General features: G+C 37.0%; 4 protein-coding genes across 10 annotated transcripts; 3 read left to right on the top strand and 1 right to left on the bottom strand.

Moving 5' to 3' along the window:
- The first annotated feature begins 14430 nt into the window (after positions 1-14430).
- Positions 14431-28576, top strand: LOC104609909 (protein NUCLEAR FUSION DEFECTIVE 6, mitochondrial-like). 5 transcript variants are annotated; one of them, XR_737346.3, is made up of 4 exons: positions 14432-14639; positions 14741-14865; positions 15695-15797; positions 28364-28576. XR_737346.3 is itself a non-coding variant. In XM_010276335.3 (3 exons), exons 1-3 carry the CDS (start codon positions 14488-14490, stop codon positions 28381-28383), a joined length of 297 nt encoding a protein of 98 aa, XP_010274637.1. In that variant the 5' UTR covers positions 14431-14487; the 3' UTR covers positions 28384-28576. The 5 variants fall into 5 exon arrangements, 3 of the variants coding, with proteins under 3 accessions (XP_010274637.1, XP_010274636.1, XP_010274635.1); XR_737345.3 differs by lacking the exon at positions 28364-28576 and adding an exon at positions 28018-28359; XM_010276335.3 differs by lacking the exon at positions 15695-15797 and having other exon boundaries at positions 14431-14639.
- A 13027-nt stretch (positions 28577-41603) lies between these two features.
- Positions 41604-44853, top strand: LOC148792135 (acetylajmalan esterase-like). The gene is made up of 5 exons (XM_088886539.1): positions 41604-42810; positions 43419-43631; positions 43754-43902; positions 44042-44315; positions 44433-44853. Exons 1-5 carry the CDS (start codon positions 42540-42542, stop codon positions 44648-44650), a joined length of 1125 nt encoding a protein of 374 aa, XP_088742665.1. The 5' UTR covers positions 41604-42539; the 3' UTR covers positions 44651-44853.
- A 5634-nt stretch (positions 44854-50487) lies between these two features.
- Positions 50488-52928, top strand: LOC148792134 (acetylajmalan esterase-like). The gene is made up of 5 exons (XM_088886461.1): positions 50488-50859; positions 51451-51663; positions 51787-51935; positions 52082-52355; positions 52473-52928. The coding sequence occupies exons 1-5, from the start codon at positions 50589-50591 to the stop codon at positions 52688-52690; spliced, it is 1125 nt and encodes a 374-aa protein (XP_088742587.1). The 5' UTR covers positions 50488-50588; the 3' UTR covers positions 52691-52928.
- Positions 52929-53548: 620 nt separating this feature from the next.
- On the bottom strand, positions 53549-60320 carry LOC148792133 (uncharacterized). Of its 3 annotated transcripts, none has more exons than XM_088902863.1 (9): positions 60062-60320; positions 59710-59957; positions 59262-59365; positions 58988-59116; positions 57824-58000; positions 55593-55733; positions 54279-54464; positions 53988-54059; positions 53549-53867 (listed from the first exon to the last, which is right to left on the bottom strand). In XM_088902863.1, exons 2-9 carry the CDS (start codon positions 59888-59890, stop codon positions 53727-53729), a joined length of 1131 nt encoding a protein of 376 aa, XP_088758989.1. In that variant the 5' UTR covers positions 59891-59957; positions 60062-60320; the 3' UTR covers positions 53549-53726. The 3 variants fall into 3 exon arrangements, with proteins under 3 accessions (XP_088758989.1, XP_088758987.1, XP_088758988.1); XM_088902861.1 differs by having other exon boundaries at positions 59262-59378; positions 59829-59957; positions 60062-60317; XM_088902862.1 differs by lacking the exon at positions 59262-59365 and having other exon boundaries at positions 59829-59957; positions 60062-60317.
- Between the last annotated feature and the right edge of the window lie 11769 nt (positions 60321-72089).

The following is a 72089-nucleotide window of genomic DNA, read 5'->3' as shown; positions in this document are numbered from 1 at the left end:
GACCCTCACAAAGTATAGCATGGTATAAAAAAATGTCACGATATTTTTAATTGTTACTTATTTCTCTTCAATTGGACAGTCACGATAGTATGGACTTACCGATTTTAAGTGAAAAAATATCTTATAATATTCAATAGCCCTTTCAAGCATAAAATAGTTTGAATTCCACCTTGTAGGACACCCATGCATAACTTCATCTTGTATTTCATTGAAAACTATTGGACACGTCCCATGAACTTCACTAATCATGACTCAAAATCTTTGAAAAATTTTACAATGTCATGGATTTTTATCACCAATTCATCTATTATTTTCAATCCATCTTGTATGATTAAATTCAAAATATGTGCAACACAATGCACATGAAGGAATCTACTATCATACAAAAGTGTTTTCTTAAATTTAAGCCAAGATCTATAAACATTACTTAATACTTTCTTAACCGAACCATTATCAATGTAATTAAGAACAATTTATTCTCAAACTCTTACTCTTTTAACACTTTTGAAATCATATCCATAACGGTAACACCAAAGTGAGGGGTGGAAGTTGGTAAAAAGTATTTTCTTCCACAAAATGTACTTTATTGCAAATATAAGACTTGTGATAAAATACCACATATTCAATATAAGACTAATTCTACCACAAATGAAGTGTAACAAATCATACAACTTTTTCTTTTTTTTTCTCACACAATCGTAACATATCAAACTTAATGGTATTTTGTGTAATATGCTTAACATCAAAATTTAAAACAGTATGAACATGTCTACTCTTTTTATACTTTACATATAAGAGATGATAGTTATGCTTAATTATCACTATTACCATAGCTTCCCTATATGCATCTTCATCAAATATGTGAATCCTAATTTGAGGACTACAAGAGACTATTCTTTGTTTACAAGTTTTCAAATGTCATTTCAAAGTTGATGTATCAAAACTAAATTATGCAATGTGTGTTGCTCCATTGAACATGCACTTGCCTAATATGATTTTTATTACATACTAGTAGGGACCCGTGTGATGCACGGGAAAATCTGAAATATTTAATAATTTATTTTTCAGTTAATGTTGATTTATAAAAAATAATTATTGTTAATTTAATTTGAATAAATATTTTTAATAAATTTAGTTTTATTAATAATTTGTAGTAATTTTAATAATTTTAATAATTTGTATTATTTTCAAATGAAATTTTGATTAACTTTAAATAAATAAAAATAATTATAAAAGCTAACATTTTTATTAATTTCACTAATAATTAACAACTATATAGGAATAACAACAGGGTGGATTCAAGGTAGGGCACCTCATCCCTTTCCCTGCCCCATAGTCAAGACACTCTACACCATTCCCGCCCCGTCCCCAATGCCATGCGGGTTCAAGGCAAGGTAACCACTCCTCAATGTCGGGCGAGTTTAGGGGCAAGGCACCCCACTCCTCATCAAGGATGGAGAATCCTCGAATTTTCCTACCCATCCCCAGTATTGGGTAGGTTCAAGTAGAGATGTAAAGTGCGGGTCGTGCTATGCTGGCCCACGAGGCGTCTTGGACTGTGCCTCCCTCCTCTAGGATAATTTGGGGGGTTGGCTTGGTACGGCCCACGGCCCAAGACTACATGGGCCAGTGTTGTGCCATGGGTTGGGCTAGTCCATGGGTCGGGCCTTGGGCTAGGCCATGCCACACACCAAGCCAAGCTCAGGGCAAGACACCTACTCCCTGTCCAAGGTTTTTAAAATTGAACCAAATAGGGAACCGTTGTAGAGCCAAACGGTCTAATTGCTCAGTCCGAACCGATGACCCGCTTTAACAAAAAATAAAAAATAAAAATTTAGAAAAACAAAAAAGGCCAAAAACTGTAGTCTGGGTTGACAATTCGACCGCCCAGGTCAGCGGTTAGCTAACCAAATAAACAGTTTTTGGACAAAAAGCGATTTTGAGGTGAACCGTTGTCTGGTTCAATTTTTCCGGTCTAACCATCTGGTTTGATCCAATTTTGAAAGCATTGTCCCCATCAACCCAATATTCAATTTGATGATAGAAATGACCAAAAGGATATATTGAGTATCAACGACATGGTAAATTTCTAAAAGTACACTAAATTGTCTTTAATATTCAAAAATGTAATTTTATGAAAATTTTGGAAAATTTATTGTACTTGTGTAATTTATTCAAATTTATTTAATTTTTTATTAAATAATTTATTTTCTTTTTAAATGGTTTTCTTATATAATTATACTAATTTATCTTATAATTTCTAATATAAACTAACCAATAATTTCTTTTTTTCCAATATTATACTAATTTATCTCAATAGTTTGTGTAGTTTTGTTCAAATTATAGTTTTCCATTTCCCATAGTCATTTATCTTTAATAAATTTCAATAATTTGCAATGAAAATTACACAAATTTTCAATGGTTTTTCCAAAATTTATCAAATGTAATAAATTTTCATAAAATTTCCAAAATATTCTAATAATTTTCAATAATGATTTAATGCATTTTGAAGAAAATTTCAAATACTTTATATTCTTTAATTTCAAAAATGTTATTTTGCGAAAATGTAGTTTTATGAAATTTTTTGAAAATTTTATTACTTTTGTGTAACTATGGGGATTTATTGATTTTTTTTTAATTTTTATTAAAAATATATATTTATTTGGTAGTTTACTAACAAAATTACACTAATTTATCTTTTATTTTTCAATATAAATTAATTAATAATTTCATTTTCTAACATTATAATATTATGTTCCCCCATTTGTATTTGATTATTAATTATAATAATAACAATAACTAAAATTTTATACTTTTTTAATTGTTAAATATAATTCTCAATTTTATAGAAATTAGTTAAAGTGTTTTCAATTTCTATAAAATGTTGTTAATGAGTTAATTAATAACAATATTTATTAATTTTTGGTAATTTACTAACCATATTTATTAACTTTTGGTAATAACATTATTTAATACTCATTGAATATTGGTGGGATTAAATATTAACCATATTTAACTATTTATTAATTAATATGAATATTTTAAATGAGGGAGAGTGGATATAGATGGGGGATGCATTTTAGAAATTGATTAGGGAATGGGGCAACATGATACTTTCCTATTTTTTTAAATAAGATACCTTAGGAGAGAGATTATATGAATATTTTTAGGTAGTTGGTTGACATGGCTTAATGGCAGTGGTGGGAAGGAGAGAGGAGAGAAAGTCAAAGAGAATGCAGGGTGGGGATAATGGAGCAAGGAGAGGCATGGTGACGGGACCCGTGTGATGCAGGGGCTTTGTTAAGCCAAAGTTAAACAATAGAAATGCATAAGAGTATATAATTGTTTTATATTTTAACGTTTTAATAAACAATTTGACCAAACTCAATTAGAATTGGTCGGTTTTCTAGTATTTCATATCAACTTTGGTTTAATAAATATATATTAATATTTTATATTTTATATTTAATTTCTTAATATTGGAAAGTAGGAAAATTCCCATATTTCTTAGTCTAAAATATTTTATATCATAAATTTAATTTTTATAATTTATCTTTTAATAATATCATTGTAATTTATGAAATTTAAAGTTAATTTTTTAAGTTTAAATCTTTTGAACAAACAAACAAACCAAAAATAAACCCAAATCAATACAACCCGAGTTGGTGGGTTTTCAGTAATGATCAATCGGTTTCGAGTGTCAAACTACGGACTTGACCAGATCGATTTAGTTGGCGAAACAACCTGCAACTAAACTGAACCAATCATTGAACACTCCTAATTTCAATTAAATTTATAGTCTAATCTCTAATAAACAACAATAGTTTAATCTCCAATAATTATTGATAATTTATAGCAAATGTACATAATCATTGAAAATAAGTTTATAATGAAAATATAATAGATATATAATAAAAATACAATAATTACAAAAATATAATAAATACTAAAAGTATACTAAATTAGTCAATAAATAGTGTAATATCAAATAATAGTTTAATCTCTAATAAGTATTAATCTATAAATTATTAAAAATATATAATTACTAAAAATAAATTTATAACAAAAACACAATAAATACGATAAATTAAATTTCAAAAGATAAATAATAGTTGTTTAATCTCCAATAGTTATTGATAATTTTCTATTAAATGAAAAAATAGAAATATATTTATAAATAATTATTGAAAGCATATTTATAAAAAAATAATAAATAATTAATGAAAATAAAATAAATATTAATTATAGTATATATAAATATATAATGAATATACACTATTATTGTAAAATTATTACTAATAAATATAAGTTTTTGATAGTTATTTTCTATAATTATTAATTGATATAAGTGAAATTAGTTATTTACAATATTATTTAGTTATTGTAATAATATTGTTATTTAAATTCCTAAAATATTAATGATTTATTAAATTTAATAATCCGTAAAATTATAATTGTATTATTATAACATAATTCGTTATTAATTTTGTAAAATATTAAATTATTATTAATATGAATATTATGAATTCTATTATAATTATTTTTCTACTTTTAATTTTTTTTTTAATTTATTACATAATTTCGTTATTTTAACAATTTAAAATTTCGTCATGTTAAATATTTTGTTATTTAAATATTTAAATAATATGTAAATTATTTAAAAATTTTCATTATTTGAATTTTATTTATTTTAATGTTATTACGTAATATTAAATATAGTTTAAGAGAGAATCTCTCTACTAAATTAGAGATAATTTAAGAGATAAATAGGAGTTAGAGATAATTTAGGAGATAAATAGGAATTAGAGGCAATTTAGGAACAAGTAGGGAAAAGTGGTGCCACTTGGCTAAACATTAGAAAAGCTTTATGGTTGTTAGAAATAGTTTGGTATATGTGATTTTCTTATTGGTTTAATGGGTAATTATGTGAAATTAAAAAAATAAAAAGTTCAAAAAAACAAAAAATTAGGAAGGGGGGACCAGATATATATATATATATATTAGATCATCATATGTTTAAATACCCCATTTTTGTGTCATTCAGTCTTTTTTATCTCTATGTAATATTTCAATTTTCTAGCATGCTTTAGCTAATCTTACAACCAACTCAATGGCATTTTTGGAATTTTATAAAATTTGGACAACCAAGTCAAACCAATTCAACACCATAGGTATGTATACTCTAAAATTCCAAGTCTAACAAAACTAAAATCACCCAAACCCAACACCATTTACCCCTTCATCCTAAGATTCTAAGCCGAAACCAATTTTGATCGTTCAATTAGAATCTTCTTAATCTTAAACTTTATCTCATATCAAATCAGAAATCCAATATTTTAGATACATATATGCTATAATTTTCAAATTCAAAAATACTAAGATCACCCAAATTCGACACTGTTTACCCCTTCATCCTAAGAATCCAAGCCAAAACTGATTTCGATCATCTGATTATAATTTTTTAATCATAATAACCCTATTTCACATCAATTCAAAAGTCCAACTATGTAGATACACATATCTTGAAATTTTGGTTCCGACTTCAATTCTGACACCATTAAACCTTACATCTTGAAACCAAAAGCCAAATTAATTTGGATCCTAACTTAAAATCTTCTTCATTGAAAATCTAAACCAAATGACCCATATAACCATATCTTGTTCTCATCCTCTAGAACAGTTTTCAAATTCAAAATTTTCTACCTCATAAGATTTCAATCAAAGCTAATCACCTAAATTTAGAAAATCCATTGTAGGCAAATTTGTGCCTTTATCACTAAGATATTCCATTTATTCTCTTGATTGATGGAGGGAATCTCTTACATGATTGGCTTGTCAGCCCTCTCCACCAAATTAGCCTCCCTCTAAAATTGCTTTAAACCCCAGCCCTTGATTTCCCAACCAATAAACCCCAATCGTAGATTACTTTCTAGAATCCTCCCCAAAACTCTATAAATACCCATGATTTCTCACACATTCTAACCTAGATGGGAAAAAATCCATAAAAACACATTCTAGCCTAGAGAATCCCCCCACCACGTCCATGACAACTTCCCCTTTATCCACTCATAACCAAAGCCTCAAAGAAAGTCCCCTCACTCTTCTCATATGTTCTTCAAGCATTAGGAATTTGCTAATCAGCCATAGTGTTGTTATAACATACATAGCAACATATCATACAATTGTGAACTTCCATCACCTCCCCCACACCTCCATATACTATGAGAATCATCTTCAAACATCCCTAGAGTTCCTCCATATCAATTTGAAGTCAAGAAATCCTCGGGGTTGTGTATACATCAAAGAAATGAAGCAAAAAACATTCTTAAAGCAATAATGATGCAACACAAATGATACACCATCCAGTAGCCTTTTTCTTACATCTGGGTCTACGTAATATATCAAGAGCAATCCAAGATAATTAAGAATCCACCTTATGGAGGTCTCCAAGTAGAAGTTGTTGAGAACATGCATAATATCATAGGAAAATGCATTAATGGAGGAACAAGAAGATTTCATCTAGTTTAAGTATTCCATAAGGTATAACACAAGATTAGATTTAATCCTCACAAAACGGTGTTTACACTATACTCAAAGCCACTTGAAATTGTGCATTGGGAATATCTCCCATGAATAAAAAAATACTAAGTATGGAGATATTCCCAATACACAATTGTAGGTGGCTATGAGTATGATGTGAGCATTGTTTTGTAAGGACTGAATCAAAGTTCATATAATACCTATTAGCACATCCAAGAATATGATTACTATTAATTTTTTTTCTTAATTTCTATTTTCTATTTGAAGTAGTCTAGTAGGATTAGTCAACTTAGTTGTCTGAAGACAAATACTCATCACCAAATTTATTATGTTGCATTTTCAAGTTTATTTATTGAGACGCTTTCATTTACATGTTATTGTTTGTTTAATTGTTTCATTCTGTTTATTTAGCTTATTGTGTCAGTTCTTTAGTCAATTTCATTACTTAACCATCTAGCTCCTTTTTTTTTTTTTTTTTTTTTTTTTTTTACCTTTGGTAGACTTCTTTAGTACATAGTTTGACTATGACTCTAATGTGAGAGTTCTAATTATCCATTAATTAAGACTGTAATAGTTTTGAAAAAATTCTTATCCAATTGGCAAATTATAACTTGTATGGTGTGTGATCCATAATCCAATGGGAGAACCAATATGTCACATGCTTTATGCAAGTTAGTGGGGCTGACTACTTAAATTTTCATTAGCCTCATAGGCTAATTTGATCCATATTAATATGAACTTATTAATTGGGCCCATAAAGTGTCTAAACACTTAAGCTACTTGGGGCCTTACCATCCTAAAGGCCCAAGTCCATTGGTTCATCACATTATGTGATAATCAAATCAAGGCAACCTAATTAATCACTTGTAGTTAATCTCTTTGCTAAAAAATACTTGACACCACATTAACGGAATGACATTTTCCCTCTTTGTCCTTATGACATGGTTTCCAAGTTCCAACACCAATTGGATCCTTCATTGAAGATTTAGATAATCCTATCGCTGATAAATTCAGGAGTCCAAAGAGGAAATTGTATAAATATTCTCTATGTCCTAACATAATAATAGATTCTATTACATTAATAATTAGTTAAAATACAATCCTTAAATGCCCTAACATACTTAGATATTTGATCCTAAAAGGATCTCACCGATTGATATATTAAAGACAATCAAGTTTGATACTTAATCCAATATCAATATGAAGCCTAGTGATTAAGAGCAATACCCAGTTGTTCCACCTATCATAAAGTCCATGAGCATGCTAGATTTGGTCCAATTCAATGTTTCTTATAAACACTTATCCTCACACCTTAGGTCACAACCTGAGCAGCTGAGGCCCACTACTCTACAAACTTGGGCAGTGTGAGAATGACAACCCCATTAGGATATATTTTCCCAAGTGTATCTACTAGCTGTGAAGAATTAAGCTCATATTAAATTAATTATATAATCTCATACATAATACTAATATGAACCAAGGTTAATTTAGCATAACAACTCAAATGATACATGAAATGAATGCTCCTTTATTTATAATAAACTATGTACAATACATCAATTGGAGTTGAGGGCATGCACAATTACACACTGTCTAGCATATTAGTTAATACATGAGTGATTTTAAGTTTTTGTTGATTTTAGCTTAAGAATGCCTTCCTATGTATAATGATTAAAAGCATCAATATAATTAATTTAATTTCAATTAGAATTCAATTGGTTTGTAAAAAAGTTTGGACAAGTCCCTAAGTAGATGGGTTATATGGGATGAATTGGTGATAATAATAATTGCATCACTAGGGTTTGTTTTCTTGGTAAATATATAATTTATCTCGGATATCATATTAAGTTGTTCTTATTGATTGCAATGTCTTAGGTTTCTTTACCATTTTTTCAAACTTGTTAGGTATGCCACAAAGAGAGCTACCATTATTTGATTTGAGCATTAGTGAAAAGCTTTCAAAAGAGAGCTACCATTATATGCGTTGGGTGAAACTATAAGAAAAGCAAAACAAGGAGATGGACCCGAATTACCATTGTTTAATTCCAATTCTGTAACAATTGTCACAAACAACTTTTTAGATGGAAATAAACTAGGTGAAGGGGAATTGAATCCTCTTTACAAAGTAAATTTTAATACAACGCATTCTATAAATTGAATAGCTAATTGTTAGTAATAGGTTTGCAATTCATCTTGCTAAAAATAATCTCTATGGCCAATTTACAAACTTGTTACTAACAGTGTTAAAAAATGTGTTATATTCCAACTACACTGCCTAGTACACAAGCAGCAAGGACCAGGCTCAACAATATGTAACCCCTACTTCTAAATTCCTTAGAAGGCCATGCAACCTCCTTTGACATTATCCAAAGTTTGTTAAAAAGTATTTTTAACAAGTATGTTAGTAAGATATTGGATGACTACTACAAGAGCTTTCTATTTACCAATATTATTTCCAAGTTTGTTAGTAGCAAGTCTATTAATCACTAATAGAGATTTATTGCTAACTTCACTAGCTTTCTATTCATAGAACATATTTTGTATATAAAATGTTAACATTTATAAGAAATATCTCCCAAATATAAAATAAAAAATGCATCATTATTAGATTAATTTTCTTTTGCACATTAAATAATTAGCTATTAAGTTCATTAGTTAAATATTTCTCATCCTCTAATTCTTATCAAATTTTGTCTCTGGTCACATGACTAACAACTATAGATTATAGGGTAAATTTCTTAAACTATCCTTATGGTTTAGCTAATTGACTAATTGAATCTTTACTATTTGAAAATCGACTAAGCCTACCTCTATTTTTTCTAACAATTGACTAACTCTACCCTTGTTATTAAATTCCGTTAATATTCCGTTAGAACTCATTCGTACTTGATATATATTTTTTATTAAAATCCAATTTTATCCTCACCTCTCTCCCCCTCTTTCTCTCTCCCCTTCTTTTTCCTGTTGGGAGTGCCTTGTCAGCGAGTTTAAGCTAATAAAGCCTTTTTTTTTCTCCTACTTTTGCTAAAATATGCAATGGGTCGACTCACAGACTCTCTGGTTGTTTTCAGAGGCGTAGATCCTTCCCAGCTTCCCTCCTTTTGGGTTATAAGGGTTTGTTTGGAAATTGGTAAATGGTGGATTGTGAACACCCAAATCCAAATGACATCTAAGCATTCCAAGCCATTTCTCTGATCTCTCAATTTTTTTCTCTCCTCTTTACTTGAGGAAGATGAATTAATGGTGTCCACTGTCTACTGTTCTTCTCCTAATTTCTATATAAATTTTCTTGAGATGAAAAAAAAAAGAAATCCACTTTTTTCTGCCTTTTCCTTTCTTCCTCCACTCCTCCTATTTCTTTCCTTCAAATCTTTTCCCCTCAACTACAGTGGAAGAAGGAAGAGAGCAGAATTCAAATTTCAAACAGAAAAACAAGTTCCAGCACAAACCCATAACTAAAAGAAATGACATTAATTCTATGGTAGACATAGACCCGCTAGATAGAGGGAGGTGGACATCAATGAACACATCTCAGAATAAACCATGAAAGGAAAAACTGTTTTTTGAACTGTTCTATATGGATTCTAGACTGCCTAAACTCCAAAAACCAATTAATCCTTTCAATGTGCAAAGAAAAGAAAAAATGATCTACATCAAATTATAAACAATAGAAAACAAAAAAGAAGAAATATGTAAGTGAATAACAATGATGGAAAAAAAGAATGCTTTACACAAGCAGCCAATTATAGTTATAATAACACCTCCAATATAATTCAAATCAAACACCCCCCTCCCAACCAGCTTCCTCCTCCCCTCTTCCTCTTGTATAACAGTTAACAAACACCCCCATTAAATCCCAGAATAAGGATCAAAGAAATAAGTGAAAGGAAAATACAGAACTAGCTCCGGCACCGAGTGATTGGCTTGAGCTCCGGGTTTGCAATGTAGGGATTGGCTTGAGCTCCGGGTTTGCAATTGTAGTAAGATGCACTGCGTCGGAAGTAGGGTACAGTGTTGCGCTACAGGGTTCCGTAGCTGATGTACTGGCTGGTTGCTAGAATGCGGCGGTTGATCTCGGAATTCATTTCGAGCTAGTTACCGCCGGCCATGCATTCCTCCGTGGAGCCTTGGCAGGTCGATCTCATTGGCACTGCAATCATCACGAAAAACCCATAAGAAGTCACCATTGTCCTGTTCAGTTGCAAGCTCTTCCCTCTCCTCTCTCTCTCTCTCTACCTCCCCAGTTAGACCGCCACCGAGAGCCCTTTTCCTTGTTTTATTTTGAAAATTTGAAGAAAAATAAAAGGTAAAATAGTCTTTGTCGTCTTTCTGTTAACGGGCACTAGCGGTAAGGGAAGTATTTGTCAATTGTCAGAAACAGTAAAGGTAGCATTAATCAATTTTCAAATAGTAAAGGCACAATTAGTCAATTAACTAAACCATAAGGGTAGTTTAAAGAATTTACCCTAAATTTTATTCATTCATGGAATTACTACCAAACTTCTCGTATTACCAAATTCAAAATTGAAAGGAAAGCTTCTTGTATTGGTTTAATTTCTATATAATTATATTAATATTTTACATCTTCTCCTTGTTACCAAAAACCTTTCTTTTGTTCTTTCACAAACTGTGAGCTTATGACCTGAATGGGAACAACATTTTTCAATGATTCCCACCTTGATTTCCTACTTTTGTATGCCAATCACTATATAACAACTGTGAAATTAAAGAAGATGAGCAATGCCCAAAGATTTACCTATCCAAAGTTCCAATCTACAGAAAACAGCAACAACTTGTTAACTTGAAAACTAAATAATTGAGAAACAGTGACAATGAAAACAGTGGCATGGTGAGAAACAACTATAATTTACCACCTTGTTTTCCTACTTCAATGTGACTTAAGAAACTAAGATTTTAGATATCAAAAGTTCCAATATATAGAAACAGCAATGACTTGGCAAATTGAGAATTGATAACTAAGAAACAACGACGATGAAAACAACAGCACAACGAGAAATAGTATCGTTAAAGCTAAGAGAAGAAATTTGCTTTAGTGGCAGAACAGAGAGTCGAGAGAAGAAACTAGATTCAATGATCAAAAACCTAACAACTTTCGACCCTCCACTCGACTTGGTGATTGGCGGAATAGAGAATTGAGGGTAGAAACTTTAATGGCTTCATCTTCAATGGTGGAATAGAGAAAAAAAATTCCAAACCCTAACAGTTTTCAATCCTCCCCTCATTTGACGATTGATAAAACGCATTCTATTCTGACTTCCAAGTGTTCTCTCTATCTCAACCCTCCCTTCGACCCAACTGATCCTAATCCTTTATGACCCAATGGGCAGCTCAACCCGACCCCACCCTGACCCTCTTCCACTAACCTTAATGGGTCATTCAACCCATATTAATCCATTCCTAGAAGGATGAGTATTTGTGGGTTTTTAAGCGAGCAGATGGGATTGGGTGGATCAAATGCATGTAATTACAAAAAGTATTTTTAAATTAATCAAAACATATAGTAACAAAAAAAGAAAAATATCAAAAAAGGCAAGTAAATGGCATATTTAATGAAGATAAAGAAAGCTAAAAGACTAAAAGGGAGACAGAGAAATATACCAACCAACAAAGGGATATGTAAATGTACATGACGGATTTGGGATTCAAGAAACGACAGCTGGCTACAACTGGCCATCCAGCTGTCCATTAAGCCACGCGTGAAAATCGGTTACTCTGTAATTCTGTATATATACTCGATCATGTAAGTTAATAAACAACTTTTCACCTTATTTTCAGAAACTCTGTTCGACTCATTTCAAGAACTCTGTTCGACTTTCAATATAGGCCCATGGAGATAAGGAGTAGAAATGGGAGGATTGTCTAAGATTAGAATAACAAAAAAAATTGGGACACATAAGGTTAGGAGGAGTAGAGAAATTAGGAGGGTAATACCCTATTGCTTTGGTTGGATTACAATTCCTTAAATTGTCCCTCTTGTTGAGCCTGTTGCTTTGGTTGGATTGTAAGAGCTGGTGACTCCTCTTATGCTGTGAATGCCTTTATTTTTGTAATTTCTGTTATTTTTCTAATTCTTATAATTTATGTTGTTTTTTTATTATTTTCTTATATTTTTATTTTAGTTAGTCTAGTTTGAATCCAATTAGACCCGAATCCAATTCTTTCCCATTAAAACATATTGGATGTGATATCCGGGGTGGGTCGGATTCAGATCATGTACTAATGAATTTAAATTGGATTGGATCAAATTAGACCAAAACCCGCTCCATTGAATATTGACTGATCAGGTGCAAAATACTTATTCATCAAATATATTAATCTCGTAGGTCTCAAAAGGAAATAACTTGAGCTTGGGGATCTCCAAGGTCTACTCCTTTTTAGGTTTTTGATCTGTTGAATCACCTACACTAATGATGAAGCTTTATTTATGTATAAAAGAAGGGGAATTTATGGTTTGCTCCCACTTACAAATTTGTATTGGTTTTTTGAATGTATTGTTCCAAACCCCTTATGTATGCTGCATTATCCCTCTTGAATTGTGGTAGATTCTCCTATTTGTCACTTTTCCAGCTGTATAAATTTGTAAAAGTTCATGAGGTGGAAGAATTTATTAAAACCTTATCAAAGAATAAAAAATATTACTTACAAAATTTTATACCTTACCTTTTTTTCAGAAAAAATATTAATTAAAAAAAGAAAAGATGGGTTTAGAAAATTTAAGGATGTATTTGATTTGAAAGAAAAGATGGGAAAAACCAAAAAAGAAAGGGATAAGTGGACTTCAATCCACCTCAGAAATCTAAAGTGCAGCCCACTCTTAGTCTACTAGTAGCCCCCCCCTATAAATCGCATCCTGCCCATGAATTTAACATCAATCCACGGGCAGGATTCAGTTCACCTTTAGAAATCCTAGTTCCACCCTAGGGGTGGACTGAACTATAAAAACCCCAAAAAGAAAACACAGCCTCATAGTGTTACGTCATATTGTCATTGCCCGTCCCTTGTCTGGGCCTGTATAAGGTCCAAAACTTTGCGGGCCAGTACTAGGGAAATTTGTAGGTTAAGAAGCTCGGTCTGAACAGCTGGACCCAACCGTAGGTTAAGCACTAAGCCTGGCCCATGAAACCTATAGAATCTGACACACAAGTGAAAGATAATGTGGGTGGGACAGGGTTATTTGTTTTGGAAATGAGGTAAGAAGCAAGACGTTATTTCTGGGGAGAGAATTGCTATAGAAGGAAGATGGTGCAAATTTTGCATCAATTTCTCGAATGAAAATTTTGCATTTTCATCAACTACAAATGAGACAAAAGGTATATAACTATACATTTTGTATCAGGAAGGAATGCAAATTATAACTAAACAAGTAGTTGCAAAACTAAATTAGGGTACAAAATTTGTATCTAATTCGGATTTGCAGTGCATAGAAACAGAGTTAGGTTCTGATAATATGAAGGCATTGGATATGAATTCACCCGAAAGGTCCATCAAGGATCCGAACCTACGTCCAAATTTATTTCCCTATTTAGAATGTGGATTGGCTGGATGATTCCAAACTTCTCGTCGTTCACAATCTCACATCTCAGACTGTCATCCAGGGGAAGATGTATTTACGGCCCATGGGCACATAGCTTTTTCATTTTCGAAGAGCATGAATTTTAGGTCCAGTAATCGCCTAATCGGCGGTGCTTATCTGGGCTAAGCGGGTTCCTTGTTGCATATCCATGGTCAGTTTTTGGTCCGGTTCGGTCCGGTCTGATGTTCGTCACTCGTCAGCCCTACGCGGTGGGTTTGACACGTTAGAGTCAACCCAAAAATGCACGAACCCGGTTCAGAGCTTTCTGCTTGGGATTGGATTTGGAAATTTGGAATACCCAAAACCCCAAAGGCCCAAGTAACTCCTCCATAGTTTGCGCTCATCTCAGTTCAATGGCGGCCGCTTTCGCCGTCGGCTGCGCTCGGTCCGTCCTCCGCTCCTCCACCGTCCGTAATGCAGCGGCAAGAATTGCAACAGAAGCCAAGGCAGCTCGGTCTCCCTGTGGCATCCTTAAGCGCAAACCTCATTCTAATCGCTTCTTCAGGTAGTTAGCATAAATTCATCAATCACTTTTGTTTTACTCTCATTCTGTTTATTATTATGCTTGCGAATCCTTTTCTGAGTAATTGTATAACTAATTCAAAGGTCTCCTGTTGAGATGAGCTTCTGCGTGGAGTCGCTGTTGCCGTATCACACTGCCACTGCTTCTGCATTGCTGACTTCTATGCTGTCTGTCTCTCATCGTCGGGATTACAATTGGCTTTCTGAAGGTATTCCCGATTCAATCTTTTTGTTTTGTTTCGCTAAAGATATATCTCTTGGAGTTTAAATATTATTTTCGGGTAATAAATGGGTATTTTATGTCTGCTTTATGGTCGAAATTTCCTTTTCTGATTTAGTTTGATTACTGGTTTCGCTCGAGAAAATTTCCTGTTTCCTGGACTTTAGTGCTGTATCGGGTTATGCAATGTTTGACAGTGCTCTTATTGTTAGGTCTATTGCATCGCTTAATCAGTAGACCATGTTTCAGTTAGAAGATGTTATGGTAATTCTATGTAATTGGTTGACAACTCGAGCACTTTGAGCTTGTTTGGTTTGGAACTTGATTAAATTTCCCATTTCCAATGACACTGCTGCTAATTCTTCTCAAGCCAAGGCACTCTTGCTAATGCGTTGCCATCCAACATTTTAGATAGTTTGGTTCTGTTCTCGATGAAATTTATGCTGTTTTTTATCCAAAAAAAAGTTTGACATATATGCATTTATCCTTGTAATAGTTGTCAAGGTTTTCTTTAGGCTAGAAAAATTATTTTGTTGACACAATTGTCTTCCTTTAGTTTTCTTCTAAGTAATTTTTTTCTTCCTCTTTTGAGGAAAACCTTATCAAACTCTAACCATTATGAACTCAAATACATGAGTCAATGACTACCCACCCATGTAGGAGCACCTACTGCATGCTAAGATACGGAAATATTGGGTTTCAAATCAAATTACGTGATATAACATTAACTTTTTTGTTTGCCTCTTGTCATGTAGTTTTCCATTGCCCTATTCTGTATTTTGTTTTGATAAGGAATGCATACTCTTCTCCTCTTGTAGGCCAAGATGAAACTAGATGAAGACCAAGCAAGAAAGATGGACTTGGCTTTTTTTGGCCATCAAATGTTGAAAGTAGTAGTGAATGGTATCTTCAATAGATTAGGTGATAGTGCTATTATTTTTCCCCTTTAAGTTTTAAGGATAAAAAAGGTTAAAATGTCTAAGTGGCATCAATGGGATTGATGAGACAAAATAAAATGTCATTGTTTAAGAGATCCTATTTTTTATTTTATATAGTATTCTCCTTACCAGAAATTTTCTGTTATGTTTCATCTTATTTTTCCTTCATGTATAATTGTATACTCACAAGTTACATTAACGAGGATGTATCCAAAGGGACCAAAACCACAAGATCATAATGAAACTTCACCTCTGAATTTAAAGGAAAAAAGGATAAATGGTAAGTTTTCATGTTGGCAATCAAGTCCCCTGAATATGGATGTTGGCAATCAAGTCCCCTGAATATGGATGAATTGGACAAACAAATTTGTCCAAATCACATTCTAAATCTCTAGTAGTATTAACTTGTCATGCATGAGTAGCTTGGTGTTAATTTCATCTAGCAATGTTTTCAATACGGACTTGCACTAGATCATGTCTTTAGAAGTCATCCTTCATTTTATCCTAGTGGCGTTCTACCTCTTTTTGTAAAATATTCATACAATTTCATGAAAAAAAGGAAAGTGCATTGATATTCAAAAGAGCATAAGAGCCTAGAACACAAAGGCCAATGGGCTATGTCGAATAAAAGAAAGATTTCTGAGCACTCTTCCTTTTTATTGTTAGACAGTTTTGTATGCCCTTAGCTTCAATCAGAATGATGTACTTTATGAGTTTATTGTAAATGAATAAAAGTGCATATTTGATTCATGTTCCCTTGGTATGTTTCTGTGTAATACACTTGAACTGGACACTTAATGAGACTCGCGTTAGTTTAGAATGTTCACAGTCAGTGGGTCGGTCTGGGGAGACCTATCCTGACAAGGTTGACACTGTGATGCCACCAAATCAGTTGGGGTGGCCTGTCTCAGCTGCCAGGGTGAGACCCTAGGCACATACAGTGTAGGATTAATTGAATCTTTGACCTGGACTAGATTTTCAGTATTGCCCTGTACCTTGGAGATTGATAAGCAAAACTGGAAAGTTACACTCAACCCCTAGACTCGATTATGATACTGCACTAGGTGTCGGATTGGACTGTCTTTGATATACCATTCAGTGAGATCCTTAGTGGGGGTCAAAACCTGGGTATGTTGGGACTGTCCGAGAATTAATCTGAGTGGGTGATCATAGTGACAGGATTGGCCCCTTTGTCGGACAAAGGTAATGATCGGGGATGCACTCTCATTGATGGAAACCAAGACTGCCGGCAGCCGATTTCAACCATTGAGATTTGTTTTGCAAAGTATATTTTATATGAGATATAAAAGTATATATATTATGGTTTCTAAAATGTTTGCAAGAAGGTTTTAATTCCCGGGATCCATATAAGTAGATAGTGCAACACTGTTCCTTGCAGTCGAGGGAGAGGTCATCTCTTGTCGAGCAGTGTATGATCATTATGGGCTGAGAGGTTAAGTGTAAGACCATTGAGGATAATACCTGATGGGCTAATCTTGCATCTGCTCACAGTCCCTGGGTGTTACAAGGTGGCTTGGCCCATAGACCACTTATGGTAAGTGTTGGGCCCATAGAGCCCATTCGATGGGTTTTAGGGGGTGCACTGTCTTTAACAGTGTATTCAACCAGGCCTTGTAACAAAGGTTGGGCCGAACCCATGTGGCTGATGTGTAGATCAATGCTTGGGTCCCACGCCATACAAGGAAGTCCAACTGTGCAGCAGTTAGGAAGGTTAAGTGAGCATATAAGCTTAATGGGCCTAAAACCCATTTCGAACTGGGCTATTCATTTAGTTAATTAAATGGGCGAATTCTGAGATGGATTAGCAGATAGGATAAGGTCTTAATCCTATCCACTCAGAGAGTCCAGATTTGAATATGATTCAGATCTAGAACCTCCTAATGAGATTAGGAGAAAGCTAATCTAATCTGCAGATAAGACAAGGGTTTATCCCTATCACCTAAAGAGAAGTCTTATCCAAATATGATTTGGATAAGTTGCTCCTAATTGGATTAGGAGCTGATCTTTTAGGTTAACAAAAGAAGGGGGCAGCAGCCTAAGAGACACACATTAGATTTCCTTTAGTGCTGAAAAACAAGAAGAGAGAATTCTACACCCTGCGAATACTCTCTTGCCGCCTTCCTGTTCTTGCCGCCCTGTTTTCCAGTTCGATCTCCAGTTGTGGGAGAAGTCAAGATTGGATCTTGACATCAGTTCTTTAAGAAAGGATTGAAAGGAAGCTGTGCTCACGTACCATCCTGCTGATTCTTGCGAAGGACAGAGTTCTTGGAGAAGAACACTGCTGATTCTGCTCCATCCTGCACTGCGCCATATTCAGTGGGAGCAGTTTTTGGATCCTTCCTTGGGCGTGAAAACCTCCGTTGGGAGATACTACTTCTCCGTATCAGGTATAATTCTCTCCTACTCCTTTTGGTTCAGATCTGATTCAGTTTAAGGTTCAAGAATGATCATTGAAAATTTGATTTTCTAAATAGGGAATTCGATTCCCAGTTGAAGGGAGAGAAAAATTTTTGAAATTCGCTCCTTATTCCGCAATCTTTGGGCGTCCATGGGATGAATCTCTCATCCCTTCAGTGGTATCAGAGCATGGTTCAAATCTTGAACCATCTTGTTTCAGATCTGAACCTGCGCAAATGGGCAGAAGGTGTTCTACCCGATTTGCGCAGATATGGGTTTTGGGAAATTTGTTCCCCAACTTAATGGGCGAATAATCTGCAATTAATTTTACATAAATCTAATTATTATTTAGAATTGTTCTTTATGATTTTCTTGATTTATGGGCTGTTCGTACAAGAGGAGATCGAATTCTTGGTTTACGCAGGGAACCTGCGATTTCGCAGTTCTTGAATTATTTTGGTCTGTAAATAATTTTTTTTATTTTCTAGACTCAATGTATAGGTATTCGATCTGATGTAATTATTAATAGAAATAGGATTTCTATTTATTTTATTTTGGATCGAAGATGGCAGCGCAGAAAAGGAGATTTCACAGAGAAGGAGATTTCGCAGATGAGAGAATCGCTATCTGCGATTTGCAGTTTGTGAAATTGCATTCTGTGATCTAACCTCTGCTTTGCAGGATGGATTGTGCGAACAGCCCTAATTGACTGATTCTTGTTTTTCTTTTATCAGTATTTAATTTTAGATTATTTTCTTGAATTAAAGATTTGATTAAAGATCAAACCCTAGACCCATTCGAACCAAGATTGGTTCAAATGTTTGAACCGAATCGAGGGTTTAATCAAGGCTGAAAGTCAGCCCTATTTTCCCACTAATGGGCCTAAGGATTGGTGTTTAATTAAATGGTTAATTCGGCCCAACCTGTAAAGGCCCAGTTTTAAAAGGTTAAAACTACTAAAAGCCCACTTAACATTTAAAGCTATATGGGTTGAACCATTCGGCCCATATACCTAGATGATATTAATGGTTAATATTATGGATTTGAAATGGGCTTCAAATGGGCTTTACAGATGGTTAATTGATTGGATCAAATTATCCCTGCATGTGATGTATGGATGTGTGATGTGCTACGTACATGGGCCATAAGTACTTGGCCCATGCTCAATCGACAGTGGCTCTTGCGCACACCATTGCTGAATGCACATCATTGTCATGGTGTCCCTTTTGGTCATTGGATGACCTTCCCCAGTTGTGGGCCCCACACCTCATCAAGAGGTTACGTGCGGAACCCTAGCTGATTTAGGCCCACCAAAATCTGACTTTATGAAAGTCAATGGGAGCTACTTTGGTTTGACCTAAAATAAGAACTAGGGCGTAATTAACTGTTCCCTCCGGCTAATATGAGTGCATGTGATAGGGAGATTCATATGATGAACTCTCTAAAGGCTTTCCATCATTAGCATGAGGATGGGTCCTTCAGTAATGAGGAAACGCACCAGAAAATGGGCTATCCATTTGCTGTTGGGCTTGTCTGAGTGTTTCATAAGATGATAGGGACGTCATAGACCGATGTGGGAGGGGCTTCACCAGAAATGGGAACTCTCTCACGGTACCTTGGCGTTCACGAATATGATGGGTAAGCACTGACTGGACAGAAAGGTTTACCTGAAAACGGCTCTGAACCTTGTCTGACAGAGGCCAAAGGGAAAACTCATATGATGAGTGGATATGATCCTTCACAGAAAGGTGGTGGGGTTATGCAGTTGAAACAGTTGGCTCCATGCACCCTATGTGATTTCTCACATTTCCAGAGACAACCCGTAGTCTCCGTCACTGAGGAAGGAGGGAAATCTTAGAGATGAATAAATGGAAATGGAACGTAGATTAAAATCCATATCTATGAAATGAACATGAATCAAATTAGGTTGTGGACTAATGTTTGCTCTTTTATCAGAAAATGGCAAACGGATCATTTGCAAAACTGCTTGATGACAACAAGTTGAAGGGCCCAAACTATGCTGATTGGTACAGGAACCTTATGCTGGTCCTAGCTTCTGAAAAGCTGGACAAAGTGGCAAAGAATCCTGCCCCGGAGCGTCCGGGTGATAGGGCTTCTGAGGCCCGAAGGAGAGACTATCAAGAATGGGAGGAGAAAAACTCCCTTGCCCGGTGTTACATCATTGCCTCCTTAGACAACCCAATACAGAGGCAGTTCGATCAGATCGAACTTGCCAAAGACATATTGGACAGTCTCAAGACAATGTATGAAGAGCAGAATCGTTCTACTCGACAAAAGGTCTTGAAACAGTTCATGACCGCAATGACCAAGGGCCAACAAGCTCACGATCATTGTCTTCGGATGATGGGATATATCAACGAACTGGAGGCTCTTGGATCCGGGCTGGACCTTGCGACCCAGATAGACGCTATCCTTAATTCTTTGCCTCCTTCCTTCAATCCATTCATCATGAACTATAACTTGAACAAGCTGAATGTCAGCTTGCAAGAGCTCAGCAATATGTTGCAAAGAGCTGAAGAACTGATTAGAAAGGATGAACCTGTAGCCATGCTTGTTGAAGCTGGCAAGACATGCAAGAGAAAGAGGAAGGCAAAGAAGCCTCAGAAGAAAGCCACTAAGGGCAAGAAGCAGAAGAAAGACAAAGCATCGGATGCCTGTCACTTCTGCAAGAAGACTAGCCACTGGAAAAGGAATTGTCCTGCCTACCTGGAATCCAAAAAAGGTAACTTCGAAACTTGTGTTATAAAAACCAATTTATTGGTAGCTTCTGCGTCCTAGTGTATTGACTCCAGGGCTTCAACTCATGCATGTAACTCACTGCAGGGGTTCAAGGTAAGCAGAAGACTGAATGAAGGAGAAGTCACACTCTACTTGGGGACTAATGCAACTGTTGCAGCCGCGGCCATAGGAACCGTGGAGTTATTTTTTAGAGAATGAACAATTGTACTGAAAGATTGTCTTTATGTACAAAATTTAAGGAGAAATTTGATTTCTGTTTCAAAACTGTGTGTAGATGGTTATTCTGTCTTCTTTAGTAATACGATTACTATTAAAAGAAACAACAGATTCATCGCATACGGGGAACTAGAGAACGGTCTCTATGTTCTACATCCTTCTCTAGAAACTAACATAACCGAAACTATGTCGGCTGAAATCCCCAATAAGAGAGCCCGTGATACAGTTAATCCCACGTGTCTGTGGCATTACCGACTTGGCCACATCGGTGTTGACCGAATCACAAGATTAGTAAATGATGGTCCTTTGGATTTTCTAACTGTAGAAGATCTTCCCACTTGTGAGCTTTGCCTACAAGGCAAGATGACGAAACGACCATTTAACGGTAAGCCTGAAAGATGTACAGGCACACTGGACCTAAGACATACTGATGTATGTGGTCTCCTGAGTGTTAGGACATGAAATCAACACGTGTATTTCATCACCTTCACAGATGATTTTTCACAATATGGTTACGTGTACCTAATGAGACACAAGTCTGAATCCTTTGAAAAGTTCAAAGAGTTTAGACAAGAGGTCGAGAAACAGTTAGGGAGAGAAATTAAAGCCCGTTCGATCAGATCGAGGTGGCGAGTACCTCTCTGACGAATTCAGAGACTACTTAAATGACAATGGGATAGTATCACAATTAGCTCCTCCTGCTACACCACAACTTAACGGTGTTTCAGAGAGGAAGAATAGGACTTTATTGGATATGGTCCGGTCACTTCTCATACACTCAGAGTTACCCACATCCTTTTGGGGTTACGCATTAGAGACTGCGATTTACGTGCTGAATCGGGTTCCAACCAAATCAGTTCCGAATACTCCATATGAACTTTGAACCGGAAAAAAACCAAGTGTCAGACACTTAAAGATTTGGGGTTGTCCAGCACACGTTAAAAGAACGAGTGCAGACAAGTTGGAATCCAAGACCAACCGTTGCCTATTTGTAGGCTACCCAAAAGGCTCTGTAGGTTACCTATTCTATGAGCAGAAAGTGTTCTGTAGTCGAAATGCGCAATTCTTGGAAACTGATTACATCCTGGACACCCATCGTCAAGAAATTGTTCTTGATGAGGAGAGCACAGGAGCAGTGGGAGATGTCCCACAAGTTCCAGGTAGTGACCAACCTAGAAGATCCACTCGGGTATCCAGGCCACCAGTCCGTTATGGTTATGACTAGGATAGTTACCTGGTGGAAACCTTGACTAGTGAGGAGGATCCCTTGACTTACGCGGAAGCTATGTTGGACATAGATTCCCAGAAGTGGGTGGAGGCCATGAGAGCAGAGATGGACTCAATGGAGACCAATGGAGTCTGGACTCTAGTAGATCCGCCCTCCGGGGTAAAAGCAATCGGTTGCAAATGGATTTACAAGAGGAAGAAGGGCCCCGATGGTAAGGTTGAGACCTTCAAGGCTCGTCTGGTGGCGAAAGGGTACACTTAGAAAGAGGGCATCGATTATGTGGAAACCTTTTCGCCTGTGGCCATGCTTAAATCCATTAGGATCCTGTTAGTTGTAGCAGCATACCATGATTATGAGATTTGGCAAATGGATGTCAAAACTGCATTCTTGAATGGAGATCTTATTGAAGATATCTATATGCAGCAGCCGCAAGGCTTCATTGCTGCAGGACAGGAAAACATGGTATGTAAACTTAACAGATCCATTTATGGACTTAAGCAAGCTTCTAGAAGTTGGAACATCCGTTTTAACTCCGCTGTCAAATCGTTTGACTTCGAGCAGAATCCGAATGAACCCTGTGTCTACAGGAAGTACAGTGGAAATAAGGTTTCCTTCTTGGTTCTGTATGTAGATGACATTCTATTCATTGGGAATGATGTAAGCATGTTAACTACGGTGAAAGTATGGCTATCACAGTAATTCTCCATGAAAGATCTTGGAGAAGCCTCCTATATACTGAGTCTTCGACTCTATAGAGATAAATCGAAGCGGATAATAGGATTATCCCAATCTGCTTACATTGACAAAATAGTCAAGAGATGCAACATGGAAAACTCCAAGAAAGGAAATGTTCCTTTCAGGCACGGAGTCACTCTCTCCAAGAAGATGTCTCCCAAGACTTCTGAGGAGATTGATGGCATGAAAGACGTTCCCTATGCCTCAGCCGTAGGGAGCATCATGTATGCCATGCTGTGCACCTGTCCTGACATAGCTCAGGCAGTGAGTGTAGTAAGCAGATTTTAGGCCAACCCAGGGCAGGAGCATTGGACTGCTGTGAAAAACATACTTAAGTACTTTCGAAGGACAAAAGAGTTTTGTCTAGTATTCGACGGTAGCTCACTACAGATCCAAGGGTATACAGATGCCGATTTCTAGTCAGACCCAGATGATAGAAAGTCTACATCTGGATATGTTTTCACGATAGGATCGTGTGCTGTTTGCTGGAAAAGCAGCAAACAGGGGTCCACTGCAGACTCCACGACCGAGGCCGAGTACATTGCCGCAAGTGAGGCTGCCAAAGAAGCCGTGTGGATGAAGAAGTTCGTTCACGAGTTGGGAGTAGTTCTGTCCAGCACATCACCCATCCCATTGTTGTGTGACAACAATGGAGCCATTGCTCAGGCTAAGGAGCCACGAGCCCACTCGAAGTCGAAGCACATCGAGAGGAAGTACCACGTACTGCAAGAGATTGTTGGTAGAGGGGACATCCTGATTCAGAAGGTAGCGTCAGCGGAAAATGTAGCAGACCCATTGACAAAGCCACTATCACAGAAAGTGTTTGAGAAACACGTGGAAAGCATGGGACTCCGGCTAGTACCTGATTGGACCTAAGTGCAAGTGGGAGCTATTAGACAGTTTTGTATGCCCTTAGCTTCAATCAGAATGATGTACTTTATGAGTTTATTGTAAATGAATAATAAAAGTGCATATTTGATTCATGTTCCCTTGGTATGTTTCTGTGTAATACCCTTAAACTGGACACTTAATGAGACTCGTGTTAGTTTAGAATGTTCACAGCCAGTGGGTCGGTCTGGGGAGACCTATCCTGACAAGGTTGACACTGTGGTGCCACCAAATCAGTTGGGGTGGCCTGTCTCAGCTGCTAGGGTGAGACCCTAGGCACATACAGTGTAGGATTAATTGAATCTTTGAACTGGACCAGATTTTCAGTATTGCCCTGGACCTTGGAGATTGATGGGCAAAACTGGAAAGTTACACCCAACCCCTAGACTCGATTATGATACTGCACTAGGTGTCAGATTGGGCTGTCTTTGATATACCGTTCAGTGAGATCCTTAGCGGGAGTCAAAACCTGGGTATGTTGGGACTGTCCAAGAATTCATCTGAGTGGGTGATCATAGTAACAGGATCAGCCCCTTTGTCGGACAAAGGTAATGATCGGGGATGTACTATCACTGATGGAAACCAAGACTGTCGGCAGCCGAGGGAGAGGTTTATAAAATGTTTGCAAGAAGGTTTTAATTCCTGGAATCCATATAAGCAGAGAGTGCAACACTGTTCCTTGCAGCCGAGGGAGAGGTCCTCTCTTGTCGGGCAGTGTATGATCATTATGGGCTGAGAGGTTAAATGTAAGACCATTGAGGATAATACCTGATGGGCTAATTTTGCATCTGCCCACAGTCCCTGGGTGTTACAAGGTGGCTTGGCCCATAGACCACTTATGGTAAGTGTTGGGCCCATAGAGCCCATTTGATGGGTTTCAGGGGGTGCATTGTCTTTAACAGTGTATTCGGCCAGGCCTTGTAACAAAGGCTGGGCCGAACCCATGTGGCTGATGTGTAGATCAATGCTTGGGTCCCACGCCATACAAGGAAGTCCAACTGTGCAGCAGTTAGGAAGGTTAAGTGAGCACATAAGCTTAATGGGCCTAAAGACCATTTCGAACTGTGCTATTCATTTAGTTAATTAAAGGGGCGAATTCTGAGATGGATTAGCAGATAGGATAGGGTCTTAATCCTATCCACTCAGAGAGTCCAGATTTGAATATGATTTAGATCTAGAACCTCCTAATGAGATTAGGAGAAAGCTAATCTAATCTGCAGATAAGATAAGGGTTTATCCCTATCACCTAAAGAGAAGTCTTATCCAAATATGATTTGGATAAGTTGCTCCTAATTGGATTAGGAGCTGATCTTTTAGGTTAACAAAAGAAGGGGGCAGCAGCCTAAGAGACACACATCAGATTTCCTTTAGTGCTGAAAAACAAGAAGAGAGAATTCTGCACCTTGCGAATACTCTCTTGCCGCCTTCCTGTTCTTGCCGCCCTGTTTTCCAGTTCGATCTCCAGTTGTGGGAGAAGTCAAGATTGGATCTTGACATCAGTTCTTTAAGAAATGATTGAAAGGAAGCTGTGCTCACGTACCATCCTGCTGATTCTTGCGAATGACAGAGTTCTTGGAGAAGAACACTGCTGATTCTGCTCTATCCTGCACTGCGCCATATTCAGTGGGAGCAGTTTTTGGATCCTTCCTTGGGCATGAAAATCTCCGTTGGGAGATACTACTTCTCTGTATCAGGTATAATTCTCTCCTACTCCTTTTGGTTCCGATCTGATTCAGTTTAAGGCTCAAGAATGATCATTGAAAATATGATTTTCTAAGTAGGGAATGCGATTCCCAGTTGAAGGGAGAGAAAAATTTTTGAAATTCGCTCCTTATTCCGCAATCTTTGGGCGTCCATGGGATGGATCTCTCATCCCTTCATTTATTGTGTATGTAATCATTTTCCTTTTAGTATTTTTTTTCTTGTTACTTAATCAAAATAATAAGCCAATGCTTTTGGGCTGTAATTCAGCCACAGGTTGGTTTAAGGCAAATTATACTCCTTTAAACATGCATAATTTGAAACCTTGCTAGCCTGCTAGGTGAGAAGAACTAGATACGTTTTACATTGTAGGCATATAGTCTGTCACCTAAATACTTTAAAAACTAAAAAGTGAGAAGCACAACTAAGCACAAGGAGTCTCCCCTCATGTATGTGTCCTGTGCCTCAGAGCTGGTGAGGATATCAACCACCTATCTCTTTCTTCTTACTTTTTTTTCGTACGAAATCATTTTTCTTCCCTTTTTGTTGCTTCTTAGTCATCTGCTAATGATGTTGCAGATTTGTTTAAAACTAGTCATCTTCCCCTAGGACTAAAAGAGAAAAAATTATATGGAGATGCAGCTGAATTGCAATCCTTTGAGAGTATGGGAATAGATAAATACAAGAATCTTTATGGATGGCATGCAAAAATCAAGAAATATAAGGGCCTTTAAGGAAAAGGGGCAAAAGTTAGAGTTCGTATTAGAGCTGCTTGGAGTAAGGGTGGCCCACTAGATCTCTGCAGGAGATGAGTTCTGATGGATCCCAAGATATGCTAATTCACTGACTTGAGAAGAGTCAGAAGATAGGAATTAGAATCGGTGATACAAGGGCCGGGGACAACCTTTGTGAGGTGACTTGCTGATTGTATTCTTAGTGGGTGTTCAGCACGTACTGGTTTTATTTTTTGTTATTGCTTGACTATTGGATGTATTGCCAAAGAGCCTGTTTCTTGCTGTTAGCTCTTAATAGCAGTGTTCCTGATCAATGTTGATAGAAAGACTAAAGCACAAGGGATTCCTAGAGCCTGAGAAATGAGGCATAAGGTAAGGCATATGCCTGAATGAAGCAAAGCACCACTTTTGAAAATGAAGTGCTTATTTATAAAAATATGAAGATCTAAAAATTATCAAAGAAAAATATGCAAATCTAAATTATTAATGAAATAAAATGCTTCTAAAAGCCTATTAGTTAAATTTGTTAGTGCCATATTGTTAACAGGGATGCTGTAGGTTTGTAGGTTCCCATCTTATATAACTTTAACTGTTTAAATTCTGAATGTCATAGTAACAACATATGATATACTAACGAGAAATAATAGACAGACCATTAGGTCTAGCAGACCACAATAACTTGTCAGACCATGTGGATTTTGACTTACAATTTTATCTCTTTTCTGTCTTTTTATTTCCTTTTTTTCTAGTATGTAACTTATTTTCTGTTTAATGGTCATAAAAAAATCAATTAATTCTTGCTTTCTATACATTGTACATTCTAGCATTCACACAACCAAAATGTTGCAAAATGTAAACACCATTAGAGAATTTTTCCTTTTCTGCTAAGCCCCTAAAAGTAACACAAGGAGAAAATTTTCAAGATGGAACAATGGAAGAACAAACTTACCTTGAATACAAGTGTGTTATCTGGTATGCATGATAACATTCTTTGCATAATATTTGTGGCAAATTTTTTCCAACACTAATTCAATGACATTTCCTACAGTTAGTTGTTAAAATATCATCAATATGTTAAGGCAAATAAGACGTAGCATTACCTGGAAACAACAAAATTATTTTAGATGTTTCTGGTTTTAATTCCTTATCATTTTGACATTCTAAGCATGTTGAGTTATCCAGATATCATGTCTTTTTTTTCGTTTTTATTTTTGTGTGGATGAGAAAGGGGAAAAGGAAGAAGAAACTGCAAAATGTTGGCATTATAACACTTGGAAGAAGTCATTTTGTTATCCATTGAAGATGTCCAATATCAATTGTTTAATCTGACATATGTAAAGTTTACACTCTTCTTTCTTTTGTACTTCACTATGGATTAAGAAAAATAAAGAATTGAATGTAGAAAAAAGTACGGATTTGACATAAAATGTTTTTTTTTTTTTGTAACATTAGTATCAATGAGCACTAGAATAGCAAACTAGTTTCAAAAATGAAAAGCGTACTGATTTGTTGTACTCAATCAGCCTGCAAAGATGACATTTGATGAATATCCAGTGGATTCAAGCAAAGTTTTGTGTACGGGACTCCTGCATTCTGAGACTATGACAGCTGATAAGTTTAAGGGCTACAAGACACCTAAATTGATGTTGTGAGCTTTAATGCGTAGATGAATTAGTAGATATTTTCTTGTTTTCTTACATGGTTAAGTTTGATATATACTTAATTCTTTTGCTGTGTTTGCAATTAGAAATTAAATTAAAAGATGTATGGAAGATTTTAATTTAAAGAAGAGTTGCTTTCGTACTTACCCTGTAATACTGATGTTAAATAATCACTGAAGGAGCATATTGTTTTCTTGTCTTTAACCAGCTTGCAATGATGACGTATGATACATGTCGAGTGGATTCAAGCAACGTATTATATACAAAGTATAATCTTCCTGCATTCTTAGACATTACCCAATAAATTAGAAGTATTGAATGAGCTTAAACATTTTTATTTTCCTGTTCAAGCTTTCAAATTAGAAGAACAGTACATTGTCCAATTTCTAAAATTTGTCAAAGATGCCTGAAACTTTGTTCACTGTTCATGTCTTAAATATTAGTCTCCCTAATATACTTGTAGTTTAGATGAATCGTAATCGTTGGTGGTAGTTTCAAGGGATTTCAATGAACTTTTAAAGTTATCACCTGAAGGGGCAAGCCTCTTGATTTGAATGTACCTGTGGTTAAATGACTGGCCGTGCATCGTCTCCTCTCTCCAAGTAGAGAAACTAAGAATTTAATTATTTCCAAATTTTCAAATGGAGGATCAGCTTATCTTCTCTTATCTTTATGTTGAATCGAGTATTGTAGGCTGTTCACATTGTGACTGAGGTCTAGATTTAACTTGTGGCCTGGTTCACAAAGCCTCCAAAATTTTATGGTTAAATAAGAACTGTTCTTTGTGTCTGCCATTTTTTATCAGTGCTCTTCCATTCTTTTTGCAATTGGTTGTTTCATTAATGTTTCTAACTGAAATGCCAGGTTAAACAACCAAAGATAAATAGAATCTTGTCTCCGAGTATGAGTTCAAAAAGGAGGTTTGAAGTTTGAACCCATGTTGAATTCAATGAACATCTGAGAAGGTGGGGTAATTGGAAAAGCACTATTTCCTCCCACTATTGGACTGTGCCGATTGGCTTTTCAGTTCATCCCAATGGGAGATCATAATGTGCTCAATGATATATTTAGAAGGGTGATCTGGTTCACATAATCCACAGATTCCAACAGATTGAAATGTACATGCAGTTTAGCTGAGGTTTCCTCGGCAATGTGGTATATCATGCTATGGACTAATCCTTGGATTCATTTTCTCACCATCCCAGGAAACCCTGAAAACCCGATTTTGAGGTGTCCAGGCACCAGGGTGCGACTGGAAGGAAAAATGGAAATAATAATGGTTATGGTTCCCGATTCCCCCAATCAACAGAAATCAACATCACTATTCACTTGGATGCAAAATCCATTGATCATTTTAGTTTTCTGAAAAGTAAAATCGAAATCAATGGATCAATGCATAGATCAGTTGATCATTTTAGTTGCACAAACCAAATTCGATGACTAACGATTTTATGGCTAAAGGACATCGGTCTTGATCATCGAAATCCAATCAAAGTTGGGGTTGGGGTTGGGGGGAGGGGGGTGTTGAAGCTGCATCCCCATAATCCAAATCAGGAATGCATCGTAGGCACTAGATAGGTTGGTTTTGATGCCTAGAAGTCGATTCTGTTAACCTCTAAATCTAAGTGGTTTCAACTGAGGCAGGGACGGGGAGCCACTCCCCCATTCCTGTCCCTGTTAAAATCTCTATTTCTGTCCTCCATTATCCCTATCCCTCTCCACGGGGATCTCCACTCTCGGTGAATTTTTTATGACGCTAATCATTTTGCTTTTGTTTTTTATTTCATTCAAGATAATTAAATATAAAACAACTAAAATTTGTAATTCTATTAAAAAGTCCAAATATATTCAAATATCTTCAATCATATTTTAAAAATATTAATTGCATGTATACATACATAAATGCATACATATATAAACGGAAATCCTTACGGGTGGGATTGGCGTTCCATGAGGTGAAGAGTATTTTCTGCCCCTGTCAACAGGGATGAAAATTTTTCCATCCCCATCTCCATAGGGAAAAATCATCCCCATTCCCACCCCATTCGAGGTAGGTCCCTATGGGGATCAGCGAAATGGGGAAAAATTGCTATCTCGTGTCAAATGTCAAGCTCAGTCTCAAAAAATATATGTTTTGGATTTTGGAAAACAATGGCTTCTTCCATGGAGTTGAATCTCCAGCCATTGTTGCAAGGTTAATATGTTAAGAGGCATATCAGGCCTCTATTGATGTCTTTTCGACTGACTTGGCTATGGATGATATAGAATTGGGTGCCTCTTGGCCCCCATCAAGGTTAATGTTGACGGACCTCAAGGTTTGAATAAAGTGGAAGTTCCAGTTGTAATTCGTGATTCAAATGGGAATCTAGCTTTTTGTTGTGCTAAACTGATGGGGCTGTGCTCTCCTTATTTAGGTTTTTGACTGTGTTTTAGCTGGCTTTGCAATTGCATCTTGATAACATTATCATTGAAGGAGATTTGTTACAAGTTATACACTTCCTGGTGTCTTCTCAACCTCCTAGATGAATCACTTCCACTATTGCCAACTGCAGGGGTACTCTGTTGCGAGATCTTTCTTCTTGTATTCAACATCTTTTTTGTTGGAGTCGTCCCCCGGTGTGTAATCTTTGTTTGAAGTGATTGAATTGACGATGGGACTTAAGAAAAAAAAAAGAAAAAGAAAAAAAAAAACATCGTCCATTAGATTGAGGACCCTCTTGCTAGATAATAGATACTTGGAGCCCCTTAAATGTTTACTCTATGCTTCATACCTCCAACTCCAAATAAAACAACTCTTTATGAGTTTCAGAGCAAAGAGAAATGGTTCCTACTTCCGGTTTTCACTTCACAACATATCAAGGCCTCTAGGGGCTTGGATTATGAACGGGCAAAGTAGCAAACATGTGGAGCCCTCTACCGCTTGGAAGTCTTAGTCAAACCTCCTCTATGAAAATGATACTTATATTCTATAACATGTGATGTGAGACTCTCACGGGTTTGATCACTGTAGGGGTACAAATGGATTGGAACATGATTCAATCAGATTTGAAATCCAATCTTATTTTGAATTCGGATCACCCCCTCTGATATGAAAGAATCTGATCCGATATATATTATTTATAAATATGTTTATATTGCATTTTTGTGAATTGAATTCAGAGCAAGAAGAAAACAAATTTAGGGGTATCTAGAATGGTTGACCCCCACCCCAAAGAGTCTCTTTTATATTAAAGAGATAAAAGATATGTACAGTTATAAGAATGCCCTTACAGGGCTAAAAGGGCTAAAAGATAAAAATATCAAATAAAATAATAAGAATTATGATACTGTACAACAAGGACTACTCTAATAATGTACATCAGCATCAATTTGCCCACAAGAATGAGATATCTACTTTTAGTCGTGGCCTTAATGAAAAAATTGGCAATCTACATGTGAGAGGCTACATGAGGAAGAGATATAGAGCCTGCAACAAGGAGGTCTCTAATAAAGTGACAATCCACCTCGATATGTTTAGTCCTCTCATGAAAGACTGGATTAGATGCGATCTTGATAGTGTTGGTATTGTCGGCATACAGAGGGATATGAATAGGAAGAGAAATACCAAGATCCATGAAAATTGACTTCAACCAAACAAGCTCGCTACATGTAGAAGACATAGCTCTATACTAGACTTTAGTAGAAGACTTAGAGACAATTTGTTGTTTTGTTGCACTTCCAGGAGATGAGAGAGTCACCCATGAAAATGCACCACCCAGTAGTGGATCGACGAGTGTCAGGGAAACCAGCCCAATCAACATCAACATAAACCCTCAATTGTATGGATGATGAGGAAGAGAAAAACAGTCCCTGAGAGGTTGTGTCTTTAACATAACGAATGATGCAATGAACAACAGTCATATGAGGTTGTCTCGGAGTAGAGACAAATTGATTAATGACCTGAACAACATGTGAAATATCAGTACTAGTCATAGTAAGATAGATCAAAGAGCCAACAAGCTAACAGTACAAGGTAGCATTAGGAAGGATGAGGCCTTCGGATTTAGATAGCTTGACGTTTAGCTCCAGGGGGTATCAACATGTTTCTCATTAGTGATTCCAACTAATTTGACAAGATCATAGGCATATTTTTGTTAACAAATAAAATACCCTCAACTACTACAATGAACCTCCAAACCCAAGAAGTAAGTGAGAGGACCCAGGTCCTTCATGTGAAATGAGTTATGAAGTAAGGACTTCAGACAACTCACAAATTCCGTCATGATCATCCCCCATTAGAAGCATATCATCAACATACAATAGAAGGATAATAATACCTTGGGGTCTTCTCTTAACAAAGAGGGAGTAGTCAGAGGAACTCTGATTATACCCAACTGCAACAACAACATCCCGGAAACGCTCAAACCAAGCCCTGGGTGCTTGCTTTAAGCCATATAAAGACTTCTTCAGGCGATAGACACGTGAAGGATCACTGCAATATCTAGACGGAGGTTTCATGTAAACTGTCACTTTTAGTTCACCATGAAGGAAAGCATTCTTCACATCTAATTGGTAAATAGTCCAGGAATAAACAATAGATATGGCCATAAGAGCCCGAACTGTGGTGATCTTAGCAACCGGGGCAAATGTTTCTTCATAATTAATCCCATATTCCTGACTACATCCTTGGACAACTAACTGGGCCTTATATCGATCAAGAGAACCATCTGATTTCAGTTTGATCGTATAGACCCAACGGCTTCCAACAATAGAAGCATCTAGAGGAGCTGGCACAAGATCACAAGTATCATTCTCATGGAGGGCTTGAAATTCAGCATCCATAGCTTATTTCCACTGAGAACTTCTAATGGCTTGCTGATAAGATCTAGGGATATCTGTGGAAGAAAGTACAACAAAAAATGAACTATGGTTTGAAGGAAAACCATAGTGGTCAAGAGGTTGAGAGATACAAGTAGAACGACGAAGTGGAATAACCAAAATACTATCTGAACCAGGAGGATCTTGGGTCAATGTATCACTTATAGAGGATATCTGAGATGAATGCTCTGGACCGGGTGAAAGGGGGGTTGTAGGCGCAGGAGCCGGGACACGTAGCCGCTTGCGGGCGAAGACAAGAAGATCTCTCTTAGTTGAGGAAGTAGTAGTGTCATTTGAATCAAAGTCCTGCAAAACAGAGATGAAAGGAGTAGACAATCTAGCAACCCCAGCAAAGGAGATATGTTCAAGAAACACAAGATTCTGAGAAATCCGAATACGACGAATAGTAGGATCATAACACAAAAATCCTTTGTGGTCAGGACTATATCCCACAGAGGTACACATAGCAGACTGAGCAGTTAATTTAGATCGTTCACGAACAAGAAGATGAACAAAACAAAAACAACAAAAAACATGAAGGCTAGAGAAATCTGGGGGATAACCAAAAAGTTTTTGGAAGGGAGAAGTATTGCCTAGAAAAGATGGTGGAAGAAAATTGATCAAATACATGGCTGTACTGGCTGCTTCTACCCAAAATGAAGTTGGAGTATGAGACTCATGTAGTAATGTCCGCACAACACTGAGAATATATCCGTTCTTCCGTTTAGCTACACCATTCTGTTGTGGAGTGTCTAGGCAGTTGCACTAGACTGAATTCCATAACTCCTCAAGTATGCCAAGAAGTCTCCATCTCTATATTCTCCCCCTGAATCTTTGCGGAGGATAGTCACATTATACTTGAATCGATTTTGCACCATAGTATGAAACAATTTAAATGCATCAAAGACTTCTGATTTGTGTCGCAGAAAATAAATCCAAGTATATCTGGTACAATCATCTATAAATAATACGAAATATCTGTACCTCAATCGTGAAGTAATAGAAGTAGACCAAACATCACTATGTATTATCTCAAAAGGCTTAGTGGCATGTTCAGATGTATGAAGAAATGGTAAAACATGACTTTTACACAAAAAACACGTAGTGCAAGAAACATCAAAAGTATCAATAGGGGAAATTTTATTCTTAATCAAACCAGAGTTAAACAAAAATTTTAATTTTTGGGAATATGGATGATCCAATCGTTTATGCCATAAATCACAAACATTATTTCTATAACTCAACAAAGAATCAGACAAAGAAGAACTAAGTAAAACTGAGGATGCCCCCAATTGAGATTTCTCAAACTCCAACGCAAATAAATGGCCCAGCCTATGCCCCTTCCCTTTCACCTTCCCAGTGTACTGGTTTTGTATTAAGTAACCATCATGAGAAAAGGTGAGAACATTTCCTTCATCAACAAGTTGGCCAAAAGAAATCAGATTAGTAGTAAGGTTGGGTACTAAGAGGGTTTTAGAGAGAGGGAAGGATTTGATTGGTGATAGTTGAAGGGACAGATCATTACTATCAATGATGTCTAACTTTTTATCATAGTAGTAATAATATGTTTATGGTGAGTTTTATTGGAAGGGATTGGGTGATTGAGGCAGGCTCCTATCATATGGTTGGTGGCAGTTGAATCTATAATCCAAGCATGTGAAGGGGAAGAACAATATGCAGAGAACTTACCAGACAAGCCAATAGAAGAGAAAGTAGAGGAAATAGCAGAAGATATCAATTGTCAAACCCTTTCTTCATCCATGACACCTGTTGAATCACCTTTAACTGAAGACTCACCCTTGGTAGATACAGTGCCTGTTGCTGGTCCATCTGTTGCCTGATAGGCTCGAGGCTGAGTCTTTTTCTGAGAGCCCTTAGTTGGTCGGACTGGATAGTTTGGAATGATGTGACCATGTTGCTTGCAATAGGTACACACATTATTCTTCTTACAATGAGATGTAATATGTCCAAAACCCTTACACTCATAGCACTGGGTTTTGGAGAAGTCCTTGGAGGTTGGCTTCTTACCCCCATGAGCAACAAAGGCTGTTTCAGCCCCAACTTCAGCCATCTTCCCATCAAACCCGACTGTAGTGAGAAGTCTAGTCTCTTCCCTCAGAAGTTCCCTTAAAATAGAATCCATATCTGGAAGTGTTCCCCTACTTAGAATGTTGGACCTGATTATCTCATATTCAGGTCTAAGTCTCATCAAGAACTGAGTTACCTTTCTCTTCTCAAAGTGCTTCTGAAGATATTTCACACACTCTATTGGATTCGAGGGTTCAATGTGAACAATCTCATATTCAGCCCATAAATCAAGAAAACCAGAATAATACTCTTCTATCCTCCTATCTCCTTGGCTGTAAGAGAATATTTCTAATTCTATCTGATATTGTTTAGATACGTTGGACTATTGATAAACTTTTTCTAGATACATGTATATATCATATGCTATTTTCATTATCCTCATGGGTACAAATATATGATAGTCAATAGAACTCAGAATCCAAGAAACAAGTTTACCATTATCCAACTTCCATTGTTGTAAAGCTTTGGCCTCAGTCTCAACTGGTTTGGTGATTGTTCCATTTAGATATCCTTCTAAACCCTTTCCCTCAACATAAAAGTCGAAGTGGAACTTTCACATCCCATAGTTCTGTCAATTTATCTTTACAGGAATGATACCACCTCTGTTTGAAGCCATTACAACAATAAAATAGAACAAAATAGGGTTCACTGAAGTTTAAAGAAACTAAACTGAAGTAAAAATTGATCCAAAGACGAGTGAAATAGGTTGTAATCAATCCAAGAGAGTCAAAAAGTTGAGATAGAAACCCCTTACTTTCACCGGAGATTGTTCAAGATCCAAAACAAATAAAGCTGAACACAGTCTAGAAAAGGAAAGTCTGGGCGCAGCCGCCAACAAGAAGAGTCTAGATCTCTCTCAAAACTTCATGGATCTTTGCAAAAAAATTAGAATATGTTGAGAAGGGCTAGATGAAAATTCCTTTCAATTCTTGTTGCAAACGGAGGTCAAACGAGAGAGGTCCAATACAATCTCTCTCTCCGGATGCATAGAAAACAGAAATGGGGTTCCTTGAGAGATTAAAACAGTCCAAGGCCACTTAGCAGAGATGTAGTTCCTTAATAGATCACGAAAACAAGGTGGATCAGAGAGAAGGAAGATCAAAAGGCAACCTGCTCTGATACCATGTGAATTGAATTCAAAGCAAGAAGAAAACAGATTTAGGGGTGTCTAGAATAGTTGACCCCCACCTCAAAGAGTTTCTTTTATATTAAAGAGATAAAAGATATGTACAGTTACAAGAATGCCCTTATAGGGCTGAAAGATAAAAAGAACAAATAAAATAATAAGAATAATGATACTGTACAACAAGGACTACTCTAATAACGTACATCAATATATATCTTCACATGTAAATTTTTTATATTATTTATTTTTTTATAAAAAACATCTATATATATGATGAAAATAGTTAAAAAATATTTGTATTTTTTCTTTTTCTCTTACTATTAATAAATCATTCTTAACAGATTCAGATTAGATCAATGTTTCTAAGATTCAATAGGCTATTTGCATCGGATCGGACCTAAGTTTATAGTATCAGAACAAATTTGGATCTACCTAAAATTAGAGAGAATGACGGTTCAGTCCAGGGTCAGAACTCTTATGCCCAAAGTACAGTTGGGGTAGGTGCCAGCTCGGAATTGATGCCAATGTATAAAGTGGGGGTATTTGACATTTTGAATGTCCGCACTGTTCTGTATTTTGAAATATATTTTTAAGCATTTCTTGTTTCCTGTTTTGTTTGGGAGCACGTTAACATAAAATCCTTTAGGGTTGATTTTTACCTAAGTTAAATAACTAAGGTTGATTATGATTTCTAATTAACAACTTTCTAATTTCAGAAAGCAAAACGATTGACCCAAAATTTAATAATAATAATAATAATAATAATAATAATATAATTGTTTATGTAATTTAAAATTTAGATATAGCACTAAGCTCGATCCTCACCACTCTAAGCTCGATCGTAAGGTAAAAAAGTGTATATCCAGGAATCGATATGTTACTATGGATGTTACCTTTTTTAAATCCACACATTTTTTTCTCGAGGGGTGATTCTCAATGGTTAGTGTTTTGGGGAAGGAAGTGAGCAATCTATACCACTTCCTGTTCCAACTCCATTGTTCACTCTAGTGTCTGACCTGCCTATCTCACCCACTTTGCCACCTTCATTGTGTCCTATCTCTCAGTGTTTTACATGATAGCACCTACGACAACATAGGGAGATTGATTCCACAGTAAAGGAACCCATGTCACTCCTTATCGGCTCATCAGAGATTCCAGATTCAACTAACACAAACCCATGTATTCTTGTTGTTTCCACTAATGGTTTAGCTCCTATTGATACTACTACCCCAACTCCTAACACCATTGCAGATGACCTTGATCTCCCTATTGCACTCAGAAAATGAAAGAGGAAGTGTATTAGTCATTGTATCTCACATTATCTTTCCTACAGTGGATTATCTCCTTCCTACTGAGCCTTCTTTTCCTCCCTTGACTCTATGTTTATACCTAGAAATGTTATTGAGGCTCTCTCCAAACCTAAGTGGAAGACAATTATGCAGGAGGAAATGAAAGAATTGATTAAAAATCAAACGTGGGATATTGTGGATTTACTTGATGGTAAGGAAATAGTTGGATTCAGATGGGTTTATACAATGAAGTACAAGGTTGATGGGAGTATAGAAAGGCACAAGGCGAGGTTGGTTGCAAACGGGTACACTCATACTTATGGCATATATTACTTGGAAACTTTTGCAGCATTAGCAAAGATGAGTTCAATCTGGATTCTTTTATCACTAGCAGTTACATACTCTGGGTCACTCTTCCAACTTGATGTGAACAATGCTTTTCTCAATGAGGACTTACTAGAGGAGGTGTATATGGATCTTCCAATTGGCTTCTACAATGATGTGGAAAAAGGAAAGGTATGCAAGTTGAAGAAGTCTCTATATGGTTTAAAATAATCACTAAGAGCTTGGTTTGATAGATTTAGAAGTGCATTGGTTGTATTTGGCTATACTCAAATTCAATCTGATCATACTCTTTTTGTGAAGAGGAGGGGGTCATTGGTGTCAGTTTTGATAGTGTATGTGGATGACATTGTAGCCACAGGAAATGATCTAAGTGAGATTGATACCTTGAAAAAGAATCTGCACAAAGAGTTTACGACTAAGGATCTTAGGGAGCTTAAGTACTTTCTGGGCATTGAGGTGGCAAGGTCCAAGCATGGGATCTTCATCTCACAGAGGAAGTATATTCTACATCTATTACAGGAGATAGGAAAACTTAGGGCAAAGGTAGCTGATACACCTATTGATCAGAACCATGGGATAAATGCGTCAGTAGGTTAACTAGTGAAGGATGTTGGAACATATTAGAGGTTAGTGGGGCGATTACTATACTTGTGTATGACACGATCAGACATCTCTTATGCAGTGAGTGTAGTTAGTCAATACATGCATGCCCTACGTGTTTAGCATTGGGAGGCTATTGACATCATAATTTCCTATTTAAAGAGACACCCAAGGGCAGTTGAAGTTAGAGGCTTGCATAGATGCTGATTGGGTAGAGTGTCTAGATGACAGGAGATCTAGGTCAGGAGTTTGCACTCTTGTTGGAGGTAATTTAGTTTTATAGAATAGTAAGAAACAAATAGTTGTAGCAAGATCAAGTGTGGAAGCTAAAAACAAAGCCATAGCACATGGTGTTTCAAAACTCCTCTAGATCCGTTCCTTGTTAGGGGAGATTAGACTTGAGGCCGAAGAACCTATGATGCGATATTGTGACAATTAAGTAGAAATTAACATTGCCCATAACCCAATTCAGCATGATAGAATGAAGCATATGGAAGTGGATAGGAACTTTATAAGGGAAAGAGTGACATTTAGTGAAGTTTGCTTACCGTATGTTGCATCTAATTTGTAGTTTATTGATGTTCTTACAAAAGGTGTTGCAAGAAATAAGCTGAAGCATGATTTACAAAAGTTGGGAATGTGTGACATTTATTCACAACTTAAAGGGGAGTGTTGAGTTTTGGGCTGATATTACTTGTTTTTATTGATATAGCATAGTTAGGGAGATATTGGGCCTTGGGCCCATTAGTTTATGTTTTAGATTAAGAGTTCTTAATCAGTTCTTACAAGTAGTTGACTTACTAAGGGCATATTTGTCTTTATACTCTCTTTTACTTGTGAATATATAATCTAATGAAAGGGGCAGCCAGACCTAATTTTTGGCTTCTCCCATTCTCTTCTATCTCTCTTCTCTTTCTTTCTAAGTACGAACTTTTTCTTCTCTTTCTTTTCTTTCTTCTTTTACAGATTTTATATCAAAACAGGTCGTCCAAACTTTTCTACTGTTATTTTTATGCATCTCTGCCTTTAGTATTGGTTCTTTATGTCAAATTAGGCATGATTATAAACTGATTTGAAATGACTAACATTTTTTGTTGCTGTGTATATACTAAATATTAACTTATTATTTAAGTATTTTTTAAAACATCCAATTTGGATTGTTTGATAGTGGGTAGTGGCACCAATTTGGATGGATGCCTTAACTAGAGTTAACCCTTTGTATGATGTTGCATTACTTTCGAATATGTTGTTGTCTAATCCCATTTTCTTTTTTTTTGTACGTTATAACAAAATATGTTCTTGTTACTATGCATTTAACTATTTCAAGGACATATTAGAGTAAGAATGCATTTATCTAATTCTAGGTGTCTTGGAGTAAGGTCACTAGTTTATGAACTCCTCAAAATGATTATGTTATCTTAGATGTATTAACTGGTTCTGATTTGCCTTTTTTAGTTCTTGTTAATTGAGTGAATTAACTAGTTCCGAATTTTATTAAGGAAACAAAATAACCCAAATTTCTGTTCTTATTAGTTTGATAGTTTGATTGGTAGGACGGGCATTGTTAACCAAAATAACCCAAATTTTCATATATTTAATTCAAAATAGTACATAAAAAATAGTTTTTGGACCAAAAAGTTGCTTATAATGGGAATAGTTAAGGAAACACTAGAATGCTTTTATATTGAGCTATGGAAGATTAGTGTGATGTGTATGATGAACTCTGTTAAACTGAACCTTGGCAATATCAATGGAGAGAGAGAGAGAGAGAGAGAGAGGAAAGTCCATTGTGATGGATGACCTGGAAACTGCAGGCATAGGGCAATTGTATCTGAACATCTCTCCATACAAGTACAGTGAACATGGCGCAGGAACAGAGCCTGAAACAATTATTTGACAAATAGATTACATCATAGAGGGACATGCATAGGCGAATTGTATGTGGAGATCTCTCCATACTTCACTTTTTTTTCTAAAGAATATACTGACATTACATTTTTAATTTTACTTTACATTTGACAAACACAACACACAAAGCAAACATATCTACTTTCCCCACACAAACCTGTAACGGTTTTCTATTAGTCAACCGCATCCACTAAAACCTGTAACGGTTGGATTGCTCACTCCATAAATCATAACTCTGTAAAATATAAGCTGATAAAAGGATTTAAATAGTACCTACTATATAGCACCCAACAAGGCAGAAGGGGAATAAATTCGCATTTCACGTCCATTCTTGTATATGAAGTGGTTTGTCTCAAATGCTGTTTTTCTATTAGTGATGATGAAGAATGTTACAAACCACACTAAGATTAAATGGTCTTTCTTGCTTAATTTCATCAATCAACATACCTAAGTTGTTGGTGATCATTCAAAGATATGGGTGTGGAGAAACGAACTGACATTGGGATCTCTGTATTCCTTTACCCAGTACTCATGTTAAATTGATACCTATAGACTGAAAACTAGTGTCATTCATATTTTAATGAAATCTAATGGTATCATTGATTGCATAAAGGTAACAAAGTACCAAATCTGTCTTGCATTGGCTAGGTGGAGTGATAAGAGATGAAAATGGCTCATTTTTGCTTAGCTACTCAGGTGGGGTGATGAGGAGGTTCCAGATCAGGAACTTGATTCAACCTTCTCTTCTTGGTACAGGCATAAAGCCCTCATGATGCATCATCTTATACTAAGCATTGTCAGTAGACACTAAAACCAATCTATTAGTTAACTAGAGGAAGTATTTGTATTTGATAACTGGAGTATTGCTGATTTGTCTAACTAAAATTTTATTTTCTAAGAACTAGATGAAGTATTAGAGAGAACATGGTTCAAGAGAGTCCAGATCGACCAGATATGCTGTCCCCAAGATGCTACCCACACCCTACCCACAATATGCTAGATCTGCACATTGGAAGCAACTCCCCATGAATGACAACATACAAGTACAGAAGATGTTCCCAATTGCAGCTCTAGTGTCATGTGAGTAGCTTGTGGGTAGTGTCTTTGTGGGTAGCAGATCTGAGCTCAGTTAAGAGACTGGTGGGTGGATTTCACTATTCTACATTATACTTCAGATTTGCTGTACCTTTTTTCTTTCTTGCTGCCTTTATCTTGCACTTTTCTTTCAGTCAAGATCAGGGTAATTGAATAGAAGTGCAGGACAACTACTGCAGTGGATCCCAACACACACACACAGACGTCTCCTTCAAACGCAGGGCCAGGACTAAATAATTTATTTAGTATCGTTGCATCACAATATTGGAAAATCTGCAGTTTCAAGTTTCAAATTTCAGTTCAGATTGTGAGTTCTATCCCTTGAGTTTTACCTAGCTCTGAGTTTGATGGAAGATACTGCATCCAGTAGCCTTTTCCTAATATAAATTGGGATTGTAGTAGAGATTGCCCCTCATTCTGAATTCCATCTTGTAATTGTTAGTGTTCCGTGTTTCGTGTTTCGGGTTTGGTTTGGGACCCACGTTAACATAAAAGCCTCTCCGGGCTTGATTTTTATTTAAGTTAGAAAACAAAGGTTGATTTTGATTTCTAACTAACAACTTTGTAATTTCACAAATCAACATACACACAACCGCTTACGTATAATTTTCAAATAAATTTTATTTAAAACTTTTTCTATTATATAACTTTTTTTTGCTAAAGAATTCTATTTTGATTGGGAGGCCTAGCCGCGTTTTTGAACAAAAACAAAACTCTCCTCCACTCCTGAGTCCTAACGGTTATAAGCCACCTACTTACTTAAAAAGTGAAGTGAAGACCGGCGTTTTCGATCGAATGACCCAACCCAATCCATCTTTTTGATTCTTGTCGTAACACAACTACTAGTACTAGTAGGATTGGAAATTTGGAATCCATTCTTGTTTTGACTCATAACAAATTCAGTTTCCTACTACAACTACAACTAGAAATAACGCAACACTAGGTTGTTTTTTCTCTTCATCTATAAATTAATAGAGCCTCTACTTACGTACCATTACTCTCGCTTACGATCATCAATACTTGTGCAGTTCTGTTTATTAAGTTCTTTTCTTCTTCATCTTCTTCTTCTTCCCACAATGGCCATCAACAATAAGTCGATGCTGTCTCTGTCTCTGATATTTATTATTAGTTGTTTCCTTCTTCCACTTGCTGTTTCTGCTCACCCAAAGGTTTGCTCTTTTGATGCCATATATCAACTGGGAGACTCTATATCAGATACTGGTAATCTGATCCGTGAATCTCCAATCGGGACTTCTTCTGCATTCGCTAGGCTTCCTTACGGTGAAACTTTCTTCAAAAAGCCTACTGGTCGTTGCTCTAATGGCCTTCTTATGGTTGACTTCTTCGGTAATTATTCTTTATATCTAAAATTCTCTTTTTATGCCTTCTCAATGATTAGTGCAGCATCGATCAGAAGTAGTTGGCTACCATCTTATATTTTCTTTTGAATTAGTTCTTCATTCGCATCTTTCTTGGTAATCGATCACAAGTAGTTGGTTCCCTCCTTTCACTAGCTTCTTTTGGATATAACCGAGAAGATTTTTAATTCTTTATTATTATGATTTCTTTGATATTTCTTTATTGGGCTCTTTTTATTATTTATCTCGTTCCTAGTTTCTGTTTTGCTTCACGAATCACGAGAGGATATATAATAATCTCGACCCAGCTTGTGTAAGTTTCCTTTAGAACAGGATTGGTAAGGGTGTAAGCTGGGTCAATTGGGTCAGAGTCAGACCCGATTTAGATTGTATATATGTGGTCCAGACAACTGGACTGGTCCTTTTCTGTTTTTAATCACCACGTCAGTTTTTTTATTATATTGTTCATAAATTGTTCTTTACAATAATCTCTCTCTCTCTCTGTCAAAAAGAAAGAGTTACCATTGCTCATGACAATCATCAGCAATCCATTAAAATTCTGATTCTATATCTATTTCTTCTTTGTATGTACTGCAGCTTCGGCCCTCCATCTCCCTTTTCTTAACCCTTACTTGGCAAGGGATGCCGACTTCAGTCATGGTGTGAACTTTGCAGTGGCTGGGTCTACAGCACTTGACACATCCTTCCTTGCAAAAAACAAAATTGTACCTCCAGTCACCAACAGTTCTCTCTCAGTCCAACTTGGTTGGTTCAAAGACCATCTAAAATCCATCTGCTACACCAATACAGGTATGTCACATTGAACGCTTGATTTAAATTTGCTCAATTATACCACAGTTACAGTTCTAATTAAGAAGATTACTCTTTAGTTTCAGTTGTTGAATTGCCTATTTTCTTTGATCTTTGTTTAGAGTGTGCCCACAAGCTCGAAAAGGCCTTATTTCTAGTGGGAGAGATTGGAGGGAATGACTATAACTATGCATTCTTTCAAGGAAAAACCATAGGAGAGATTCAGAGTTTTGTGCCTTATATCCTCCAGAAAATCAAGGATGCTGCTAGAGTAAGTCTCTTGTCTACCTCCTCAACATTACCATTTTATATTTCCAAGCAAAGGTTCTTTAATTTGTAATCTTGATTGATTAGTTTTTACTTAGTTGAAATATTATTGCTCAAGCTTTATCGTCTCATGTTGTTTGCAGAAAGTGATAGATCTTGGTGCACGAACAGTGATCGTTCCAGGCAATTTCCCAATAGGATGCATGCCAATCTATCTCACAGCTTTTAGAAGTGATGACCCAGCAGCTTATGATGAACTCAAGTGCCTGAAAGGCTTGAATAACTTGGCAATGTTTCACAATGATAACCTCCAAAGAGCACTGAAACAGCTGAGGAAGGAGTACCCTGATGTCACTATTGTATATGCTGACTACTACACTGCCCTTCAGTGGGTACTAAGCCATGCTCCTTCTCTTGGTAAGTTTGCTTTCATCTTCTGTGGCCAAATAATCATTTTGTAGCTTGATAGGAAAATTAAAAATCAATTATCAATCCCTTTTTCCTCATTCCGTATATCTTTATCTTGGAGTACAGGATTTGAAGAGAAATCTCTACAGAAAGCCTGCTGTGGAACTGGAGGTGACTACAACTTTGATCTGACTAAGATGTGTGGAGCTCCTGGGGTTCCAGTTTGTCCTGACCCAGAAACACACGTGAGTTGGGATGGCATCCATTTGACAGAGAAAGCTTACAAGCATATGGCAGATTTCCTTATGCACAGCATAATGCCAGAAATCCAGTGTGTTATTTGAATCAGTTTTGGTGCAATAGTCACAAAGCTTGATTAGAAAGAGATTACTAATTCAATTGTTTGGAACCTCATTTTGGGTCTAGTGTTTTACCCTTCTTGTTTTCTTTCTTTTTTCTCTCTCTCTTCTTAATCTTGTAAGGTAACCATTAAACTTTTATGAAATTTGTGTAAAGAGTGATGAGAAGCATTAAACAAGTTCTTAAGTCAGTCCTGAAACCATTCCTGTTTCTGAGTGCAATTCAATTGGTTTGTTAGTTTAACCACTGAACCTGTTTTAAACTGTTGGTCCCAGTCCTGCTGGTTTTTAAAAGCACTGGTGATAATATATGCTAAACTCTTGGCTCACAGACTTGCGCATGGTAATTGTGAGTTGTGACATTAAATCAGAGACCACAACTTTGGATGTCAAGAAATCACCCTTTCAGTGGCAAATCCAAATTCAAACATTTTAAAAGAGTTATTAATCGTTAGCTTACTCCAACATCGAAAATCTAGTGCTAATGGAGATTTGATTGGTTGTTTCCACCACCTTAAGGGAATTTTTCCAGTTTTGTAACATAAAGATAAGAGATCTTTACTACCTAGGAATATTTCAAGTTTTAGTAGCAAGCTTCAGCCCGGATAGAGCCCTTTATTTGGTTGATCTTTATGATAGTTTGCACAGATTGCTTGAACCACCTGGTTATTGTGAGTGGTAGCATTTTTGGAAGAGGTGCTTAAAAGCAATGTTTTAAGTGGGGTATCAATGACCACTCATTGCAGAAAACATAAACTTCCATTTCGCCTATGCAATTGTATGTGGACATCTCTCCGTACAAGTACAGTGTACATGGCGCAGGAACAAAGCCTGAAACAATTATTTGACAAATAGATTACTTCATAGAGGGACATGCATAGGCGAATTGTATGTGGAGATCTCTCCATACTTAAATTTTTTTTCTAAAGAATATACTGATTTACAACTGACATTACATTTTTAATTTTACTTTACATTTGACAAACACAACACACAAAGCAAACATATCTACTTTCCCCACACAAACCTGTAATGGTTTTCTATTAGTCAACAGCATCCACTAAAACCTGCAACGGTTGGATTGCTCACTCCATAAATCATAACTCTGTAAAATATAAGCTGATAAAAGGATTTAAATAGTACCTACTATATAGCACCCAACAAGGCAGAAGGGGATAAATTCGCATTTCATGTCCATTCTTGTATATGAAGTGGTTTGTCTCAAATGCTGTTTTTCTATTAGTGATGATGAAGAATGTTACAAACCACACTAAGATTAAATGGTCTTTCTTGCTTAATTTCATCAATCAACATACCTAAGTTGTTGGTGATCATTCAAAGATATGGGTGTGGAGAAACGAACTGACATTGGGATCTCTGTATTCCTTTACCCAGTACTCATGTTAAATTGATACCTATAGACTGAAAACTAGTGTCATTCATATTTTAATGAAATCTAATGGTATCATTGATTGCATAAAGGTAACAAAGTACCAAATCTGTCTTGCATTGGCTAGGTGGAGTGATAAGTGATGAAAATGGCTCATTTTTGCTTAGCTACTCAGGTGGGGTGATGAGGAGGTTCCAGATCAGGAACTTGATTCAACCTTCTCTTCATTCTTGGTACAGGCATAAAGCCCTCATGATGCATCATCTTATACTAAGCATTGTCAGTAGACACTAAAACCAATCTATTAGTTAACTAGAGGAAGTATTTGATAACTGGAGTATTGCTGATTTGTCTAACTAAAATTTTATTTTCTAAGAACTAGATGATAACTGAAGTATTAGAGAGAACATGGTTCAAGAGAGTCCAGATGGACCAGATATGCTGTCCCCAAGATGCTACCCACACCCTAGCCACAATATGCTAGATCTGCACATTGGAAGCATCTCCCCATGAATGACAACATACAAGTACAGAAGATGTTCCCAATGTGCAGCTCTAGTGTCTTGTGAGTAGCTTGTGGGTAGTGTCTTTGTGGGTAGCAGATCTGAGCTCAGTTAAGAGACTGGTGGGTGGATTTCACTATTCTACATTATACTTCAGATTTGCTGTACCTTTTTTTTTTCTTGCTGCCTTTATCTTGCACTTTTCTTTCAGTCAAGATCAGGATAATTGAATAGAAGTGCAGGACAACTACTGCAGTGGATCCCAACACACACACAGACATCTCCTTCAAACGCAGGGCCAGGACTAAATAATTTATTTAGTATTGTTGCATCACAATATTGGAAAATCTGCAGTTTCAAGTTTCAAATTTCAGTTCAGATTGTGAGTTCTATCCCTTGAGTTTTACCTAGCTCTGAGTTTGATGAAAGATACTGCATCAAGTAGCCTTTTCCTAATATAAATTGGGATTGTAGTAGAGATTTTATCAAACAAGGTATGATCCCATACAGCTTTTATAGCAAGTGGCAGATTGCATATTTTGCACTTGTTGCTTAGGTGTTGTGAAATCTTTTGCTAGCGGATGCTTCACAGCTTAGACAAGAGCTAACAACAAGAAACTTTGTAGAGGAACCGAGGAAGTGCATTTTCCGGTCTCCACTTCAGATAATTAATCTGTTTGTGTACCTTGTGATTATTTTCTGTGGTTGAATTCTTCAATCACTTGTCTTAAAGCCACAGAAGAATTCTCTCAAGTATCCCTGACATCCAATTTGGATGGTTGGCTAGTGGGTAGTGGCACTGGCACCATTTGATGATTTATTTTTTGTAAGTTGTGATTGAAATTCTAAGTGGAGTTTGTTTATGCTGCAATTCATTTCAGTGGATACATATTTGCGGTGCAGAGTGGTTTTGATTATCAAGTGGAAGATAACACTTTGATCCATCCACCAGTATTGAACTTGTTAGAAACTATATTTAGTGTTGGTAATCGATTACTGCACTTCTAGTCGATTCTCATGGAAAGCGTTGGGTAACAGGGCAAGGCATCACTGGCTTGGCAGCATGTTGATTCAGCAAGTAATTCATACTGAAAAATCATCTGATTATAAAAAATTGTTGGAGCCAGTTATCTTGGATGATGTATCGGTTAGGTGCAAATTATTGTAAAAACTAATGTCCATGTTACCTCCTGCTTTATTGCTAGAAACATAACTACATCCTGTTGATTTTTGTTTTGTTTAGATCAAGTGGCTTTATTTTTGAGTTTTATGGGAGAGATCAGATATTTTTTGAAGCCTTGGTGTTGTCTGGTTATTTGTAGTGTATTGGACTCCACACCTTTGGCTACAGTGGAATTTGATATCACTGTTCATGTCTCAGGTCAGATGGAAGAGAAGTGCAGTTGAGCTTATTTTTCTGTTTTCAGTAAGAAAACTCTTGTTAATGTTGAACAGGTTCTTGTGTATTTAGTTTTACCCATCATTCCTTTTCGAAGAACTTAAGCCCTTACTTCATTAAAAGCTGTAGTTATTTTATGCCTGTCTGCCTTTAGTATTGGTTCTTTATGTAAAATTGGGCATGATTATAAACTGATTTGAAATGACTAACTTTTTTGGTTGCTGTGTATATACTAAATATTAACTTATTATTTAATTATTTTTTTGAAACATCCAATTTGGATGGTTTGCTAGTGGGTAGTGGCACCAATTTGGATGGATGCCTTAACTAGAGTTAACTCTTTGTATGATGTTACCTTACATTCGAATATGTTCTTGTTACTATGCATTTAACTATTTCAAGGACATATTAGAGTAAGAATGCATTTACCTAATCTGGTAGGTGTATTGGAGCAAGGTTACTAGTTTATGAACTCCGCAAAATGATTATGTTATCTACGATGAATTAACCGGTTCTGATTTGCTTTTTCTTGTTCTTGTTAATTGAGTGAATTAACTGGTTCCAAATTTTATTAAGGAAACAATGAAAATTTGAGTACTGTGATCATCTATCCCGTGAATAATACACAAAAGAAGAATTTGCTGCTTATCCCGTTATCATTTGAATCCATTCCCATAAAATACTTCATAACCCAATAAGCATGATCCCCAATGTAAGTCATGTATGTTTTAACCATCTCCAAAATGTGAATAAGCAGGCAATAGGGACTTTGCAAACCTTAATACCCAAGTAAAAGAAGCATGTGGAGTAGTTGATAATTCTGCTTATTTGATGGCAAGGCTTCCAAGTGAATTTCCCTCCACCTCATAGTTTGAGTAGCTAGCCTAATGAACATGCACATCTATTTTTAAAGAATCATCTCCATCTTACACTTTCAAGAAGAGATGGTAATTATGCTTGAGTGAAGTCATTATCCCTTATAGGACCTTAATACACTGCTCATATATGCTTCAGTGATTTCTAGAGACCCGTCCAATCCCATAACTTCTGGATTATTGAAACAACAGCCATCACAATTCAACATGATGTGGTGAGATTGGATCTACTCCTAATTAATTTATTTTCAATTGCTTACTTCCAACATACTAGATGCCTACCTTCAAGAACTACCCCAATCCAATGTGTTGAAACCTCAATCCTAACCCTAACTGAGCTTCAACCTATGGTTTTCAAGACTAACCCAGCACAATTACCATATTGGGTTGGTCAATATGGGTTTAGGTTTTAATTTTACCTACAAAATTTCCAAATACATTCTTGTTATTTTTTCATTGAAAATTTATATATGCATTCTAGGAATTATTTTTTCCTTAAATATCAATCTTGACCACCTCCCTCAATGTCCTATTTTTATACATTTTTTATTGATATCTTATTTACTTTACATTCTCTAACAATTTATATGTTATGATTTACAGGTTCAACCATTATGTTAAGTGGATTTGCATGGGAAGATGTGTTCATTATTTGAGAAATTAAATTTTTTACAAGTCCTTGCACTTTTTATGTCAATCGGATGTTGTATTTAAACAATTTGTTGTAGATATTTTAATTATTAATAATTAAATTAATAGATTTTGTTTTAAATTGCATCTTTTATTTAATCGGATGTTGTATTTAAACAATTATCAATGTTCCATACATTGCCTACTACCCCAAAGGGCCTATACGCAAATCATGTCGACATTTCACCATGCTGCGCCATATACCAATGAAGCATTTTTCTTGTATTTTCCAGTCCAGAAAGAACCTGCAACATAAAGTACCACCAGAGCTGAGGTATTTAGCTCGTAAGATTTGGGCCCATAAAGCATTAGTCTTTAAGAATCTGCAACATAACCTCATAAGTAAAGCTCTATTTTGTTGTAAGATATTTTTAAGGCCAAGCCCACCCTCTTCCTTTGCTTTAGTCATAAGATTCCAGTTTGTTAAGTGCATTAGTGTTTCGTGTTTCGTGTTTTGTTTGGGGCCCACGTTATCATAAACGCCTCTCTTGGCTTGATTTTTATTTAAGTTAGAAAACAAAGGTTGATTTTGATTTCTAATTTCACAAATCAGCATGCATGATTGAAGAAGATCGAGCCAGAATGGTTGAGACACACCACCGCTTATGTACAATATTCAAATAAATTTTATTTAAAACTTTTTTTTTGGTAAAGAATTCTATTTTGATTGGGAGGCCTAGCCGCGTTTTTGAACAAAAACAAAACTCTCCTCCACTCCTGATTCCTAACGGTTATAAGCCACCTACTTACTTAAAAAGTGAAGTGAAGGCCGAAGTTTTCGATCGAATGACCCAACCCAATCCATCTTTTTGATTCTTGTCGTAACACAACTACTAGTACTAGTAGGATTTGAAATTTGGAATCCATTCTTGTTTTGACTCATAACAAATTCAGTTTCCTACTACAACTACAACTAGAAATAACGTAACACTAGGTTGTTTTTTCTCTTCATCTATAAATTAATAGAGCCTCTACTTACGTACCATTACTCTCGCTTACGATCATCAATAGTTGTGCAGTTCTGTTATTAAGTTCTTTTCTTCTTCATCTTCTTCTTCTTCCCACAATGGCCATCAACAATAAGTCGATGCTGTCTCTGTCTCTGATATTTATTATTAGTTGTTTCCTTCTTCCACTTGCTGTTTCTGCTCACCCAAAGGTTTGCTCCTTTGATGCCATATATCAACTGGGAGACTCTATATCAGATACTGGTAATCTGATCCGTGAATCTCCAATCGGGACTTCTTCTGCATTCGCTCACCTTCCTTACGGTGAAACTTTCTTCAAAAAGCCTACTGGTCGTTGCTCTAATGGCCTTCTTATGGTTGACTTCTTCGGTAATTATTCTTTATATCTAAAATTCTCTTTTTATGCCTTCTCAATGATTAGTGCAGCATCGATCAGAAGTAGTTGGCTACCGTCTTATATTTTCTTTTGAATTAGTTCTTCATTCGCATCTTTCTTGGTAATCGATCACAAGTAGTTGGTTCTCTCCTTTCATTAGCTTCTTTTGGATATAACCGATGTAGAATTTTAATTCTTTATTATTACGATTTCTTTGATATTTGTTTATTGGGCTCTTTTTATTATTTATTTCCTTCCTAGTTTCTGTTTTGCTTCACCGAAGGATGTAATAATCTGGTCCCAGGTTGTATAAGTTTTCTTTAGAGCAGGATTGGTAAAGGTGTAAGCTGGGTCAATTGGATCAGACCCGATTCAGATTGTATGTGGTCCGGACTTCTGGACGGTCCTTTTCTGTTTTTGATCTCCATGTCAGTTTTTTTATTAGATTGTTCATTGTTCTTTACAATAATCTCTCTCTCTCTCTCTCTTGATGAAAATAAAAGAGTGTCCATTGGTCATGATAATCATCAGCATTCCATTAAAATTCTAATTCTATATCTATTTCTTCTTTGTATGTATTGCAGCTTCGGCCCTCCACCTCCCTTTTCTTAACCCTTACTTGGCAAGGGATGCTGACTTCAGTCATGGAGTGAACTTTGCAGTGGCTGGGTCTACAGCACTTGACACATCTTTCCTTGCAAAAAACAAAATTATACCTCCAGTCACCAACAGTTCTCTCTCAGTCCAACTTGGTTGGTTCGAAGACCATCTAAAATCCATCTGTTACACCAATACAGGTATGTCACACTGAGCACTTGATTTAAATTTGCTCAATTACACCACAGTTACATTTCTAATTAACAAGATTACTCTTCAGTTTCAGTTATTGAAGTGCCCTTTTTTCTTTCATCTCTGTTTAGAGTGTGCCCACAAGCTTGGAAGGGCCTTATTTCTAGTGGGAGAAATTGGAGGGAATGACTATAACTATGCGTTTTTTCAAGGAAAAACCATAGGAGAGATTCAGAGTTACGTGCCTTATATCGTCCAGAAAATCAAGGATGCTGTTAGAGTAAGTCTCTAGTCTACCTCCTCAACATTACCATTTTATATTTTCCGAGTAAAGGTTCTTTAATTTGTAATCTTGACAGATCAGTTTTTACTTATAGTTGAAATTTCATTGCTCAAGCTTCATCCTCTCATGTTGTGCATGTGCAGAAAGTGATAGATCATGGTGCACGGACAGTGATTGTTCCAGGGAATTTCCCAATAGGATGCATGCCAATTTATCTCACAGCTTTTAGAAGCGATGACCCAGCGGCTTATGATGAATTCAAGTGCCTGAAAGGCTTGAATAACTTGGCAATGTTTCACAATGATAACCTCCAAAGAGCCTTGAAACAGCTGAGGAAGGAGTACCCTGATGTCACTATTGTATATGCTGACTACTACACAGCCCTTCAGTGGGTACTTAGCCATGCTCCTTCTCTTGGTAAGTTTGGTTTCATCTTCTATGTCCAAACAATCATTTTGTAGCTTGATAGGAAAATTATAAACCAATTATCAATCCCTTTCTCCTCATTCCATATATTTTTATCTTGGAATACAGGATTTGAAGAGAAATCTCTACAGAAAGCCTGTTGTGGAACTGGAGGTGATTACAACTTTGATCTGACAAAGATGTGTGGAGCTCCTGGGGTTCCAGTTTGTCCTGACCCAGAAACACGCGTGAGTTGGGATGGTATCCATTTGACAGAGAAAGCTTACAGGTACATGGCAGATTTCCTCATGCACAGCATAATGCAAGAAATCCAATGTGTTATTTGAATCTGCTTTGGTGCAATAGTCACTAAGCAGAAAGAGATTACTATTTCAATTGTATGGTTCCTCGGTTTGGGTCTAGTGTTTTATCCTTCTTGTTTTTTTTTCTTTTTTTTTTTCTCTCTTTTTTAAATCTTGTAAGGCAGCCATTAAACTTTTATGTCGATTGTGGACCAGTGAACTTCATCTGTATTTGACATCAAAGTTAAAATTTTGAATTATATTGGATTTCAATTAGTAGTCATTATTCCTTGTATTGGTATGGTTTCGTCTTTTTACATTGTAATACAAAGCAGTGTAAAGAGTGATGAGAAGCGTTAAACAAGGTCTTAAAAGTCAGTCTTGAAACCGTTCCTGTTTCTTGGTGCAATTCAATTGGTTTGTCAGTTTAACCAATGGCTGAATGGCCAGCTCCATCAAACCACTGAACCAGTTTTAAACCATTGGCTCCAGTCCTGCTAGATTTTAAAAGCGCTGGTGCAATATATGCTAAACTCATGGCTCATGGACTTGCACTGGGTAATTGAGAGTTGTGACATTAGATCAGAGACCACACATTTCTGTGTCAAGAAATCACCCTTTCGGTGGCAAATCCAAATCCAAACATTTTAACGGAGATATTAATCGTTAGCCAACTCAAACTTTGAAAAATCTAGCACTGGAGATTTGATTGGTTGTTTCCACCACCTTAAGGGAATTTTTCCAGTCTTGTAACATAAAGATAAGAGATCTCTACTACCTAAGAATCTTTCAAGTTTTAGCAGCAAGTTTCAGCGCTGACAGAGCCCTTTATTTGGTCGGTCTTTTAAGTTAGTTTTGACAGATTGCTTGAACCACCTGCTCATTCCAGAAAACATGAGCCTCTCTAAGAATTAAATTTGTATTGATACTTTGATAGGAAACTATACAGTAACAATGGCTTACTGTTGAAAAAAAGTGCTTCCTTCTGACTGTAAGCAATGGCTACAAAATAAAATTGTGTAGTACACAGAAAACTGGCATGCTCAAAAAACAGAATGGATCAAGAAACGCATGCCGCACTTCAAGCTAAATAGCCATTATAAGAATGTACAACAGAAGAGCTAATTTGCTTTATTCCATTTATGCGGAGAGACTTTGGGTCTACCCCAGCCTTGTGAGCTGCAATGACACCTATAGCTTCCCAATAGTTTGAAACTTTGACCTGCAGATGGCATTCACCATTCTTTCACATACGGATATACCCAAATGCTTAGATGGCCAAATATAAGGGAAAAAAGTAGTTTATCAAAATGGAAATGCAAGCAAAGGATGTTATACATACCACTTTTATACCAAGTTTATCAGGTGTATCATCCAGAACCGTCTGGTTCTCCTCAACCGCAATTATCAGAGGCTGCAACATAATTGGTTTAACTCTTTCATGTAATCAGGTCACAGATGCAATGCAGATTTTCACAGTAGGAAAAATACAAAACGTGGACCAAATGAACGAAAACATTTTCCTTTTCTAGGAAGAAAGAAAAGATTTAGATTTGTCTCCCATTACTCAGTTCAGTCGGACATTTCACAAACCACAGAAAGAGGAAAAATGATATGACTTCATGTACTTTACCTTATTTGTTGATCTTCTTGTAAAAGCCAGAGCACCATCCCCACCACAAGCATCAACAGGAAGAATTACACTATCAACATCACTTGAAAATAGACAACCTTTCTCTGAAATGTCAGAGTTCCTTAGTACATATTGGGGTGCTTTACTTAATCCAGCAAGAACACATGGCAAGAAGGTATATCCTATCTGTTTCGCAAGAAATTAAATAGATGCATGAGCACAGAAAATAAATCATAGTTTTGGTGTCACAGAGAGAGAGAGAGATTTAGAATCTGCATTTTTTGTTTTTATAATCCATTGAGAAATACCTTGATTAATGGTTGTGATGTTTACCTTTCTATTTTCTTTTTTTATTTTTCATTTGTGTTCTATGTGCTACTGTGTATGTCTTTTTGACTGATAAGAAAGTTTTTTATTATGAAGTAAACAAGAGAAATCCATTTAAGGAATATCGTTCTCTATGAAAAAAAAATGCCTAAAACCATCCTTGTTGGTCTGCTTTTTCATTAACATGTGCTTGTGTAGCTTTAAAGTGTGTCACTGTCCAAGATATCAAATTATTTAGGATGTCTAGAAATATATTTCTATTGTATTTGCAGTTCTCCCAGGGTCCCAGCAGATGTCCGAACTCAGACATGTGAGTATGCCCCAACTAAAGTGTCCGACCCCTCCAAATCACACCATAAGAAAAGAGAGAGAGAGAGAGAGTGAGAGTATGAAAAACCTCCAATTATTTAATATTTAGAGAATTTTCTTCATTGAAGCTATTGACTCAATGCCTAGTCGCCTAGAGACCAGAAAACACCTTAAACTAGTTTTACTGACACCCTAAAGATTATGCATCCCACAAGGCCTGGTTGCCAAAAAGGGAAAATTACTATATCCAATTAACTTCCAGTCCCATATGGAGCTCTCCAACTTAAATTAACTGCTTTTAAGATATATATAATGACATGTGACGATTTTAGGCTCAGAAGTTATCTAAAAGTCACATGATACTGTGTCACTTCTGACTGCTCAAGGAATTAAATCATGGGATTGTATCATTACACTCCAAAAAGAAACCCTAGAAACTAAACTGTCCTGTTTTTGAGACTATAATTTGAAGGCATTTCCATTGAAAAATATAAGGGTATTTCCAACTAAGACACTAGTTGTAGCAAGATGCTAAAGGAAGAAAAATGTCCATAAATGGATAACAATGAATGTTCTAAATAATATTTTTTATTTATGAATTTACATTTTTCAGCTACAAATTAACATATGGAAGGATCAATAATTATCTCTACTAACCAGACAAAAGATTTAACTGACCTCCTCAGCAGCTGACCTCGGGCATAAAGATAAGCTTATAGGAAGTGGCAATAATGCAGGAGCATGTGCACAAGGGATCTGGAACTCCTTCACCACTAGATGACTTATAACTGCCTCCACTCCTGCGAGCAAATCAATTCCCTGCAATATATTAAAAACAAGAACTCATTGAGCAATTCTAGCATCATGGGTTTCTTCTATCACAAACCTCAAATGAGTACAAAACATAAGCAGGTGTTTTTTGTAGCAGGGGTGGTGGATTTTGTGTCTTGTCCTTCATGATTCAAGGGACCCATGACACTAGCATCCACCAAAATTATAAGATGCTTGGTGTTGTTCCATCATTGAAATTAGATGCTAGGTTTTTAGTGAAGAATCTGAGTTGGGTGAATGAGGGATTCGATTTGGCTTTTCTTCTGCTTGATCTTGACTGGCCTAGCTTGACTTCTCAGGTTCATAGTGGGATTCCAATGCCCACCTAAACTGGGATTTCCATTTAATAACTAGTGTCAGGGGAAAAGGGGAAGTTGATGTAGAATAGTTATGCAAGAAAGATAGTCTAACCAAGACAAATACAAACTATGGGTTTAGAAAAAGGTAATCTTGATAAAAGATTAAGAGTACAAAAATAAAAGGAACAACAAGTATAGAGAAATAATATAAGATTGAAAAAGATAATTGAGTCTTGCAACAAGAACCTCTACAGTCTACAACAGCTAGAGTGCCACTAGCCAGCATGGATTGTCCAAAAGAATAATTATTACACATGTTTACTGAACTTAAAACAGAGCCATAAAGATCAAAAAATCTATTTTTCCTAAAGCCAAAGTGTTAATAACTATATTATAGAAAAATAAGAAACCAACTATAACCCTAAGTAAATCTTATAACCTTGGATATCCTCATTCTCTAAACAAGCAAGGGCCATTGCATTGTGCAATGGTAATATATCAGGCTGACAAGAATGAGAATGCAGATTTAATTATGACAGTGGCAACTTTGTGAAAAAAAAAAACAAAAAGAAAAAAGAAAAAAAAAAGTGCCAGAGGTTGGGTCAGTTCCCAGTCTAACCCTCCCAAGATTTCAAATAGCCAGGACCATCATTGGATATATCCCTTATCCTCTAAGACAAACCCAAGTTAAATGAGCAGATATAAGGAACTAGGCAACTGTTAAACGTTCCAAATCTTTCAGATATACTAGTGGGGCCTAATGTAACAAATCCATACCATTCTATGAGCTAGCCAAGTGTTCACCTACTGCAACCCACTTACTGGTACACATCAAGACTAGGATAGGATCCACTAATTGGCATGCTGCATGAAAAGAGTTAATACAAAATGGGATCTGCTTCTCTGATTTGAAAGCAGTATTTGTAGACTCACACTTGTCTTGTTGACGTAGCGTTAAAGACAAATAGGTAATCATTAACAACACTCAACCTTCTAATCATTGCTGAAGACAAATATGTGAACTTCAACAACATTCTAATTTCTTTTTTTTAGGAAAATTTAACCATAATCATTTCTTTGCTTATCATTGTTATGCTTATACCTTCAGCAACCATATGATTTGCTTATCATGCTTGCCAAAATGTTGAACCTTCCTCCGACGATGATATCTACATCGTTCCAGGGTATGCATGCATCTATTTTTTTTTTTCCGAAAAGAGGTAAGGTAACTTTATTAATAACAGAAATGAAGAATACAGAGAGACCCCACACAAGAGCCAAACACTAGGCCCAAAGCCCAATAAACATTACAACTCTACAAGGCTTCTAGAACTCAGATGGGCTCCAAACACCCTGGTTTGGAGATCTTTTACAGATGCAATCCAAAACACCAACTTGCCAAATGAAATAGAGATACGACTGTCTTCAGATGCAATCCAAGGCATCTAAATATTTTCTTGATTAAGCAAGTATAGATTCCATAGTATGGTCACGTAGAGTAAAAATTTTGGTTATTGAGAAAAGTATGGTCACATTTAGAGCTTCCATATATAACAAGATAAAAGGTGACAGACGTTTTCAGAAAATAAATTTTGATGTTCCAGTCTCCACAAGTCCACATATCCAAATCCACAAGCACTAGATGTTTCAAAAATATAATCTTTGACACTATACATGTCTTCAACTCTGCAGTCACTACTTTAATATATTATATAGACATTTCATAACCAATGGCTATAGAAAGGGAACCTCTGAAAATAAATGTATCGCAGAATATACCTTCCCCTGTCGGTAGCCTTCCACCTCTTCAATGTCATCATCTGGAAAGCGTCCCACAACTGCAATGGCATTGACTTCTGCATGGTTAACTAAAGTGTCTACAGCTCTCAATAGTGAATCAGGATGCTTAATCCTTCCTGTTGATTGTCCACACTTCGGATCAACCCACTTCTCAACCTGTGAAAATTGTTAAACTTATTTCACAATCACAAATAAGTATATCTAGCCCAATTTTCCATTGTCCAATCCTCCAAGTTGCATATAAAACTCTTTGATGTATTTTTGAATATTGGTATTGGATACAAAATTTACACTAGAATTTGATATATCCAACATAATACGACACCTTTGTACAGGTACTTGGTATCGTTGATTTGTGGCATTGAAAGTCAGTTTATTAATAAGGATTACAATAGGATGTTTCCAATTACAAACAGGAAATAGGTTTCTTTTATTTATTGACATTGAAGAAGAGTTGTATTAAGAGGAGGGGATGAGGGAAGCGCACCTGACATCCCAGAGAACAAGGCTAGTGCAAAACTCTTACAAAATGGTTATGAAGTAAAGGACGGAGTCCAACAGAGAACCTCAGACAACAGATATTTCAGTTCATCATTGAGTAGTATATGAAGATTCAGTTCAATTTGACGAAAATAAGTGAAAATCTCAAAGAAAAAGCCTAGGGGCATTAGGGGAAGCATTTACTCTTTCTACAACTGCGGAGAGTGGCAATTGCCACCTGTTGGCTTCCATGAGGTGTTGTGATAAAAATATAGAGTTTCTTATAAGAAGGCACGGTGGATAAAATTCTATCAGTTCTTCATACCATATAAAGAAGTCAAGCTGAATCTTAAACAATAGAGTATGTAACTCAACAAATTATGACTCTGATTAAGATGAATAACCCGTGAGAGAAAGATAGAGAAATGTAATAGAATTAAGTGAAAATACTAAAATAGTTGGTTGTCCAGCATACTAGTGAAAGTTGATACAGGTGATGTTAATAAAGATTTAGCAAATTGATACTAGAACCATTGAATCTTAGCAGCTCCCTCCATAAGCAATTTTATTATTACATGGAACTGGCACCTCAAATACTGAAATGAGCCATTTGATCACCTGACATGCAAATAAAACAAAATATGTACCCAAGTGACAATATACCTGCAAAGGGGTATCCGTGACTATATACTCCAAAACAGGCAATCCAAGGGAAGCCTTTGCTGCATCCGCCACTTGTAAGTGCCGAATTCGAAGCTGCTCTTCAATTCCAGCATCAAGAACCAGCCCTACCTGTCTCAAGTCGAGACCAACATAAAAAATCAAATTTCTTTTACTAAGGGGAGTGAATTGGGCACATCCCATTTTCCTAAACCCCTAATCTTTAATCAAATACTACGTGCCTTACGAAGACAAAAACAGAGAGAGAGAGAGAGACTTTGTTTTGGTGAACAGGCTGTAGCGCCCATGACCCTTCTGCAAACCGATCAAGAGCATAACCTTCGACGTAAAGCACATTGGACATGGGCCAGTAGAGCATAGCTGCATTGAGCACCTGCCCATGTGTCAACTTGTAAACAAACTACACAGTAAAGGCTTCAATTATAAATCGAAGTATCAAACTTCGCCTTCAATATTACACAGGGAAGGCTCAAGGTTTAAGGCTTCCCTAAGCATGGAGTGGGGTTTGCATTTTGAGCCGATGTGCCACGCGGTACACAGTAGTACACTTGAGCAAGTGGACCAGTGTTTTCACATGGTGCATATCAGAGCTCACAAGTCACCCTACCGTTTGAACAAAATGTCAAGAATACCCTTACTTCATCATTTTAGGACAAACATAACCAAGAATTAGCTCGAAGTTTTGGGAATGCAGGAAAACTCACATAACGTTGGATAAGGGTTACAAAGACAGAGGGATGACGAATTTCTCTCGTCCTCCCTTCCTGAGCTTAGCAATGATCGACCCAAGATTAAATGAGACAAGGAGAGAGTAAGTAGATACGTTAGGGTGAGAAATGAGGCAATCAACGACGGTGGAGAGGGTTCGAGCAACCGGCAGAGCATCGCCTGCAAATCCTCCAATGGAGGCACCTACACCAGTTGGGATGATCATCACGCTCGTATACGGTCTCTGCAATTGGACTCCACCACAAACATCACGTCATAAACTCCTCAAAGACCTGGCACTACATCAGAGACGAGTAGCAGAAGAAACAAGAAAGGCGGAGCAACTACCTTGTGGGAGTGAGAAGAACTGGAACAGAAGATTCGTAGCTCATTACGTGACTGTACTTTGGAGATAGAATGCCGTGACTGTCGTCGCAGAACCCGTTCAGCACCGTGAAACGGTCCGCCGAGATGGAGTGCCATCGGCGACGCTGCCTTCCCCGCTTGGGCGACTGAACTCGGAGAGGGTAGCATTGCGATTTATAAATGTAGTGGTTAGAACATTTTACCCTCTAAGCATTTTTGCATTGTCTTATGATCTTATCCTATATTGAAAATTCCCGATCAGTACCTATATTCTAGTGTCACTTTGGTCCCAGAAAATGCAATAATTTAGTATCCAAACTTTCAAAACTTAACGATCCAATACCTGTCATTAACTAGCTGTTAATAAGTAGTTAAGTGATATTTTAAAAAGACACAAATGCCTTTCAACTGTCATCAAATTTTGTTTATCAAATATCTCTTCTTCCATTCAAGAAAGTTGGGGTTATATATGATGACCCCAACTTTCTTTAATAGAAAAAGCAAGGATTTGGGACTATTAATTTTTTTGATTAATGTTTGCATAATTGATAAATAAAATTTAGATGACAGGCATTTGTGCCTTTTTAAAATATCACTTAACGACGGATTAATAGATAGTTAATGGCAGATACTAGATTGTCATGTTTTGAAAGTTCGAGTATTGAATTATCGCATTTTAAAATTCAAGGACCAAAGTGACACTAGACCCATAGTACAAGGTACTAATCAGAAATTTTCCCTATCCTATACCTTGAAGCCCAACCCTTGATGATAATTGGGTTGGATATACGAGCCCAACAACTCGGCCAAGAAGTCTGTTAGTTTGATACTCCGCCTTCAACAAAATACTCGATCCATGATGATAATCTTACCCTTTAAGCATTTTTCGTCCTACATCCTACATGGGGTATTGATGGAAACATAAATGTTGGGAAAATTCTTGAACAGTACCATGAACTTTGGGGGTTGTGTTAAGTCAGCCTTTGAACTTTAAAGCACGTCTCTGCAATACTTTGAACTTTCAAATTGTGTCTAATAGGTTCCTATCAATTAGTTGATCATCAGTCAATAATCGTCATGTGACATCAGGTATGCATTAAGTAATTTTAAAATGGTAAAATTACCCTTTATGATATTTTTGACCATTTTACCCATTTTTGTTTGAGAGTCAAAAGAATGAAAGGGGAAGAAGGGTTATGAAACCAGATAGGTGATCGTCCTATTACAATTGATTGTTGAATGGGGGAGGTTGAACAGGGGAGTGGGAGATTCACAGTTGATCGGTGCCTAGTTTCATAACCCTTCTTCCCCTTTCCTTCTTCTAACACTTAGATGAAATGGGTAAAATGATCAGAAAAATATCATAAAGGATAATTTTGCCATTTTAAAATTATTTAATGCATACCTAATATCAGGTGATGGTGTTAGCTAATGGTCAACTAACAGTAGGGACCTAATAGACACAATTTGAAAGTTCAGGATACTATAAAGACACATTTAGGGACTAACTTGGCACAACCCCAAAATTCATACTAGTGGTCAACAATTCTCTATTTATTATTTGGGGTATGGCTTACGGACGAATTATATCAAACCAAACACTATTTTATTTTTATGTTCCAACTCTCTTGTTTTCATCAACTTAAAGTTGCACCTGATTTATCTCTCTCTCTAGAGAATGTACATCAAATCCTTACATGTGACCACTAACATCAAATCCTAAGTCAAGTAGATCGGATGGTGTAGCCCCGTCACTAAATAGTACATGGGCCAGATTGCACCATTTGTACAATTGGCAATATCATAGTATATCTTAGTCCATGTATTAGCTAATATATAGCATGTGTTTTGTTTCGTGGGCATTTCGTAATAAGCATTTATCAAAACGTCATCATGTCATCGCAAAATCAACATTTAGCCCATCATGATGATCTGTATCCATAGATATTCATAAAAGATGGCATTGATTTATGTGCACACCTACCGTTGGGGGAAGCTTTATTTTGACGCTTCCCCTAACGGTTCGGCATTTATTCATTGTTTTGCTGATGTGGTGCCTAATGGCACCTAGTGGTGCCTACTTGTCTCAGTTTTAAAGACAAATCAAATACAAATGTTTAGCTAATAAATGGAAGCTCTACCAAACACATACATAATATTAACTTTTAGTTTTATTTTTTAGCATGACTTAATTTGAAATTTTTAGTTACTATGCTCTTTAGAACTAAATTGCTTCCTCAAAAGACTTTAGAATTTCTGCTACTCAATAGTCAAAGTGGGACTTGGTTAAACTTACCCCATTTACATGTCTTAATATGTGGCATGTGCTATACCCCTAATTTTCATTGTTGTGAGCTTATTTTGATTTAAACTAATTTCCAAATATAATTACCAACCATTTTAATTTCATATATTTTATTTGAGTGAATCAAATAATTATTTGAATTTGATGGTTGAACCAATCAACCCAAGAACTAATCACGATATATGGTTCTCTATCTTGTTTGGGAGACAATATTGTACTCCTCAAGTACAGGAGTAGTTTAAATAATTTTCCTTAAAATATGAGTTTTTAATTTTTATGCTCTATCATTTCCTTTTGGTCCAAATTATAAATTAATTGTTGAGAAAATTATCTAGATTTGTGGTCATGTTTGGAGTGCTTATGTTAAAAATAACTGCTTAAAAACAAGTGCTTATTAGAATAAGCACTTATTTCCAATAAACACTTAAATAATCATTTGTGACTATTTTGTCCTTCATTTTCTTTCAAAATTTACAAAAGTAAAAGTACTTTCACGAAAGCACTTTACGAAAGCACTATAATAAAAGCACTTTCATGAAAGTACTTTTATGAAAGCACTTTTATGCAAGTACTTTTATGAAAGAATTTTTATAAAAGTACATTTACGAAAGCACTTTTATGAAAGTACTTTTATAAAAGCACTTTTATAGAAGTACTTTTATAAACATACTTTTAGGGAATTACTTTTACGAAAGAACTTTTACAAAATATACTTTTATAAAATTCAACTAGGGATAATTTTCTGAGAGGTATTTTAAAATTCAAATAGGGATAATTTTGGAAGAAAGAAAACTGAATAACTAATTGTATTAGCACTTAATAAAAGCTGAAAAATTGGGCTTAAAAATAAGCCCTTATTTTTAAAATAAGCACTTATTTCGGGCTTATTTCCCAAACACCAATAAGTACTTAATGGTGTGGTCTCGACCCAAATAAGCACTTATTTTTAAGCACTCCCAAACATGGCCAAAGACTAGCAAAGATATAGATATTCAAGCAAAATTTTGAGTTACTAAACCCCTTAAAAATAATGGAATTATTACAAATACATGCTAGTCATTAGGAAAATATAAAGAATCCAATAGTACAATTAAAAGGTAAATAATATTTAGAATGCTTAAGGGGGTATTCTACAACATGAATGATTTTTGTTTCCATTTGTTCTTAAAATTGCCCCATTAGCAGAAAAAAATAAAAGCACGCTCTTGAATTGTATTTTTGTTTTGAAAGCAAAAACAAGTTTATTTTGTTTCAGAAAACAATATATGTTTTTGAAACTCCTAAAGTAATAGCTTCTAAAAAACAAATTTTGTAGCATAGAAATTATATGATTTAATGGAACATGATATTAAATATCCAAAAGAAGACATGTTTCTTTAAACCATAATTGGAATAAGAAAACATGAACCAACAAGGTGGCCTGGCACACCAACCTATCCTTTTAATTCAAGTAGGAGATCTTTGTGACCATTTGAACAACTACCAAGCTCAGAGGGGAACCCCACATTGTCGGGATACTCCCAAAACGACCCTCAACCACCATGGGCTAGGGAGACAGCTACAAGAAACACCTCTGGCAAGTAAGCATGGTAGGAGACTTGATGAATTGGCCACCCAACTAGGTGCCATTCATACCAAAATCAAAGAAGTAAAGGAAGGAAAAATGGACGCCTCCTCAAGTCACACCACCTTGGCAGAGACTGTTTTAATCACCTAAGAGCACCTCCCTTTGAACTTCAAAGCTCCCAACCTGGAGACATATGATGGCAAGACCAACCTATAGGACCACATAGAATGTTTCTAAGCTAAGATCCTATTGCATAGGTTTTCCAACACCCTGATGTGTCAAGCCTTCCAGGCTACACCGAAGAAAGCAACTCAACAATGGTTCTCTAAACTGCCCCTTGCTCCATTAGTTCATGGGAGCAATTTATAGACATCTTACTCTCCCACTTTGTCAGCAGGCGATGTTGCCAAAAGACCTTAACAACCCTGATGTCAATAAGACAAAAGCTGGGTGAATTGCTCTAGGATTAGATTCAAAGGTTCATTGTCAAGGCTCTTGAAGTCAAGGAGCTTAATCAAGTTTTGGTAGCAGTGGCAATCGCTAATGGTTTGAACTCTCCACCTTTTAATTTTTCCTTGGCTAAGAAACCACTCGAACCATGATTGAGATCCTACCTCGAGGGGTTCGCCCTACGGGTTGGCAAGGCCCAACATGACTAAACCTGGTCACTATAGCAAGTGGGTTGTGCTAGGATCACCTAAACACCCGTGCCATGCTAGGATTGGGTTTTGAGGCCTACAGGTTGGTACAATACAACACAACAAAGTGGGCCATGCCATCACGGCTTGTGTGCTGGCCTAACACACACACATATACTACAAACGAGTATTATTAAAAGTGTGAATAGGTCTAGATTCTAGAAATTTTTTACTAAAATACCCTTATTTTTTAAATTTGGTCTCCCTATATTATGAGGGCAAAACAAATATAATTAAAACTACTTAATTTTATTAAGTTTATTATATTCCTCCTCATTAAGTCCTATATTTAAAGTATTGACTCTCATTTCCTTTCATTAAATCTTATATTTAAGGCACATTAAATAAATGAGTTTTGTGGGATTTTTTTACTAAAATACCCCTAAAATTCCACTTCATTAAATTCCCTCTCATTAAGGCATTAAATCTCATTCTCTCTCTCTCTCTCTTCCCTTAAAAATTTTATTTGAAGTACTTTTGTTTCTGACCAATAAACTCTATAAATTAAATCCGTATCTAATATTTTTAATAATGTAAAACATATGTTCAAAACCAACATGAAAAATAATTAAATAAACCACCTTTTTGTGTAAGTGGCAAGTAAATAGTTCAATCATCCATGTCAAATGGGTCAACCAATGTTCTCATAATTAAATAATAAAAATTTAAAAATAAATATAAATACTACAACAATTATAAATGCACATCTCTAATACTATCTATTTATCATATCAAACAATAATAAACATACTAAGGTTGTGCAACACTTTCTATTGGAAGGGTATGAAGCACCGTGTCCAAGAGTTTATCAAGTCTTGCAATAAGTGACAATGTGTTGGGGGCAACAAGCCAGTCCACCTGGCCTCTTGCAACAATTTCCAATGCCCTCACAAATATGGGGTGATATGTCCAAGGATTTCAATGGAAATGAAATATGAAATTTAAAGCTAACTAAAAAATGAAACCATTTTCCTATTTAAGTGGTGGTTCAATGGTTCAACCTTTTAGGTCAAATGGATCAACCCATGATATCATAAATAAATAATAAAAATAAAAAAAAAAATAGATACACAAAAATTATTAAAAACATAAAAAAATTGTAAAAAAAGCATTTGGGTGCATCTCTAATATTATGTATAGGTCATATTATATAATTAAAGCATGTTTTCATAATTATATAATAAAAACACAAAAATTAGATAGAAATGAAAAATATAGAGAAGACAAAAAATTGTCTATAATTTTTTTCACATTTTTTATTTTATATATTTATTATATTAAACAAAAATAAATATGATAAACTATAAGTATTTTTTTTTATTAGCAATGAAAATGAAACATAAAATCTAAATCCACCATCACACCATGCTTTAATTACTTATCATTTTCAAATGGTTCTAATAAGGATGTTGGAATTATTAATGTTATCTGAAATTGCCACATGCATTGTACATGCATATTTACTAGTATGTGTGTGTGTGTGTGCATGTGTGTATAAATTTTTATTTTCAATTTTATTTTATAAACAATTATATACATCAAAATTTATATCGAATAAAAATTTAAGTCTTTTTCAATTATTGTTTATATTGTTAATTTATTTTAATTTTTACATTCTCATTTTCATTTTTCTTAAAAAATGGGCCACCTACGACCCAACACAGCATGAGCCCACTTGGCACATATTGGTAGGGGTGTCAACGATGTTCGAAAATCCAATTTCCAATTCAAGATTTGATACAATTGAATCAAATTTGGATAATTCGAATATCTAATCGGTCAAATTTGGATATCCTATTCATACCGAATAGCTAATCAGATTCAAATTCGGATACAACCTGATTCGATTCAATAAATATCCGAATTCAACTGGTTATATAATATATAAAATTTTTAAATGTTTTATATAATTTATATATATAATAATTAAATTATATAAACAATTTATATATTTATATACTTTATATAAATAAAATATTTATTTTATATATTTATTAATTTCCTAAAATAATTAATTAGTCGAATTTGAATTGAATCAAATATTTAATCAAATTCGAATTCGAATATTAATTTTCAATATCCATCGGGTATCGCATCAAATTTGAATATCAAACTTTTTAATCGAATTCGAATTCGAATATTACATTATCCTATTTACACCCCTATATATTGGCTCAAACATTTGAAAAGATATTGAAGCGTAGAACTGAGCGAATTTGACATCGACTACACACCTCGACCCGCAATCAAAGCCCAGTCCTTGGCTAACTTCATTACATAGGACCCGGCCCTAGAGCCGTAGATATGGACTCTCCATGTGGATGGTTCATCGAACAAACAAGGCAACGGAGTCGGCCTCATCCTACTCGGCCCAGACAACATAGTACTGGAGCATGCCCTTAGATTCAAGTTTCAGGCTTCCAACAATGAAGTCGAGTATGAACCCCTCATCGTTGGACTTCGACTTGACCTAGACCACAGAGCCCGGAGAATAGAGGCGTTCAGCGACTCTCAATTGGTTGTCAATCAGATCCACAACCAGTTCGAGACAAGGACACCTACAATGGCAAGCTACTTACAAAAGGTGCAGGAACTCATCCAAAGGCTTGAGTAGTTCGACATACAATAGATCCCCCAAGCCGAAAACATCTGAGCCAACACACTATCAAAGCTAGCTAGTTCGCCGAAGATCGACCTAGATTCCAGGGTGCGGATAGACACTCTGGCCCAACCGAGCATCGCACCCATGGCCCTCCTCGTCCTTCCAATACAGCATGGCCCATCCTGGATGGATCTAATCACTCAGTACCTCCGGGATGGCACGCTCCCAGAAGATCGAACAGAAGCCAAGAAACTCCAACAAAGATCAACCCGATACTGCCTTATCTAGGGACAGCTTTACTGATGCTCACATACTCCCCCATACTTGAAGTGTCTTCCCCCTCCCGAGGTCGACTATGTCCTTAGGGAAATACACGAAGGTATCTGCAGAGACCACCCCAACGCTTGTACCCTGGCACACAAGGCACTTCGGCAAGGATACTTCTGGCTAACCATGAAGCAGGATGCAGCCCAACTCGTGCGAAAGTGTGACAGTTGTCAGCAACACTCCAACCTTCACCATTAACCAGTGGTTCCCTTGAAGCCGATCACCAGCCCGTGGCCATTCGCGCAGTGGGGCATGGACATCCTCGGTCCCTTCCCTACTGCGGTGGCCCAAAAGAAGTTCCTCTTGGTGGCAGTGGACTACTTCACCAAATGGGTGGAAGCCAAGGCACTAGCACGCATTATTGAGCACAATGCCCAAAAATTTTTCTGGCAAGGTATTGTTTGTCGGTTCGGTATTCTGTAGGTCCTCATCATAGATAATGGGATGCAGTTCATTGACCGAAAGTTTGAAGCCCTCTACGCTGACCTGAAGATCGACCATCGCACCACCTTCGTACACCAACCTCATAGCAATGTGTAAACCGAAGTGACCAACCAAACCTTATTGCACGGCCTAAAAACTAAAGTTGACCAGGCCAAGGGAAGGTGGGTCAAGGAGCTGTCGAGCATACTCTGGGCATACAGGACTACTCCGCAGATGGCGACTGGAGAGACACCCTTCAGCCTGACCTATGGGGCCGAAGCCATGGTACCCGTGGAGATAAGCTCACCGACTCTCCCGACCAAACTTTACAATGAAGAGAAGAATGATGAAGACCTCCACGCAGAGTTAGACCTGGTGGAAGAAGCGCGGGACCAAGCACATATCAGGATTACAGCACAACAGTAGAGGATGGCCAAATACTACAACTCAAAAGTCTGAAGACGGGAGTTCAAAACTGGTGACCTTGTCCTCCGCAAAGTCATAGTGCCCATGCTAGGAGAAGGCAAGCTCGAACTGAACTGGGAAGGGCTATACAGAATCACTGGAGTGCACTCGTCGGCTGCTCGAAGCTCAACCAACTGGGCCTTCATGTTCAGGTACTCGGCGTGCTCTTTCTCATACATACTCCGTAGCTGCCGAAGATGGTCAACCAAAGCGATCGCCAAGCATGCATTCTACGAACAAGGAGAGACACATCATCACGAAGAAACTCGACTTAGTCAAACAACAGAAGCATGCCCGAACTTACCTTTGCCGCGACCCGGATGAAGGAACATTCCAAAGTGCCACTCCCAGTTTGCCTGACACCCCCTCCATCTCGAGCCCGTCTTCGCAGCGGACCATCCACCGCAGCTTGTGGATAGTCGAGCTGCTACCCTTGACTTCCATCCGCAGAGAAGGAGGAACAACAGCCCGATAAGCCTCCTTCGGGTCCACCACCACCACGTCCTCATCGTTCCCCCGCTGCCAGGCCCTCTTCTACTATTGGGATGCCCTCTGCAAAGACCTTGGCGGCGGAACTCCCTCCTAGCACGACTGGGGCCGTGCACCATCCCAGTTCCACCTCAACTAACTTTCCTTCATTCTGCGGACAATCTCTTCTTCACTTGCCATCTCCATACCTGCACCAAGGAATCGCATCAGAACAAGCATAAGCTCAAAAATAAGATTAGACAAACAAACCAAAGAAACAGGAAAGACCAGCCACCTTATGCATCAATCCGATAAGAATCAACATCTCGGAACATGTGTACACCATCACATCGATCTGCCAATTATGTTCAGGGCCGATCTCTCCTCCTCGGTAAGCTTGTGCCACTTAGGTTGCAACACCTTCGTCCTCGATTTCTGCAGCACGGTTGGGAAAGGCAGACCCCCGGGACAATGCACAAAGAAAAACCCTTCCTTCCAGTGCTTCACTAAGGATGGAGCCCCGGCCAACACCTTGATATTCTTCCTGGCCGAGAAATAGTAGTAACCTTGCTAGTGATGCTTCAGTTGGAGAAGGTAACTCACCATACCTAGGGTCAACTCGACATCATGGACAAAGTAGTATGACATAAGGCCAAGCAATGATCTAAAGGAGTTGAGCATCAGCTGCACTGGCAACACCAGATACCATTCGAATACCCTGGCTACCCCTTCGTGCAAAGGGAACCTCAGCTTGACTTCCAAGCTTCTCTCATACACACACACCTCGCCCAGCCGAGCATCCGTTGGCCTCTCGTCGGCCTGCAGACACCTCATCTCAAACTCCTCGGGAATGTCATATAGGGATTGGATCCAAGCCATGTCCCTAAGAGTCAAGCCGCAAGGGGTGGTCCCGAACCGATGACCAGCCCGCGTAGGAAGTTCTACCTCCATGCTCGAAGGACCAACCCTGGCCTCCTCGACATCGGCGGGTCTTCCCGTTTCTACCCCCTCAAATTCCCCGGCCTCAGACTCATAATTAGAATCACTAGAACTGGAAGAAGAACCAGAAGAAGAAGAAGAAGAAAAGAAGAACGGGAAGACGAGGAAGACATCTTACCGAACTTGAAGCCATGGAATTAGAGTAGAAACTGAGCAATGCCAACAACCCCTCGCCGAGCTCCCTAAGTAGTCTCTCTCGCAAATGACAAAGGAGAAATGCCCTTCCTCCTCTTTTTATAACCTCCAAAGGCTCAAATTGAAGCCAGATCAATGGTGGAGATCAAGCGCTGCTCTGATGAAGCCTGGGAAGACCAATCGATGCGGTTGTCACCGCACGCGTGAAGCCTCGGGAATCGAAGCGACATTCTTGACAAGCAACGGTACAGGCATTAACTACACCGGTTCACCCCAAAGCACCGGTCTAACCAAATCAGCAAACCTCCTCGGTCCGCCACCGCCTCGATGAACCCGACGTCAAACTTGATACACCTCGGTCTCTGACCAAAGAGCCCGCGCTACACCCCAACCAGGCACTCCTCCCTTCGACTTTGAAATTGGAGGAGTGGTGTTCAGATTCCAATTTCGAGTCTAAGTTTCTCAACTGAAGAACAAAGAGCCCTTCCACAACGTAGCACAACCAAGCATCAGAAAAGCTCAGACTCCAAAGACCAACTGAAAGCTCCTCGGTGCCTAACCGAAGTAAACAACCACACAATGCCTCAGCTGATCACTCCTCTCCTCGACTCCAGAACTCGGGGAGTGGTTCAGATTCCAAAATTATAATTCTCGAAGTTCCATAGCCGACGATCAAAAACTCCTCAGCCGCATCCCGCATTACGCGGACACCAAGCTCTAACAAGCACCGAGGAATACTAAGTGGACCAAACGCTCAACCAAGACTTCAACTTGGAGTTCCTCAGCCAAGAAATAAAGTGCCCTGCCACACTACACCTCGGATGAGCACTTCATTCCTCGACCTCAGAACTAGGGGAGTGGTGTTCGAGTCATAGTTGAGCTGGCCTTAAATGCCACATGGCCACCCAGTCATCGCCTAATCAGCATGGCCACGTCGGCATCACCCGACCAGCTCCACGGAATACACCGACTCCGCAGCCATGACTGCGCTACACCATCTTCGTAGCCCCCCACCTTATCCTCTCAGCCACGCCAGCCCCATGTCACATGGATAAGCACGACCAAGGACAGGAGGCGGGATGAGGACAACTCCCTTGGGGATTAGGACTCTATCCCAAAAACCTAGGCGGTTAACCTCATCCCAACAACCCCAAAAGCCTAATCCGACCAGGACATGGACCTTTGGCTATAAAAAGGTGTCTCCCGCTCAAGGTAAGGGATTTCGACTTCTAGCACCCATACTATCACTTTGCTCGGACCAGCACCCTCATTTCTCGGCCCAACCATCCACTACCTTCTACTAACTTGAGCATCAGAGCATCTACCCAGGGATAACTCCATGGGCCTCTGACATCCTTTCTTGATCACAGGTCTTGAGGCGTGGTTCTATCCTTCCACCTCGGCTCCACCCTATTGGCAAGGACTATCTGACTACAACCTCGGTTCGTGCACCACCTCGGATCGAATAGCATCAGAAATCAAAGAAGTGAAGGAGGGCAGAATGGATGCCTCCTCAAGTCACACCACCTCGATGGAGACCGCTTTCACTAAATAAATCACCTAAGAGTTTCTCATTTCGTACTTCAAGTCTCCTTACCTAGAGACATATGATGGCATGACTGACCTAAAGGACCACATAAAAGCTTTCGAGCTATGATGCTATTGCATGGGTTTTTATGATGCCCTGTTATGCCAAGCCTTTCAGGCCACATTGAAGAAAGCAGCTTAATGATGGTTCTCTGAATGGCAGTAGTGACAGTCACCAACAATTTGAATTCTTCCTTTAGTTTTTCCTTAGCTAAGGAACCACCTCGTACCATGGTTGAGCTCTTATCTTATGCCAAAAAGTATATAAATGCTGAAGAGGCCCAAGCTAGCAAGCAAGTTGTGGAGAAAGGTAGGAAGAGGAAGTAGGGAGTACAAATGGATCGAATCATATCCAATCTTATTTTGGTAAATATCCCCCTTTTTGGATTTCTAGATTGGATTGGATAAATACTATCCAACTAAAAAGTATATCA

Source organism: Nelumbo nucifera, chromosome 4 (assembly GCF_055504915.1).
Source record: "Nelumbo nucifera cultivar China Antique chromosome 4, China Antique-T2T, whole genome shotgun sequence".
Lineage (NCBI taxonomy): Eukaryota > Viridiplantae > Streptophyta > Magnoliopsida > Proteales > Nelumbonaceae > Nelumbo > Nelumbo nucifera.
Note: the sequence above shows the minus strand (reverse complement) of the source record. Positions and strands in the feature narration are given on the sequence as shown.

Coding starts and splice junctions, on each gene's coding strand:
- LOC148792133 (XM_088902861.1), bottom strand. CDS start 60,247: ATGCTACCCTCTCCGAGTTCAGTCGCCCAAGCGGGGAAGGCAGCGTCG. Junction 59,117..59,261: donor AGCCTGTTCACCAAAACAAA/GTCTCTCTCTCT, acceptor GACTTGAGACAG/GTAGGGCTGGTTCTTGATGC. Junction 54,465..55,592: donor CGAGGTCAGCTGCTGAGGAG/GTCAGTTAAATC, acceptor CTTGCGAAACAG/ATAGGATATACCTTCTTGCC.
- LOC104609909 (XM_010276335.3), top strand. CDS start 14,488: ATGGCGGCCGCTTTCGCCGTCGGCTGCGCTCGGTCCGTCCTCCGCTCC. Junction 14,640..14,740: donor CATTCTAATCGCTTCTTCAG/GTAGTTAGCATA, acceptor ACTAATTCAAAG/GTCTCCTGTTGAGATGAGCT. Junction 14,866..28,363: donor TTACAATTGGCTTTCTGAAG/GTATTCCCGATT, acceptor GTCTTTAACCAG/CTTGCAATGATGACGTATGA.
- LOC148792135 (XM_088886539.1), top strand. CDS start 42,540: ATGGCCATCAACAATAAGTCGATGCTGTCTCTGTCTCTGATATTTATT. Junction 43,632..43,753: donor CATCTGCTACACCAATACAG/GTATGTCACATT, acceptor ATCTTTGTTTAG/AGTGTGCCCACAAGCTCGAA. Junction 43,903..44,041: donor AAATCAAGGATGCTGCTAGA/GTAAGTCTCTTG, acceptor TGTTGTTTGCAG/AAAGTGATAGATCTTGGTGC.
- LOC148792134 (XM_088886461.1), top strand. CDS start 50,589: ATGGCCATCAACAATAAGTCGATGCTGTCTCTGTCTCTGATATTTATT. Junction 51,664..51,786: donor CATCTGTTACACCAATACAG/GTATGTCACACT, acceptor ATCTCTGTTTAG/AGTGTGCCCACAAGCTTGGA. Junction 52,356..52,472: donor TAGCCATGCTCCTTCTCTTG/GTAAGTTTGGTT, acceptor CTTGGAATACAG/GATTTGAAGAGAAATCTCTA.